The following is a 72,089-nucleotide window of genomic DNA, read 5'->3' on the forward strand; positions in this document are numbered from 1 at the left end:
CCACACTGGCCGGCCCTGTTCATATTCCCTACTGTGAAACACAGCTCTACTACAAACAAGTGCCCAAAGCTCTAAGGTATACCTTTCAGAGACCATACTACCATCTCTGAAAGTTGCCCACCCTACAGTCTTAGCAACAACAGTACGGGTACATGGATTCCAGATTTTCGCTTATAACATTCGACTCCATCGTTTCCCGACCTATGTCCCTTAACTCAAATTGATACTTGCACCCTTCTGAATTATCCCTGAAAGTTCGTAACACCAGCACAGTATCACCGTGTATATGGTTTTGCAGATATTCCAGACTTTGAAATTAAGGGGGGTTGTTGATGAAATTGACCAAAAATGTCAATTTTGGATTTATTTTTTATTTGTTAGTACACCTCATGGACAATAAGTTCTCAAAGTTTCAATGTTTAAATCGCATCCGAAGAGCCTGAAAATTAATTAAAAGTGTGACGCGGCCCCCCTGCCACGCCCACATTTTGAAGCAGCACTTCAATACCAGCTCAGTGAACAACGATTCTTTGCATAACTTTCAGCCAAACGTGTGCGGGATACATCTAGAAGGCCGTGATACATACTCTTTGATTTTATAGATTATCTTTGGCCGATCCTGCACTTCTCAGAAAGTGTGTTTATGGCAAAACTCAAAATCCAAATGAGTCTCTAAATTCACTCATATGGAAACGATGCCCTAATGACACATTTGCATCTGCTACAGTTGTCAGAATTGCAACTTATGATGCAGTTATTGTATATAATGATGGAAACGTCCGGAGGATGAAGGTATTAGAAAGAATGGGCTTCAAGAAAGGAAATTTTACTGAGAAAGAGAGATTAACAGCGCGTCTCTGCAGCTGAAAAGTCAGTTGAAGACCTAGTAAAGGAAAGAAGACAGACAACAAGAAACCAGAAGAGAAGCCTTGAAGGGAATGACGACCCAGAGTACAAATGTGGTGCCTTCTGAAGAAGTGACGTAAGGAAAAATGTTTGTTTTTTAAAGTTTATGTTTTTTTTCCTCAGATTCTATGAATGCTAGAATAATGAAATTTTGTACACATATTTCTGCAAACCTAATAAACATAGTCTCAAAAGCAAATTTTGAAATTCTGATTGAAAGCTGAGATATGCGGCAAAGTGCTTGGAATTTTGCATGAATTTAAACTTGTACCTGTGGAATTATAATTAAAAAATTATCAAAATTCTCCTATTTTGCCTATTCCAAAAACCTCATGAGAGAAGGCTACAAGATACAAAGAGATGAAAAAGAGAAATTTTTGTAGAAATCTCTTGAATACTTTCTGAGAAAAAGGAACATACATTATTTTTTGAAAATAAAACTGCAAATTTCATTTAAAATAGTTGAATGTATGTAATCAAAGTGGTTTATATGTAAATGTGTTACTTTCATGTAAAGTGTGGCACAAAATTTCATTGCCATATCTCCAAAACTGCGGATTTGGTGCAGTTTTGAAATAGTGTGTTTTTTTCATCAACGTTCCCCCTTAACTTCACTTTCGAACCTGCGAAAAAAAGTTTTGATAACTGTTTCCGTAATTTACAACGCTACGAGCAAATCGTGAGAAATTAATGAACTAAGGTTTTAATGTGACTTTAAGAAACACAGATAAAGTATTATATATGTATGAAACAACATATTACTATCAACTCTGTCAGTCTTATCAAAACCTCCAAGTAGAAACCCTAGTTAACTGCCCGAGTCTGCGGAATAAACTCTGAATGGACGACTCCTCTCACATAGAGAAACGTGTAGAACAACATATTACTATCAAATACCAGACTCAGTACAACTGATGCACGAACAAACAAAAACCGCTGTGGATATCGTATTATGCTTTGTTTGCCGCCTGTTATAGAACAGCGTGCAAGTGATCCTAAGCTGTGTCACTACCGAAAACTACACACATGTGTGCTAAGCAGCAGTGACGTGGCCGCCCGGGTTCGACCGTGTATGGCCCACATGATGGGCGTATCCGGCAAGGTGTTACGCAGAACGTTCGGCTGTTGGCAATGAGGCAGGTCCGTGGTGGGGCCGTCGGCAAGTATAAAATCCGGCGGGAGACTGGTCCCGGCACATTAGTCGCCAGCCGCTAACCGCTCCACACCTCACAACATGTACAAGCTGGTGAGTGCTACCAGAGATAGCTACTACGCACGTTTTTTCATCAGTCCTCTGACTGGATGACATGGCCAGCCACGAATTCCTCTCCTATGCAAGTCTCTTTGTCTAAGTGTAACACAACCCTCAAAGTCCCTGAACTCTTTGCTAGTTATATTCTAACTCTTTCCCTGCAACTTTTATCTTCTACAGTTTCTTTAAGCAACAGATATTACTCCTTGATGTCTTAACGCACAAAGGGGTACCCAAAAGAAACCGAACTTATTTTTTTAACTTACTTATTCACATTTTAAGCACAAACCATCAATCCCCTTAAACGTACTCTCTACTTGCACTTATACACATGTCTAATCTTTTAGTCCAATTTTCCAAACATTTTTTAAATCCATCTTTTCTGGTGCTTGACAGCGTCTCCATTGTTTTCTCTTCACCTCAGCAACATCATAGAAACACTTTCCTGTCTAAACTCTTTTCATCCTAGGAAACAAAAAACTTCTTACGGGGCACGGTCAGGTGAATATGGTTGGGGTGGGGGTAAGGAACAGGGAACATACAATTTTTGGTCAAGAACTGTCGTACAGAGGCGGCTGTGTGAGTAGGGGCATTGTCATGATGGAAAAGTCACCCACCTCAGTGCCAAAAATCAAACCGCTTCCGTTGCATATTGTTCCGCAATCTTTTCAAAACTTCCAAGTAGAGACCCTGGTTAAATCTCTGATCTTGAGGAATAGAATATGAATGGACAACTCCTCACACACTGAGAAAACAAATCAGCATTGTTTTAGTGTTGGATTTCACCCGACGAGCTTTCTTGTGGCGAGGCGAATTTGAAGTCTTCGAATGGCTTGATTGTTTCTTTGATTCAAGATCGTAAGCATAGGACCAAGTTCCGTCACCTCTTATAATTTTTGAAAAAAAGTTTGGCTCATTTCGGTACTCTTCTTTCAAAACTCAGCATGCTTCCACGCGACCTTGCTTTTATTCACCAGTCAGCAATCGTCGCGACGGAATTGGCGAACACCTTTTTCATTCCAAACTCTTCTGTCACAGTTTGCTCCACGGAATTCCCGGCAGCTCCACAATTTCTTCAATGGTCCATCGTCAATCTTCGTTGATTACTGCAAGAATGTTTTCAACATTTTCATGTGTTTGGGCACTGGAAGGACGACCAGAACGATTATTGTCATCAACTGACATTTCACAATTTTTGAAACGCAGGAACCACTTAAGCACCTAAGTTTTCCCACAGCATCGTCCTTGTACGGCGTTTCTAACATTTCAAGAGCTTCTGTTCCTCATTTCCCAAGCTAAAAGTAGAATATTTCTCAAAAAAAAGTTCAAATGGCTCTGAGCACTATGGGACTTAACATCTGAGGTCATCAGTCCCCTAGACCTTAGAACCACTTGAATCTAACTAACCTAACGACATCACACCCATCCATGTCCGACGGAGGATTCGAACCTGCGACCGTAGTGATCGCTCGGCTCCTGTCTGAAGCGCCTAGAATCGCTCGGCCACAGCGGCCCGCTAGAAGTTTGCTTCCGCACTGTTTTCACGAAAATAAGCTATTACAAAACCGACAATCATACAATACAGTTGTCACTACAAACTCTGCCGCAACTAGTCCTGATCTTCTTCAGCGGCGGCACTCGGCTTACCGACTCTGAAATCTTCGCTCTGTGTGCTCCTAGTGGCAAAACGCGGTATTATAAAAACTCTGCCCACCAAAAAATTTGTTCGGTTTCTCTTAGGTACTCCCTCGTACGTCCTCTCATCTTGCCTTTCTTCTTGTCAGTGTTTTCGACATCTTTCTCTCTTTCCTGATTCTCCACTGAACCGCCATCTATCTTATCAGTCCATATAATGTTCAACACCCTTCTATAACACCACATTTCAAAACCCCGGATTCTTTTTTTTCCAGTGTTTTTCACTTCATGATTCACATCTATGCACTGCTGAGCTACAAACGTACAGTCACAGAAATTTCTTCCTCAAATGAAAACCGATGTTTGATTCTAGAAGACTTCTTTTTGCCAGGAATGTTCTCTTTTTTGGTGCTAGTTATTTTGTTTCAATATTGAATTCTTTCACGTCGTCTACTTCGTGGTCACCAGTTTTTTTTACTTTAGTTTCATCGTTTAACTCATTTCTGCTACTCCTCATTATAGTCGTCTTTCTTTGGCTTACTGTCAAATGCTAATTAGTTTTCACATCTGCCTTGATATATTGGTGGTTGGGTGTATGTCATCTGTCTGAAAGTCTGATGGTACGTCTCAAGATTGCACAAACCAACTTGCATAGCCGTTTGGTTGCCACTTACCCTAGAATTTTTCGAAATTCTGATGGAATGTTACCTATATCTTCGCCTTTTTTATCGTAAATCTTCCAAAAACTCATGGTTTTAATACTGGACCGCACATGTCATCCGTTTCGACTTCTATTTCTTCTCCCGCCACGTACCAGACAGTTCTTTCCTCTCGTAGATGCCATCAATGTAGTATTTTCACCTATTAGCTCAGCCCTGAGCGTTTAATGTCGCATACCTTTAGCACTCTTTATCTTGACGTTTTTGCTTTAATTTCAGCTAAGTTTGCTGTGGCTTTTCTAAGCACTGAATCATACCACTGAAACTACGTTTCATGTACGATGAGACCACTTATCAGAATAATGACCTGAGAATACTGTTCACACTGAATAGCTAACATTTTGTCACATACCAATTTTTTCATTTATAACTACTTTATAAATAGGCTTCAAGTGTTTAAGAGCATAGAATGTCAAGAATATTTGGAATTGTAGGAATGTCAAAAATCATTTACGTCTTTAATACTGCTTTTCTCATCCGAATGTTTGATACTGTCTATGAGTGCATTAGGTGTTCCTTGTATATTGGCTTACCACACAATGAAGCGACTGGTCTATGGGTTTATGCACCGTAGCTCATCAACTGTAGCTTGCATCTCAGGATCATTCTGCTTACGCAAGTACTAAAATGCCGGATCCAGCCCTGATGTAAGTGGGTTTCTGCATCCACATTCACTTTCAGTGAAGTTAATGTGTTTACCTGACCGCGCCTTCTCGTTACATATCATATGATGACTGCAGCACTGGTCAAAAAATTTTAAATGTTTATACAATCAGTGACCACAAAGAATATTGTGGATACTATTGTCATGTAATTAATCTTTTATGATCACTTTCCATACTGAAAGTGGTTACATTAATAAGGGGCTGCTACTATCCGTGATTCTAATGTCATCCATGGAGCACCCACATAGCATACTTTGGACCACTTCAGCACATGACATCGACAACAGTGTTTCGACAGTGAAGGTCGCACTCAACGTTAAAGTGTTGTGTACTGTCAAGATGTTCAGACAAGTACAGGCAAGCCTTAATGTGACAAAAAAGGACGTAACATTTCCGTTGTGATAACTGGGTAAGAGGATCAAAACTAGTAGTATTATAAGCTTGGTTCTATTCCTTATAAAATTTTGGAAACGGTTAATTCGTCCCGACTTATCGCATTTAATCTATAGTAGATCACGCATTATGTAACTGTTGTAGCAACAGGCCAGTATCAGATGTAACACAGGAATACAGTTCTGCCGCTGACAACGACTTCATCTACTGTGCGCTGTTACAATTCCTGTGACACTAGCTGATACCGGTTCCAGCAACAGTATTGTATTCTAGCGTTAAATCTGAGGTATTAAATCTGAACTATTAAGTCTTAACTGGTCATATGACATTTTTCGTCCAGATGGTACTAGGTTAGCAGCAAATGGTTTTATTTGAGGCATGTTAGTTACATTAATTCACAACAAGCTCGTTTCTGAGGAATTACTATTTTCAACTGTTCCTGTTGTTGTGGACTGGCAAGACAGCCAATCCACTATGCGAGGAAGCCGAAAGGCACGCCTTTAAGCTCACGCAGGATGGCGTGAGGTCTGGAACAGGACAAGGTCTTTATAGTAGCAAAAATAGTACGTAGCTTCTGGAATACTTAACTTTAATCCATAATTGGTGAACGTCGGCCTGACGGTACAGGCATCACAAGATAAATAGCAATTGATAATGGCGCCTTGCTAGGTCGTAGCAAATGACGTAGCTGAAAGCTATGCTAACTATCGTCTCGGCAAATGAGAGCGTAATTTGTCAGTGAACCATCGCTAGCAAAGTCGGCTGTACAACTGGGGCGAGTGCTAGGAAGTCTCTCTAGACCTGCCGTTTGGCGGCGCTCGGTCTGCAATCACTGATAGTGGCGACACGCGGGTCCGACGTATACTAACGGACCGTGGCCGATTTAAAGGCTACCACATAGCAAGTCTGGTGTCTGGCGGTGACACCACACCTGTTGTGATATTATAATATAGTATACTTACATGTGTGTATTTTCTATGTAAGTACAATGTAATATTGAACATGAAATACATAAATGTAAGTATACAATAAGATAGCATCTTAATAGGAACACTTGAAAACGGCATTTCCGCTGAAACGAACTCGTTGTGGATCAATTTAATCAATAGAAATAAAAAAATTGCAATTAACCATCTACCTACTGACGGAAAATGTAAAATTTTGAGCTGATGCCTGCTGCAGACCCAATAGAGAAAAGTTGTTAAGTGGTTGTAAGAGTTATGTAAAGCATGAGCTACGCCCTAACACGAAATTTTTCTTTTCTCTGCTCTGGAGTGTGCCCTTACATGAATGGTCTAGCAGATGAAAATGGTGTGCCGCGGAGTGAAAAGTCATCCTGGAAACAATCCCCTGGCTGTAGCTAAGTCACCTTCTCTGCTACGTCCTTTCCTCTAAGAGGAAGTGCCCACAAAGCATGCTGGGGAACTTCTTAGTGTGGAAAGTGTGGAAAGTGGGAGAAGAGACAGTGGCACCAGTGAGACTGTAAGGGAGGATCGTCAGTCATGCTTGGAGGTAACTAACCTGTGAAAAGCAAAGGCCATGTTCTGGTCACAGTCTAATGCACAGTATTAATCAGGCACACAGTTTCAGGCAATAACCCGTTTGCTCATTGCATAATACAACAAGATCACTGGCTTCTCACGCGAACAATAGCGTTATTCTGTCGCACTTAATCGCTGATAAATGGCGACGAAGAGTTGCTCTTACACACATACTCTTTGACGCTGCAGATCGTCCTCGCCGCCGTGCTGGCCGTCGCCGCCGCCGCCCCCGGCTTCCTGGGCGCGCCTGCTGTCGCCTACACTGCCCCCGCGGTGGCCGCCGCCCCCGTGGCCTACGCCGCCCCTGCTGTCGTCAAGGCCGCCGTCGCCGCCCCCGCTGTGGCATACGCCGCCCCCGCTGTAGCCTACGCCGCCCCCGCCTACCACGCCCCAGTAGCCTACGCTGCTGCACCTGCTGTCGTCAAGACGCACTACTTCTAAGGAATGCATTTGCTGTCAAGATGCCTATTTATTTACCTGCCTACTTGCTGACGTGCGCGCAGCAGTGGCGTAAATAAAGTGACTTTTCTTGATAAATTATTGTGTTGTTTTTTTTATAGTCGTATCTAAAACCCACCTTAGTTTATAGACATTTATTTCACTAAGTACTGTACATCTTAAAGATACTTCCTCCTACAAAGTAAATGACACTACTCGTACTCATTATCTCTGTACAGAAAATGCACACAGAGGTTTTGTTTAATCTACAGAGACTCAGGTGATAATTTAATGAATCTTTTTTTAAAGTTTTGTAGCTATAAATAATTTAATAGGCAACACTTTGGTTTGAGTGAAGCTACTTTTAACCTCTAATGAGTTGCCGCCAAGGCAAAGTATGTCTGAGGATTCTTAAATCTGATGAGCGAAACAAGTAAATCGAATAACCGACCTACAGTGGCTTAACTGTAGATTAATGTAATATAAAATGTGCGTTGATCATTGTAAGTACTGATGTGATAGCAGTGCAAAGAAATCATGGGCATCACAAGGCAGATGAAGAGGAACTCGATCCACGTATTTTACAATAAGAAATTAGATAGCTGATACGTTCTCTCTATAATTGCGAACTGGCGAGAGACAACTGGCATAGAGAATCTCAAATATAAGCTTCCAGTTTCCTACTTTCTCTTCTTTCGTGTATGTATCACACTTATAGAGAAAATGGAACCATAACAATTACTTATTGGTGAAATTTTTGGCCCTGCATTACCATACAGTATACTAGTCTCTGCTGCTCCAGACAATTTTTTATCTACTGATGCATCTTGGTAGTGCATTCTTTCTGTAGCTGCAGGTTAATGTTTTTCTCACATTAGTGGCTCTTTTCCAAACTGCTGAAGAACACTTCTGGAAATGGATTTAAGTCATTAATCTTGCTTGTCAGCATCTTTGTTATTACATTTTCCTAGCCCAGTAATTTTGATTTCAAGCTTACTCTTATCCACAATTTGTCAGTCAAGTGTCTTTCACATAAACGTATGCAATGGACCATAAACAGTATCCTAGAGTTTCGAATGTCTGAAGTGAGTTTTGTTAGTATATATTTATCTCCTTTATTTGCTATTGTCCATTTCTTAGTATTGTCATAATTTGCCATAATTTGCATTTCTCAGAAGCAAAACGTCTCAAATGTAGCTAAACCTTGCACATAAAATTAATCTTATATGGCATTATCTGTAAAAAGTTTCAATGCCTCATATGCAGCTTTCACTTTAGCCCCAGTTTTGCTCCAAAGGTGCTCACGGACAGCAGAAGATTGTACCATCAGGTCCTTTTCAGTTTTGGCAGGGGTTTCTCAACCCCCTCTCCCTTCCCCACCCCCCCCCCCCACCCCCTAAAAAAATCACATCAAATCACATCAAGCGAACAATTATCTCGTATTCCTGTTAACTATTCTTATCAACCATTCTGAGACTATTGGAAACAAACATATTTGCTGAGTTTTTCTATACAACAGTATTAGTAACAATATACGTTATAATTTATTATATCACAAAAAATAATTCTTAGTCTCTTATTTTTCACAGAACAGTTATACCACAGCAAGCACTGTTTAGAATCTCCGACTCGGTACATACTGATAATAGCCTAAATTCGATGAGGGTGAGAGCCCAAAAGTTCTTTAAGATATTCTGTATCCAGCTTGTGAGGACCCTGTATCGTCACATGTCAAAATTTGGTCATTTTGTGTAATATTCGAGAGTAAATTCATCGATCGGTTTCATCGAAGTGTCTATGTTGCAACTACTTCTGGTTCTGCCTAGGTAGAATTCCCAAGTAATCGCTGCCCATTGATAATGTTTAGAATAATGTCCAATTGTTGTTGTTGGGCGCGAGCTCTTAGCGTAGTAGTCTAGCAGGGTACAGTCGGAGTTTGCCAGACTAGCGCTGGGATTGAGACGATGCGCGGGGCGGCATTGTTCGAATGAAATTGCTGATTCGCTTTGAGTATGATTATCCACGCCCTGTTTGTTCACGTTAAATTTGAGTGTGGAGAGAAAAATTTTGTATGGTGGTACACGGAATGTTGCTTCACTACGCGTGTTAAGCTGCTTGTTGTGAGCAGCTTTTTCAGTAATAAACTGTAAATTCGTGATCTGCTTACAATCACTGTTCTTAATCCAGCCAGTCACTATTCGCTTCAGTAAAGTATAAATCATCGGAAGACATGGAGTTGAGAGAGTCGGCAATATCGTCGTAAAGTGGGACGCAACCAGCGGTCGAGTTAAAAGGTGGAGCCGCTCAATGATGATTACATCCTCTACAGGCAGCAAATTTCGAGGTTTGACTGCTACTTTTCACCTGCTATTCCACATAGACCCAGAAACTTTGATGGGGTAGTGATTTAGTGATGTAGAAGGCTAGACAAGATGCAGTAAGATGCTTAAGTGTTCGACAGATGATGTTGACCATTATTTGTGCTATTGTAATCTCTATTTCTTGCTCTCGTATCACCGTTATTTAATTGCTATGTTGGCTACGACAATAGAAAACCAGCACCGTTTCGTTTACATTTGCTATCTACACAGTCCAGTTTCATTAACCTGACAATCCGTCAAAGGCCTGAATGACCACCTTTTTTTAGCATGGACCACTGCGATACGAGCTGGAAGAGACTCATTGAGGCCCTGGAAGGTACCGAATCAAGTGTCTTCGCCAGATGCGCCAGGTTTCTCGGTTGAGGACCCATGGCGCGAAGAGCCCGATAGAGGTGGTCCCACAGATTCTCAACTGGGGAGTTTGGTGACCAGGGAAGTAAGCTAAACTCATTCTGGTGCTCTTTGAACAATGCAAGTACTATGGGAGCCGTGTGACACGTTACCTTGTCTCCTTGGTAGATGCCATCGTCCCGAGGAAAAACACTTCATGTGGGCAAGGACGTGGTTCTCAAAGATATATGCATACTTCTGTTGATCCACAATGATGAGATCAACCAGAGGATGCCACAAGAACTTTCCCCATCCCCAACGCTTCCTTATCTGGCCAGTATCCTTCGAACGACTGTTGCTCTCTGTCCGATGGAGCATACGTAATTCAAGTGAACAGGCTACCTGTCACCGTTCAATGGACGTCGGGTTGAGATAATAGCGTGCACAAGTTCCCAATGAACAGCACTCGTTATCGCTGCATGAACCAGGGTCCATAGGCAGCAACATTCACCTAACGGTCGTTGTATATATACAGTTGGTAGTCCCTTGGTTCATCTGGTTGGTCAGCTGCTTAACAGTTGCATGTCTATTCACCCCTACACATCTCCGCAGGCGTTGTAAATCCCTATCTGTCATGTGTGACCTGTGGTACATCACAGTTGTCTCAGCGCTGGTTTTGGATACTGTCATTTTGCCATGCACGGTATACTTTAACCATGGCGGCACGCGAACAGATTACAAGGTATGTAAGAAACAAAGTTTTCTCATTCACCAGTAAAAAAAAAAAAAAATCCTGAAGAAGGTCACCTGCAACAGTTACCGAAACTTTGGAATTTTTACATATTGACGATGCGGTCACTAACCGAGAAAAATTTTATTCACTGTGACAACGGCAACGGAAGCCTACGTTTACTTGTGAGAAAATAAAACGCCTACAGTTGTCCTTACGATTTTATTTATTTTGTTGCAACCAGTTTCGGCGCTTCAAAGCGCCATCTTCAGGCTGTAGTTGATGCGGAAGGGTATGACACGATCCCTATACAGGGTGGTCCATCGATCGTGACCGAGCCAAATATCACACGAAATAAGCGTCAAACGAAAAAACTACAAAGACCGAAACTGTCTAGCTTGAAGGGGGAAACCAGTTGGTGCTATAATAAAATGTTCAAACGTACCTACGTTGTGTATTTTAATTTAAAAAACGTACCTGTTACCATTTGTTCGTCTAAAATTGTGAGCCATATGTTTGTGACTATTACCGCGCCATCTATCACAAAGCGAAAAGTGTGGTCCAACTAAAACATTCATATTTCTTTACGTACTACACGAATATGTAAAAAAAATAGGGGTTCCTATTTTAAAAAAACGCATTTAACATCCGTTTGACATATGGCAGCGCCATCTAGCGGACCAACCATAGCGCCATCTGGTTTCCCCCTTCAAGCTAGACGACTTTCGTTCTTTGTAGTTTTTTCGTTTGATGTTTATTTTGTGAGATATTTGGCCCAATCAGGATCGATGGACCACCCTTCCGCATCAACTACAGCGCTTTGAAGCGACGAAACTGGTTGCAAGAAAATAAATAAAATCGTAAGGACGGCTGTAGCCGTTTTATTTTCTCACAAGTAAACGTAGGCTTCCGTTGCCGTTGTCACAGTGAGTAAAATTTTTCTCGGTTTGTGACCGCATTGTCAATATGTAAAAATTCCGACGTATCAATGGACCACCCTGTATATATCGCATCAGTGGCCAGCATAACGATACGCAGATAATCTGAAAATTAATATGTCAACACTCTACCCATCAACAGCCAACTCAGCTGATGGTTAGAGCGCTGACACCGTCCGTTACCTTTAAAATAAAGTATAATAATTGTTCTTTTCAGATCGAACTGCACATGAAAATTTCACCCTTTAGCTGGTGGTTGTTCCAGGTAGCTGATCGAAAACAAGAAAGCTCCTGATGTGATTTAGAAAGCGGTTAAAGAAAATAGCACATCCCGACCCGATAGTCGTTCACTGCTGTCAGAATCGTGATACGTGTTCGAACTTCGTCACTAAAGACGCAGGTTCAGCTGTGTAATGAAAAGAGAATTTTAAACAATTTAACAAATCTCACCAGTGGCGGATCGAAAGCCACATCACTCGTTGGCGTATTCTCCACAGTTGACGTGGAAAATATTCTGAAACTGACAAGTTAATATATCAAAATTTAGGAGAGAATGACTGGATCTGTAACGTAACGAGGACAGTAAAAATTGTCTTCAAATATCATTATTAATTGCGAACTCACAAAAATACAAGGAAGAGATGCTTCCACGTGGCTGATCAGATACAGAAGAGGGAGAAGGACAGCAAGCATTTGTCTAGCTGCCTCCCAAAACATCATCAGAAGGAACATCATGAGAAGGCTGAGCCTTAGTTTGTTTTTTAAGATACGAGTTAAATTTTTGACATTCATTTCACAAACTTTTAACTAGCAGCTTCAACACGATACCACAGTTCATCAAGAGTAGTGACTGGCGTATTTTGATGAGTGAGTTGCTCGGCCACCATTGACCAGACGTTTTCAGTTGATGAGAGATCTGGAGAATGTGCTGGGCATGGCAGCAGTCGAACATATTCTGTATCCAGAAAGGCCCGTACAGGACCTGCAACATGCGGTCGTACATTATCCTGCAGAAATGTAGGGTTTCGCAGGGATAGAATGAAGGGTGGAACCACGGGTTGTAACATATCTGAAATGTAATGTCCACTGTTCATAGTGCCGTCAATGCGAACAAGAGGTCACCGAGACGTGTAACCAATGGCACCGCATACATCACGCCGGGTGATACGCCAGTATGGCGATGACGAATACACGCTTCCAACGTGCGTTCACAGCCATGTCGCCAAACACGGATGCGACCATCATGATGCTGTAAACAGAACCTGGATTCATCCGAAAAAATGACATTTTGCCATTCGTGCACCCAGGTTCGTCGTTGAGTAAACCATCGCAGGCGCTCATGTCTGTGATGCAGCGTCAAGGATAACCGCAGCGCCGGCCGCGGTGGCCGTGCGGTTCTAGGCGCTTCAGTCAGGAACCCCGCGACTGCTACGGTCGCAGGTTCGAATCCTGCCTCGGGCATGGATGTGTGTGATGTCCTTAGGTTAGTTAGGTTTGAGTAGTTCTAAGTTCTAGGGGACTGATGACCTCAGATGTTAAGTCCCATAGTGCTCAGAGCCATTTGAACCATTTGATAACCGCAGCCATGGTCTCCGAGATGATAGTCCATGCTGCTGCAAACGTCGTCAAACTGTTCGTGCAGATGTTTGTTGTCTTGCAAATATCCCCATCTGTTGACTCAGGGATCGATACGTGGCTGTACGATCCGTTACAGCCATGCGGATGACTGTCGTCTCGACTGCTAGTGATACGAGGTCGCTGGGATCCAACACGGCGTTCCGTATTACCCTCCTTAAACCACCGATTCCATATTCTGCTAACAGTCATTGGATCTCGATCACCGCGAGCAATACGATAAACCGCAATCGCGATAGGCTACAATCCGACCTTCATGAAAGTCGGAAACGTGATGGTAGGCATTTCTCCTCCTTACATGAGGCATCACAACAACGTTTCTCCAGGCAACGCCGCTCAGCTGCTGTTTGTGTATGAGAAATCGGTAGAAAACTTTCCTCATGTCAGCACGTTGTAGGTGTCGCCACCGGCGCCAACCTTGTGTGAATGCTGTGAAAAGCTAATCATTTGCATATCACAGCATCTTCTTCCTGTCGGTTAAATTTCGCATCTGTAGCCAGTCATCTGCGTGGTGAAGCAATTTTAATGGCCAGTAGTGCAGAAAAGGCTATACGACCTAAATGACACATACAGGCTAACAACACAATTCATCAAATCCAAACTGCTTTTAAAGTTATTTAAAGCGGCCACATTCGCATTTCCTGAGTCCTGAAGAATTGCTCTTGAGCATACAGAAAAATTTTAACAGAATTTCGATGAACGCCATCGTCCACACGAAGTTTCATGTAGACCTGTCACACATAATTCTCGTAGGAGGTTCCTTAGTACTGAGCTAAATGATACCTTGAAGGACTACTCTGCCTCAAAAAAGTCACCCAGAGGCCATACGTCGAGCTGGAAGATTTGGAGAACACTGAATCGCATCAGAACTGGGGTAGCGCTAGTCAAAAGAAATCAAATTATAAGAGGCCCTTAAGATGAAGGAGACAAGAAATGTGACAGTGGTGACACCCAGGACATGGAACGTATTCTAAAATATCCCAACTGCTAACGAGATGTAACCTTGACGACCTACAGCATGAGAAGAAAGAGGCATTGGACGTGGACCGATACTGGGCTGAAAAACTTTAGATGAAATATTCTGCACACGGAAAAGCACAGTAAAGGAAATAAAATATAATAATCATGAGGGGTTTGGAAGTTGTAGTTGAGGAAAGAATAGAAGAAATAGTTACGGGAGAATATGTATTTGGGAGAATTGGCTTCTGCAAAAAAAAATTTATCTAGTAAAAGGGAATACACAATTTTAAATCACAGGTTGAGGACACTTACTTAGAAAAGACTCGGCGGCACGGAGGATTCCAGCTGGATTACATAATGTTGAGAGAGAGAAACCGATATCTGATATTGCATTGCAAAGCATACCCAGGAACAGTTTTATACTCGGTTCACAAATTAGTCATGACGAAGTGGAGACTGAAGTTTAAGAAAATCGATTTGGAATGAAGTTTAATACTAAAGTAGTGTTGAATGATTAGATACGTTTGAAGTTTTCGAAAATGTGCTTACTACGATGATGACTGCCAGAGTAGGTGGTAGGGTTGAACAGGAATAGAGATCACTAAAATGTGCAATCACAGAAGCTGGAAAAACATTGGAACATTGGGTAACGGAAGAAATACTTCAATTGATCGAGGAAAGAAGTAATTATAAAAATTTCCAGAGAAATGCTGATGAGATGGAACATTATGACTACCGATCTACAATCGATGTAAGGTGACAGTAGCGTCGCCTGGCGAGGAGTGACTACTAGACACACGCACGGTGCATGTAGTATCATTGAGTATGCTGTCGAGTGTGTAGAATGAGGAAGGCGCGCTGTCTGTCTGCTCTTGACCGAGGGCAAGTTGTGATGGCCCTGAGGCTCGGCGCTAGCATTTCGGAAAAACGCATGACTTGTCGGATGTTCGAAGACTGCTGTGGTTAGTATCTTCAACACGTGGAGAAACCAAGGTGAAACCACGGCCAGGCGTCGTGGGATTCGGCGGCCACCCTTCATTACAAGTACCAGACGTCGTAAGCTCGTCAGACTGGTAAAATAGGACAGGTGTCGAACTGTGGCTCATCTAACATCAGACCTTAATGCTGAGCAGAATACAAGCATGTCTGTGAATCCTTCTAACGATGCACCTCCACAGCCGACGACCCATGCATACGTAAGTGCTATCGCCCGATATCGGCAACTACGGCTAAAATGGGCACATGACCATCGGCACTGGCCGTTGGCGCAGTGGCAGAGAGTTACATTGTCCTATGAATCCCGGTATCTTCTTCATCATGTCGAGAGGTAGCGAATCCGTCGTCTTCCGGGCGAACAGCTGCTTAACACCTGTACTGCGGGACGGAGACAAGATAGAGGTGGCTCCATTATACGCTGGGGAACATTCATGTGGGCATCGATGGGTCCAGTGGAGCTCCTGTAAGGCACCATGACGACCGACGAGTATCGTTTACAGGTTGCAGACCACGTACACCCTTTCATGAAAGTCACGTTTCTCGATGGAAGTGGCATTTTTCAACAAGATAATGCGCCATGTTACAAGACCAAGAGTGCGACTGAGTGGTTCGTGGAACACAGCGGCGAGTTCCGATTGTTGTGCCGTCCCCCAACTCACCATAACTGAATCTGTTAAAACTCATCTGGGATATGACTGAACGTGACGTCAGAGCTCATCTATCCCCCTCCCCCCTTTTCCCTGAATTTACGGCAATTAGGTGACATGTGTATGCCGATGTAGTGCCAACACCATCCAGCGAACTACCAAGGCGTCATTGCATAATGTTCTCGCTAATCAGTGTTCAGTGCATAGTATGTGGTAGAAATGTGCGGGAATAAAATAAATGGGTACTGCAGGAAAGTCAAGGCGAAATGACTGCTGGATAAAGGTGTAGAAATCAATAAAGAAATGGTCGTTGTGTATCATTACATGGTGTGGAGAAGGCTTTGAGTAAAATAAGTGCAGAATGACAGTTTGACCAAATTATTATTTAAAAACATCTATCAGATTGAATTCCACATATGCAATTTAACATTCCTGGAGAATAAGTTACACATTTTAAATAAAACCAGTGTTTTATGTTCTGTTCAACAAATAGCGGCTGACCTTTTATATTGTAGCACAATCTGTTCCACTTGGTCCCATGGTCAGTATACAATATTGTTCATGTTACGGTGTCGCCGCAGCCAGACAATGCATCAAAATTTAGTTGCTGACAATATGGTCATCTGCAAATAAAATAGTATCAATGTCTTGTTATACAATTAGTGACCACCAACACCCATTGACTACTGTGCTAGCATTGGCATAACATACACTTGTACCAAAATGGCCACAGTTTCAAAGCACTTTTATGACCAAAAAACGTACTACTGTCATCATAACCATGAGTCCCAACTCTGGCCACAGTGCCTCGTAAGCAAGTAAGTAGCACACACTCTTAATATTAAACTATTCTGAAACACTCTAAAAAGATCGTTTACAGATACACATTTTTCTTTAACAGTCAGCTGTGTAAATAACATTTATTCGACTGGTTTCGGTTGTTTCCATTATCATCAGCTGGAAGAACTGAACAAACATATGAAACCATATGTAATATACACAGATAAGAGCGTTCTCGTCTATGTATATAACACATGGTTTCTTCCGTTTTGTTAGTTTTTCCAGCTGACGATTGAAACTGTCGAAATCAGTCGAATAAATATGACTTGAACAGCATGTAACCTCCCCCTCACTTATCGACCTTAATCCGCGTGTACCTAAAGGGAAAAGCAATCGTCACCGAAGTTAATCTGTCGGTAAAGAGGGAGGAAAGGGTCACATCTAAATGAAAGGAAAAATGCAAATGAAACTGGTGGAAATTAATTTTGAAAAAGGGTAAAGTTAATAAAGAAAGTAAATGTGCGGTCTTTACGTTAACAATTAACTGGCGTTAATTAGATATTTGAGATTTGGGGAAAATTACGGTCGCCAGTCCTATGGACAATACTATAATAACTGAAAAAGAAAGGTTATTGCACATATAATTAGCACTAAAAGCGTGGTAACTGAAGGTTGACAAGTGTTGTGTGAAAACTGAATGTTTGTCAGAAGTAATAAATTTCGCTACACTCTGACTTAATTTAGCAAAAGAATTAATAAAACCGGAAAATCGAAAGTTAATTTAGTGACTGAAATTAATAGTGAACTTTGTTTCTGAAGCACTACGAAATTCAGTAAAGTAAGGTTAGTCTTGGGCTGCCTCAACAATCATTTCATAAGCTACTTGTGATCTACGCAATTTAGAAATAAGAGATTTAACTTTGAACTTGAATTAAATGATTCTGAACAATTAACAATAGTAAAATTTAGTACGTACCAAGCTGAGCTGCAGTCACAGGTAAGCTAAAATGTGGTAACAAAACTCGCACACTTAATTTGTGCTTGTGTAATCTAAATATTGTAGCCAGGTATGAGTACCTTAACTGAACTTTGAAATTAAAGTAGTGAAATCGAATGATATTACTTTAATGCTGGCGTTTGAAATTCAACGACACTCGAGTTCATTTCGGAAAAAGGAAGGGACCCTGCTTGGTAATGCAATTGGGACAATGAGCAACAAAGGTTCATGCTTAGTTGCTGTAGTTTAGTGATGTTAATGGAATAGTTTGAAAAGCTAAGGTCTGCCATTCAGTTCTAAGACTTTACGTGCTTTCAGTCTTCCTTGTTGGTTGATAGAAGGTTTGAAGTCGTCGATCGAGGAGGTGGCGACACTCACTCATTGTCGGCTGTAGCTGTTGCAGAAGCTGGATGTTGGCGCGCCTTCTTCTCGACACGGTTACCAGGCGAAATGGGCACTTGGTGTGCGCCAGCTAATGCTTCCCGTCCGCGACACCGTGTCAGAAACTATCACAGCAAGTCGAGCGCAATTACATGCTGCCAAACCCCGGAAGCGCGGCAACTCGCGGGAGCGTCACTCAACATGCCTGCTCCACCGCCCTACTCCAGCCAGACTCTGCTCTGCCCGCGCTACACGCGGTAGAGTTAACACTGCCAAAGATCCTAAACATTTTGGTTCTCCACACGACCTATCGATGTAATCGTTCGATAGCATAGTTTTCCCTAGGCAAGACCCAGCGTAAAAATACAAATAGTATTTACAAAACAAACCAATTATACATCGACATAAATGCATAAATGTATTTATAGAAATAGTAAAACAATTACAATACATAAAGACACAGAAATGTCATATCTTCAGTTAACAAAATAAGGAAAAAAATTATAGTACAGTAGATGGAAATAGGAGGATATGCATTTCCGGCGTTACAAGCTGATTGGCATTTAAAAATGCTTTTCTGTAAGTAACTCACGACTGTAGCCAGTTACCAACATAAATTCCTAACAAAGAGCTAGTAAGGGTGTTTCAAGATAGGTTGTGCTGAAATTGATTCTTAAGAAAAAGTTCGATTCGTTGTGCCACTTCCGAGCTAATCAACTTTGAATGTATCCAATAGGGCCTTTGTGCACGCTAATTTAACCAGATCACCAGAGAAAGTGCTGCCAAAAGTGCTGCCAAACGTGTTCTTCGTTTAGTTTCCAAAAATTGGACAGTAGTAAGGATCGAACTCGAGCCAAAAGCTGAACAGTCTCGTGCGCTATCATCCACGATATGAGAGCTGTTGACACTACTTGTATCTGGCAGGTCGCTTGAATCTGCTTGCGTAACACCTTATTGGCTAACTTCAATGATGATTAACTTGGAAAACGCACAACGTATCGAATTTTTTCCTTAAAAACTATTAAAGGACAAAATTTAAGGGGTTGTAGAGGGTACCATTAGAAAAAATTGAGGATAAGAACACGTACCTGGAAACGTCGCCTAAAGATGTGGGCGACCGCCACTCGGTCACAACTTTGGCAGTAAACGTGATATTTTACGAAGACGAACTGTGGTCAGAACGCCTCTCAATTTTGTTTGTTATTCAGTGAGTGCGACTGATTGCCACGATCTGCAGTGGAGAAGATTGAGGTAGCTGCTGCGTACGAAGGCCCTGACTCCAATGAATACAGTGGTCTTTTGTCTCCGTGGATGACGATTTCGGACACGGTTTTCCACCAATAGTTTATTTTTCTCCTAGAACCTTCTAAAATCTCCTGTGTGTTTAGGTATGCATGACGAAACTACTGCAGTTTTAAAATAGTGTCCCAAAGCAGCACCCACCAAGGCAACAGAACACTGCATTAATGGGAGACAAGGCCTGTCTATGCAGCAGCGAGCCCCGTCTCCACTGGCCATCGCGGCATCTAGTCTCGATCACCCATTAACAAAAGCAACATTGCGAGACATCCCATGGTCCGTCCCATCCGCGTACAAAGCTAAGTTATCTGCCGAATGAGTGGCCGAACGACTGGTAACACTATCGCAAAACCAAGCACAGCACATATTATTAATTCAAGCTACGTCAGTGAGTTAACCCTGCACATACCGTACGTGAACACAGGGTGGATTCTGCTCTGCATTATACAGAAACCAAATGGAAAGTATACTCTCCTGCCATAAACTCTATTTAACAGAGTTCATGTACTGTTTCCACAGAATGTCCGTGTGCATCATTCAGCTGAGCTGATTCAATCCTTCATGAAGTCCCAGAAGTATATGGCATTGGTAATGTTACCACTGAGCACAAGCTGGGTAGCTTCCCTTCTAAATCCCAGGAACCACTGTTACACAACAGAACACACGCCATTTCCACCCGGCTGGTATACCAAGGTCCGCCCGACAACCAGCTGACAACTTCTTTGCTAGAAGTCCCCTCTGTCCATCTCGCGCTGCTTGGAGATTCTGTGTGCCCCAGCCACAGCCGAGCATGCTTCTCCCACCGCCTCAAGGTGGCGTTAGTGTCCAGCACAGATTACTTCATGCCAAAGATGTGCCGACTCAAAAACTGAACACCCGGCACAGCAGACTGCCGTCAGCTCGCTACTGGAGGGAGACAACTGCCGCGCCACTTGCAGCACGCGACATGTGGCGGGGCAAGCTGTGCTCCAGGTCCGAGCGGCGTCCTTCAGCTGTTTTATGAGCTCCCATACAAGCCTATCCCAAATAAACAAGCCCGGGAGGACTGGAAACGAAATGCATGACTAACACACGTTCTTAGGTCGTAGCAAGAGTTTATGTGCGTGACGCTCGTAATCTTTTCTCTAGCTTCGGATCTTAACGTTGTTGTTGTGGTCTTCAGTCCTGAGACTGGTTTGATGCAGCTCTCCATGCTACTCTATCCTGTGCAACCTTCTTAATCTCCCAGTACGTACTGCAGCCTACATCCTTCTGAATCTGCTTAGTGTATTCATCTCTTGGTCTCCCTCTACGATTTTTACCCTCCACGCTGCCATCCAGTATTAAATTGGTGATCCCTTGATGCCTCAGAACATGTCCTACCAACCGATCCCTTCTTCTAGTCAAGTTGTGCCACAAACTCCTCTTCTCCCCAATCCTATTCAGTACCTCCTCATTAGTTATGTGATCTACCCATCTAATCTTCAGCATTCTTCTGTAGCACCACATTTCGAAAGCTTCTATTCTCTTCTTGTCCAAACTAGTTATCGTCCATGTTTCACTTCCATACATGGCTACACTCCATACATATACACTCCTGGAAATGGAAAAAAGAACACATTGACACCGGTGTGTCAGACCCACCATACTTGCTCCGGACACTGCGAGAGGGCTGTACAAGCAATGATCACACGCACGGCACAGCGGACACACCAGGAACCGCGGTGTTGGCCGTCGAATGGCGCTAGCTGCGCAGCATTTGTGCACCGCCGCCGTCAGTGTCAGCCAGTTTGCCGTGGCATACGGAGCTCCATCGCAGTCTTTAACACTGGTAGCATGCCGCGACAGCGTGGACGTGAACCGTATGTGCAGTTGACGGAGGGCGTATAGTGGGCATGCGGGAGGCCGGGTGGACGTACCGCCGAAATGCTCAACACGTGGGGCGTGAGGTCTCCACAGTACATCGATGTTGTCGCCAGTGGTCGGCGGAAGGTGCACGTGCCCGTCGACCTGGGACCGGACCGCAGCGACGCACGGATGCACGCCAAGACCGTAGGATCCTACGCAGTGCCGTAGGGGACCGCACCGCCACTTCCCAGCAAATTAGGGACACTGTTGCTCCTGGGGTATCGGCGAGGACCATTCGCAACCGTCTCCATGAAGCTGGGCTACGGTCCCGCACACCGTTAGGCCGTCTTCCGCTCACGCCCCAACATCGTGCAGCCCACCACCAGTGGTGTCGCGACAGGCGTGAATGGAGGGACGAATGGAGACGTGTCGTCTTCAGCGATGAGAGTCGCTTCTGCCTTGGTGCCAATGATGGTCGTATGCGTGTTTGGCGCCGTGCAGGTGAGCGCCACAATCAGGACTGCATACGACCGAGGCACACAGGGCCAACACCCGGCGTCATGGTGTGGGGAGCGATCTCCTACACTGGCCGTACACCACTGGTGATCGTCGAGGGGACACTGAATAGTGCACGGTACATCCAAACCGTCATCGAACCCATCGTTCTAGCATTCCTAGACCGGCAAGGGAACTTGCTGTTCCAACAGGACAATGCACGTCCGCATGTATCCCGTGCCACCCAACGTGCTCTAGAAGGTGTAAGTCAACTACCCTGGCCAGCAAGATCTCCGGATCTGTCCCCCATTGAGCATGTTTGGGACTGGATGAAGCGTCGTCTCACGCGGTCTGCACGTCCAGCACGAACGCTGGTCCAACTGAGGCGCCAGGTGGAAATGACATGGCAAGCCGTTCCACAGGACTGCATCCAGCATCTCTACGATCGTCTCCAAGGGAGAATAGCAGCCTGCATTGCTGCGAAAGGTGGATATACACTGTACTATTGCCGACATTGTGCATGCTCTGTTGCCTGTGTGTATGTGCCTGTGGTTCTGTCAGTGTGATCATGTGATGTATCTGACCCCAGGAAAGTGTCAATAAAGTTTCCCCTTCCTGGTACAATGAATTCACGGTGTTCTTATTTCAATTTCCAGGAGTGTACTTTCAGAAACGACTTCCTGACACTTAAATCTATACTCGATGTTAACAAATTTCTCTTCTTCAGAAACGCTTTCCTTGCCATTGCCAGTCTACATTTTATAACCTCTCTACTTCGACCATGATCAGTTATTTTGCTCCACAAAGAGCAAAACTCCTTTACAACTTTAAGTGTCTCATTTCCTAATCTAATTCCCTCAGCATCACCCGACTTAATTCGACTACATTCCATCATCCTCGTTTTGCTTTTGTGGATGTTCATCTTATATCCTCCTTTCAAGACACTGTCCATTCCGTTCAACTGATCTTCCAAGTCCTTTGCTGTCTCTGACAGAATTACAATGTCATCGGCAAGTTTTTATTTCTTACCCATGGATTTTAATACCTACTCCGAATACCTCTTTTGTTTCCTTCACTAGTTGCTCAATATGCAGATTGAACAACATCGGGGAGAGGCTACAACCCTGTCTCACTCCCTTCCCAACCACTGCTTCCCTTTGATGTCCCTCGACTCTTATAACTGCCATCTGGTTTCTGTAGAAATTGTAAATAGCCTCTCGCTCCCTGTATTTTACCCCTGCCACCTTCACAATTTGAAAGTATTCCAGTCAACACTATCAAACGCTTTCTCGAAGGCTACAAATGCTAGAAACGTAGGTTTGCCTTTTCTTAATCTAGCTTCTAAAATAAGTCGTAGGGTCAGTATTGCCTCACGTGTTCCCATTTTTCTACGGAATCCAAACTAATCTTCCCCAAGGTCGGCTTCTACCAGTTTTTCCATTCGTCTGTAAAGTATTCGCGTTAGTATTTTGCAGCTGTGACTTATTAAACTGATAGTTCGGTAATTTTCACATCTGTCAACGCCTGCTTTCTTTGGGATTGGAATTGGACTTCTTCTTGAAGTCTGATGGTATTTCGCCTGTCTCATACATATTGCTCACCAGATGGTAGAGTTTAGCCAGGACTGGCTCTCCCAAGGCCATCAGTAGCTCTAATGGAATGTTGTCTACACCCTGGGCCTTGTTTCGACTCAGGTCTTTCAGTGCTCTGTCAAACTCTTCACGCAGTATCATATCTCCTACTTCATATTCACCTACATCCTCTTCCATTTCTATAACATTGCCCTCAAGTACATCGCCCTAGTATAGACCCTCTATATACTCCTTCCACCTTTCATTAAAATTTCTAAATGTTTTCGAAATGAAACATACGGCATTGGCCGTAGTTAGCGTTCTGGTAGAAACATACATGGGAAATACCTTTTTCAGCATGTACAGAACTGATCTGGTAATAGATGGAGGACAGGGGCCACGTGAAATGTGAATATGGGTTCATGCAGATCATGATATAATAATTGCCATCATTAGATTTAGCTAAAGATCCATAAAATCTAATTAAAGCTTTTCAAAGACGGTTTCATCCGGTTTAGATGCTAGCACTCGTACTTTGCTGTTCTGTGCCAGCTTACTTTCTGCACATATCCTACACACTAAAATTCTTAAAGTCGGCGTTTGTATTGCGCCATATTTTCTCCCAGATTTTATTTCTAGTGTTATTTATTCCTAAGTGCCGTCTTACTGAAGACTCATGATAATACAAAATTGTTAACGGTACCGTGGCCACTTGTTAACAGACTTCCTGTTGGCTTCTGTCTTTGCTTCTTTGGCCGATATTTGCTTCATGATTTTTCTGACTTTTTACCAGCACGAATGTTTGACAGTTTCAAAGCTTCACCTTCCAAGACCAGTAATGCAGGGTGATGGTTTCAAAATGTCAGACACTCGTGCTAGAGAAACGTCAGAAAAATAATCAAACATACAGTTTGTCATTCATGATAATATTCGAATATGTTTGGTACTAACTTCTGTAGGACAACTATTTTCGGCTTCTTGTCATACTGTGCAGTGTACCTGTTTCAATGAATATAGCTTTGTAATTTCTCCCTTTTGTAGCCTTGCTATGATATCACAGATCAAAATTATCTTGATGACCTAATAATTTACACTAAGAATATGGACCAACATTGTTGCCACCTACTCAACGCGTTCAGATAGTTTGTAAAGGTAGAATTAAATGTTAATCCAGATTAAATGGGCATGACCTGTAGTACAATACAGTTTCTAGGACATATGGCAGCACCGGAAGGGGTGACCATTGATCTGGGAAGGCTGCAAACAATTGTTGAACTTCCTCCTCCAATGAATTGAGAGAAAAGAACAAAAAGTTTGGGCGGCGGGAGTGCAACAAGAAGCCTTTGAGGCACGTTAAAACATGCGCCAATCATGGCTTTCACGTTAGCACTGCCTGATTTCACCGAACAACTTTTGGTGGAGACACGTGATTTTTGGGGGTGAGGCCAGCGCTGTTAAATGAAGGAAAGGAATGAAGGCAACCTATAGCTCATTTGTCGAGAACACCCAATGAGTTGGAAAAGAAATAGTGTATTAAGTCGAAGCGTTAGCAGTTCTTTTTAGCTCAGCAAAGATCAGAATATATTTTGAGCACACTCATTTCCGTTTAGAGACTGACAAGTATTGAACTAGTACTGGGCTTATTGTCACATGGGCTGTGAGGATGTTAGCGTTTAATTTCGAGGCAGCTAACACCACGGGAGATGATAATACAATTTTCAGTACTTTGAGATATCGGTATTCTGATCGGTTTGACGCGGCCCGCCACGAATTCCTCTCCTGTGCCAACCTCTTCACATCAGAGTAGCACTTGTAACCTTTCAGTTATTTGCTGGATATATTCCGATCTCTGTCTTCCTCTACAGTTTTTGCCCACTACAGCTCCCTCTAGTACCATGGAAGTCATTCCCTGATGTCTTAACGGATGTCCTATCATTTTGTCCCTTCCCCTTGTCAGTGTTTTTCACATATTTCTTTCCTCTCAGATTCTGCGGAAGACCTCCTCATTCCTTACCTTATTAGTCCACCTAATTCTGAACATTCTCTGTAGCACCAAATCTCAAATGCCTCGATTTTCTCATTTTACAGTCCACGTTCTCTATCTGTGCTCCAAACGTACATTCTCAGAAATTTTTTCCTCAAATTGCGGTCCATGATTGATACTAGTAGACTTCTCTTGGCCAGGAATGCCCTTTTTGCTAAAGATAATCTGCTATTGATGTCCTTCTTGCTCCGTCCGACACTGGTTGTTTTGCTGCCGAGGTAGTAGAATTCCATTCCTTCATATACTTCGCGACCATCATGGTTCTCATTTCTGCTACCGCTCATTACTTTCGTCTTTCTTCGATTTACCTTCAGTCCATATTCTGTACTCGTTACACTGTTCATTCCATTCAGCAGATCGTGTAATTCTTCCTCACTTTCACTCAGGCTGGCAGTGTCATCAGCGAATCTTATCATTGATCCTTTCACCTTGAATCTTAATTCCACTCTTGTACTTATTTTCCATAACTGCTTCTTCGATGTATATAGATTGAACAGTAGGGGCGAAAAACTACATCCTTGCCACACTCCCTTTTTAATCCGAGCACTTCGTTTTTGGTTTTCCTCCCTCATTGTTCCCTCTTGGCTCTCGTACACATTGTCTATTACTCGTCTTTCCCTATAGCTTACCCCAAATTTTCTCAGAGTTAAGAACAGCTTGTATCATTTGCCAGTGTCGAACGCTTTTTCTGGGTCGGCAGATCCTAAGAGGTGTTTTAATTTTTCTTTAGTTTGATCCCATTATCAATTGCAACGTCAGTATTGCCTCTCTGGTGCATTTACCTTTCCTAATTCAAACAGATTGTCACGAAACTCAACCGCATTTTTCCATTCCATTCTGCTGTGCTTTGTTCTTGTCAGCAACTTGGATGTATGAGATGATGAGCTCATTCTAAGATGATTCTCGCGTTTGTCGGCTCTTCCATCCCACGGAATGATGTTACCTCGAAAGTCAAATGGTATATCACCATCCTCATAGATTCTACAAACCAAGATGAATAGTTTTGTTGCCACTTCCCCCAATGATTTTAGAAATTATGATGGAATGTTAACAATCCCTCGTGCTTTATTTGATTTTAAGTCCTCCAAAGCTCTCTCAAGTTCTGATTCAAATGCTGGATCCCCTGTATCTTCTAAATCGACTCCTGTTTTTTCTTCTATCACATAAGGCTATTCTTTTCCCTCAGAAAGGCCTTTAATGTTCTCTTTCCACCTAACTACCCCCTCCTCTGCATTTAACAATGGAGTTATCTTTGAGTTCTTAATGTTAGCGCCCTTGGTTTTCATTTCACCGAAGGTTGTTTTGACTTTCCTGTAGTCCTCCCGGCTGTCTTTTTCGACTTCTTCACATTTTTTCATGTAGACATTTCGTCTTGTATTCGCAGCATTTCTTATTTATTTCATTCCTCAGCGACTTGTATTTCCGTATCCTGAATTTCCCGGAACATTTTTGACTTCGTTCTTTCATAGATCACATGAAGTACTTCTTCTGCTACCCTTAGTTTCTTCGCAGTTACGTTCTTTGTACGTATGTTTTTCTTTCCAAGTTGCGTGATTGCTCTTTGTAGAGACATCAATTCCTCTTCAACTGTACTGACTACTAAGCGATTTCTTATTGCTGTATCTAAAGTTCCTGAGTGCTCCCACATCCCACTTTTTTACATATTGATTCTTCCCGGATAATCTCTTAAACTTCAGCCTACTATTCATCACTACACATTGTGATCTGAGTTTATATCTTCTCCTGGGTACGCATTACAATCCAATATCTGATTTAGGAATCTCTGTCTGACCATGATGTAACCTGACTGAAATCTTTTCATATCTCCCGGCCTTTTGCAAGTATACCTCCTCCTCTTGTGATCCTTGAATAGAGTATTCGCTATTACTATCTGAAATTCATTACAACTAGTCTTTCCCTTCTCTCATTCCCAGTTCCAATCCCATATTGTTCTGTAACCTTTCCTTCTTCTCCTTCCCCTACAATTGGATTCCAATCCCCCATGACTATTAGATTTTCTGCTGTATTACCCTTTGAATATCCTCGTATACTTTATCTATGTCTCCATCTTCTACCTTGAGCAATGAGGTTCGAAACCATGATGGGGGCACCAGAATACAGCTACACACGGTTAATCTAATTTGTTTCTTTATGTCAGGGGAATTAGTTCAATTGGCCTATTTGTTTACTTCAGAAGACCAATCCCCACCCTCACCCCCAAAAAAGAGATCATACTGGCATAGCGTCACTACTAGTACATTTTAACAAGCCAACTAACATATGACTGAATTTTTTAATTGTGGGAAATCTCCGACAGAACCACGTCTCAAAGTCACCTAGCAGCCTCAGTGATCTCTATAGTATAATAACGGAGCTGGTGACCCGCTTCAGCCAGGTTTATTTACGCCTGAGCAATATGCAGTGGAGACTGTAAAGCATCTCAAGGACGCTGCCCCAACCAGCTGGCAGCATACATGTTTGTCACCTTCCACGTTGCTGCCTGTTCTGTATTCCACGTGCACAGCAGGTGCCTTCAGTACCGTTGTCTCAACAGTGTGCTCTGGCAGGTGTTCAACGATTTCAACCCAGCTGACTCCTAGTTATTGGCGTAAGTGTATTTTCAGGGACGTATGTTACGTGGTAACTATAAAAAATATACATAAATATTTTACATAGATACAATTATGATTATAAAACAGAACTGATTACATAAAAGTGTGTTAGCATGTATCTCTATTCAGAGTTTGCCAATGAAACCTTGTAGTTTCGAATGAATTGACCGTATTGTCTTTGACTAAGAACGTAAACTGTGAAGTTATTAAGAATTTTGTAAGTGAAAAATACCATTCAGATTGACAATACAGAAGTGAGTCTATGAATGTATGTTGGTAACAGCAAAACCAATAGATCTATGATTCAACACTTACAGAATTCGGAATTTCCAAAATAACTAAGGGAAACGGCAATCAAACAATTCTCAAATTACCTATAGAATCTGTTAGACTGGAAGCATACCGTCTGACTTTTGTAAGAATACCATCCATGTAAACTTGAAGATAGAAAGCCAGATAAATGCGAAAACTACCGCACAATCAGCTTATCATCTCAAGAAAGCAAGGTGCTGACAACAATAATGTACAGAAGAATGGAAAAGAAAAGTGAGGATATGTTAGATGAGGATCATTTCTGTTTTACAAAAGGTAAAAGTACCAGATATGCAGTTTTAACGGTGTATTTGATAATGAAGGTACGGCTTCAGTGCTTCATAGAGCTACTTGACTTAGAAAAAGCTCTGGACATTCTAAAATGGTGCAAACCGTTTGAAATTTTAGTGAAATAGGAGGCTGTAGGGAGAGACGGGACATATGCAGTATATACAACAAGCATGGATGACGAAGAACGAAGTGCTCGGATTAGGGTGTAAGAAAGGGATGCTCTCTTTTACCCCCATTATTCACTATACAGATCGAAGAAGCAATGATGGAAATAAAAGCAAGGGTCACGAGTGGGATTAAAATTCAAGGTGACAGTGTATCTATGATCAGATTCACTGACAACATTGCTACATTGCTGTCCTCAGTGAAAGTGTAGAAGAATTACAGGCTTTGTTGGACTGACTGAACAATCTAATGCTTACAGAATGTAGACTGAGAGTAAAGTAAAGTAAAAAGAAAGACGCAAGTAATGAGAAGTAGCAGAAATGAGATTATCGACGGACATAACATCAGAAGTGGTGAACACGAAGTAGACGAAATTAAGGAATTCATTTATTTTTGAAGCAAAATAACATACGTTGGACGTAGCATGGGGGACGTAAAAAGAGGACTAGCAAAGCCAGAGTCGGCTTTCCTGGCGGACAGGAATCTACTTGTATCAAACGGAGGCATTAATCTGAGGAAGAAATTTCGGAGAGTGAACTTTAGGAACAAAGCCATGTGTGAAAGGAAACATGGACTGTGGAAAACCGGCAGAGAAGGAAAGTGATGCGTTTGAGATGCAGTTCTATAGTAGGCTGTTGTAATGTAGGTGGCCTTTTACGACAAGGAATGAGGAGGCTCTCCGCAGAGTTGGCAAGGAAAGAAGTATGTGGGGATATCTGATTACGGGAAGGGAGAAGATGTTAGAACATGGATTAAGACATCGGGCAATAGGTACCTTGGAACTGGAGGTAACCACAGAAAGTAAAATTTGAGAGAGAAGACAGAGTTGGGAATTTATCCAACAAATATTGGAGAACATTATTTATAAATGCTGGAAAGAAGACGTTGGATCTGGAGAGGAAACCGCATCAAACCAGACAGAAGATATAAATCAGTTACCCCTTTCTACCCAACCCCCTTATTCCACTTCGCTCTTTATGACCTTAACGTTAATGTACGTTCCTACTTTTTGCATCAAGTTTACACTGTTACACTGTTACGCTGTAGAAATAGGTACTCGGGCATCTTCATTTCTTCATGCAATTTTTCCGTGAGTGATGGAGTGTAGTCGAAAACAAGGACAATGTGGTGCAGGCTTTTGTCAGCAGTCGCCCAAAATTTCGGCGATGTTCTATGTCCACATTCGGTTATATACGACGTTATTTCGGTTGACGACCATACAGTGTTTTTATTACATACTCGGTCACCATCTACGGGTCAGGTGGCCCTGACAGCGAAAGTGGAGCTCGGCACAGTCCGTGCGAAGACAGATGGGCAGCTAGCTTTTAATCTGCAACCGATGCTCAGCTTTCGTCTGTAGCGGGTGGCGTAACTGACCCACAGCTGCAGTGGTAAATTGGGCCTAAGGAAAGAACCAAAGACGAAAGTTAGATATCCTTGTTAGAGTATTTGGCTGTTCAAGAAGCATTTCACTGCAAAAACCATCGCGACGTCATTCTGGAAACGCTTGCCATCCAGTTGTTTCATTACCCGGCGAAAGAGGAAGTATTCACTTTGGGCACTTCTGGACAATACGGCTGGAGGCTTGGAGAGGAGGGGAATTTCACAGCACAAAGGAGCAGAAGGTGGAAAATGGTACGGGCCGTTGACGTGAAGTGAAAGCTTCCCCTTTGAGAACGCCTGCGACGCTTCGTCTTGACAGTCTCCTGAAACTTCACCGTGAGATTTCGGTGACAATTTGCACATTATGAGCGTAATCTATAAGCACTACACAAAGGCAATCCCACAAAGCATCAGCACCATCTTGCCTGATGGTTGGATTTTCGCCGTGTTCCACAGATTGCTTTGCTCCTTTCTTTCGCGATCGTGGTGATAGATCTGTCACTTGTCCATAACGATTAGGCGGATAAAGCAGTCATCTGCATTGTCCTTACACAGCTGCAACACTTTCCCCTGTTACGTCGATTCGGTGGTCTCTTTGGCTGGGTGTCAACAGCTGGTGTCACACCTGGTGACCACAGTCGTCATATAGAACACAAAATAGTCATTGTTGCTAAGTTATTTGATTTGGCCATGTTAAGTCATCATCAGATTACCTAAAAGGGAAAACGAGGTTAATTAAATATCATATAAACAGTATGAGAAATGGTTCTTAGCTGCGGCAGTAATTTAATAAAATCGTAACAGTACTCACGTAAAACTGTCAAATGTAATTCACTGCGCCGGCTACCAAAGCTCTATGCCAGCCACATACGTATAAAACCGTCTGGATGAAAATACGGTCGTCTATGGGAACGTACACGGAAAATCTCGGGAATCAAACCACAGCCACGTCAGAAACGAGGTCTGACAAACTGATAAAGGAAACCAACCAAGAATTACAATTACCTTTGAACTGTTATAGCAACAGCTAGAGCGCAGCGTAGAGCCATGCGTACGTCGTATTGGCCTGATGCCAAACAGCCTGGCGGTCTAACCGGTAGCGGCACCAGAATTACTAAATGGCGGATGGCCGCTTATAGCTGCGGTAATGAAACGAAAGCACAATAGATGGCGCTAAAATCTTAAGTTACACAAAAAACTAATATGGAACGTATTAACGCATACTTGATAAGAAGGGTTAAATTGGATTAAATATAAAATTAAAATGGACTAAAAATTAAAATTATTGGACAGGTAATATGGACTATCCAAACCATGTGCACCACTATGATGGTTATTATATAGACTAGGTAAACAGTATTGTGGTGAACATCGGTAGTATTAAAGTTAGCCAGCAAGTAAGACAGGGATAAAGCATGCAAAAGCAGTAAACCACAAGAAAGCAAATTGCAATAAAACTTTTACAAATCTTAAACCCTTAAAAATTACATATGTGGGTGTGAAGGGCACAATTCTATGACACTGCACTACTAAATGCATGCTCAAAAATTACACATCTATGATGAATATTCATACAGGGCAATAAAAAGCGTAGTATTTGAGTGTCTACACTGTTTTCATGAGATTAAGCCACAATGTACGTCATATATAAAAAAAACAATAAATAGAAGGTCCAGAAGCAATTGTTACACTCTGAATAGGTCTTAGGTTAGAATACCAGAGTACAACGATAAATCATATTACTGGAATAACATTGCTAAGTCAGTGGAGGGACCTTATGACAGGTATCATTAATTCACAAAATATCCAGTTCCTGCTAATCAACTAATCATTAAGATGAGTATCATTATGTTCATATATGTACATAGTAATTTCCACTACATCTTACTAGTTCTGCTTTTTTCCCTTTTTGGTCGATTGGAGTACTTCTAAATTGCTTAGCGCCGGCGACTGATAGTCACTAAATTTTAGTTGCTCTACAAAATGGTGAGTGGTGTTTAACTTGTCGTTTTATATTCGGTAAAAGCTAACGAGATCTAGTCTTTAGCATCCTACGCCTTTGTTCTACACACATCAATAAAAGTTTTGCATCACCTCTTCTCCGAGAGTACAGAAAATTGGAATAGAGATCAACATAAACATCAACTCCGCGCTTTTTATTGCTCATGAAAACCACACATTGCATGTTGTATCACCATACAGCGAGACCTACAGAGGTGGTGGTCCAGATTGCTTTACACACCGGTACCTCTAACACCCAGTAGCACACGCTCTTGCATTGATGCATGCCTGTATTAATCGTGGCATACTATCCACAAGTTCATCAAGGCATTGTTGGTCCAGATTGTTCCACTCCTCAACGGCGATTCGACGTAGATCCCTCAGAGAGGTTGGTGGGTCACGTCATCCATAGACAGCCCTTTTAAATCTATCCCAGGCATGTTCGATAGGGTTCATGTCTGGAGAATATGCTGGCCACTCCAGTCAAGCGATGTCGTTTTCCTGTAGAAGGTCATTCACAAGATGTGCACGGTGGCGGCGCGGATTGTCGTCCATCAAGACGAATGCCTCGCCAATATGCTGCCGGTATGATTGCACTATCGGTCGGAGCATGGTATTCACGTATCGTACAGCCGTTACGGTGCCTTCCATGACCACCAGCGGCGTACGTCGGCCCCACATAACGCCACCCCAAAACAGCAGGGAACCTCCACCTTGCTGCAGACGTTGGACAGAGTCTATAAGGCGTTCAGCCTGACTGGGTTGCCGCCAAACACGTCTCCGTCGATGGTCTAGTTGAAGGCATATACGACACTCATCGGTGAAGAGAACGTGATGCCTGAGCGGTCCATTCGGCATGTTGTTGGGCCCATCTGTACCATGCTGCATGGTGTTGTGGCTGCAAATATGGACCTCGCCATGAGCGTCGGAATTGAAGTTGCCCATTATTTATCCTGTAGCGCACAGTTTGAGTCGTAACACGACGTCCTGTGGCTGCACGAATAGCGTTATTCAGCATGGTGGTGCTGCTGTCAGCGTTCCTCCGAGCCATAATCAGTAGGCAGCGGTCATCCACTGCAGTAGTAGCCCTGGGGCGACCTGAACGAGGCATGTCATCGACAGTTCCTGTTTCTCTGTATCTCCTCCATGTCCGAACAACATCGCTTTGGTTCAGTCCGAGATACTTCCCTTGTTGGGAGCCCTTCTTGGCACAAAGTAACAATGCGGACGCGATATACCGTCTAAGGCATGGCTGAACTACAGACAACACGAGCCGTGTACCTCCTTCCTGTTGGAATGACTGGAACTGATCGGCTGTCGGACCCCCTTCGTCTAATAGGCGCTGCTCATGCATGGTTGATTACACCTTTGGGCGGGTTCAGTGACATTTCTGAAGAATCAAAGGGACTGTGTCTGTGATACAATATCCACAGTCAAAGTCTATCTTCAGGAGTTCTGGGAACCGGTGTGATGCAAAACTTTTTTTGATGTGTTATATATGATGCATCACATTTCTGTAATTGATCTTATACAAGCGTGAGCCAGCAAGTTTGTCTCTATACGGCTGTTGATTGTGGATATGACGGTGCTGTAGGCTGTTGACCTTAGCAAAATTAACATCTTTACGTTGTTTTTTAAAAAATTGGCTAACTCGTACCAAAGATTCAATATGAAGCGGGTTCTCATGAAATTGGAATGAATAGGCGTTGAAGCGAATGAGATATTGTACTCATTCTGCGAAGTCTTTTCTCCTGTGTAGATTGTAAACTATCGCTAGTTTGTAACAGTTCAGAACGCAACGTACTTCCGATTAGACTCTTTTTCTATGGATGCTGGATTTAACGCGAACTTCATGTCCACCATAATAACGCAGCACAACCACGGTTTTCGTTCTGCGCATAGACCTCCACGTGAGCATCTACATCTACATCATACTCTGCACGCCATATAACGGTGTGTGGTGGAGGGCACTTTTGGTGCCACTAACTGTTTCCCCCTTCCCTGTTCCACTTGCGAATGGCGCGTGGGAAGAATGACTGTCGGTAAGCCCCTGTATTAGCTCTAATATCTCGAATTTTCTCTACTTCAGACGTGTGTATGGGGAAGTAATATATTGTCAGACTATTTTCCATAAGCGCTTTCTCTAAATTAAAGTAGGAATCTTCTCCGTGATGGCAGGCAGGAGTGGCCGAGCGGTTCTAGGCGCTACAGTGTGGAACCACGCGACCGCTACGGTCGCACGTTCGAATCCTGCCTCGGGCATGGATGTGTGTGATATCCTTAGGTTAGTTAGGTTTAAGTAGTTCTAAGTTGTAGAGGACAGATGGCCTCAGATGTTATGTCCCATAGTGCTCAGAGCCCCCTTCTCCGTGGTGCACAACTCTTCTCTTGTAAGGTCTGCCACTGGGCTTTTTTAAACATTTCCGCAACGTTTTCGTGCAGGCTAAACGAACTCCGGACTAACCACATTATCATTCCTACCTTGTAAATATCCCAGATTGATGAACAAGACTCAACAATCTGCCGAACAAATACCTTATAAGCCACGTCTTTTGTGAATACGCTACATTTCCACGAAACTCTTCCTACGAATCTTAGTCTGGCATCTGCTTTCCCTACTACTCGCTTCATGTGGTCATTTCAAATAAGCTCACTGTAGATAGTTATTAGGAGATATTTTATGGTTGATCATCAGTAGTGTAGTTACACAGCAGTGGATTTCATTTCCTATGTATGCACCATACGTCAGTTTTACAGTATTTACGTTCTGGGTCTGCAGGTCATTGTGCAAATCGATACTGTCTTTTGGCATTGATACTTTCATGTCGGCAACCGTTTCATCTGCGAACAGCCCTTAGGGAGATACCGACGCTTTCTACTTGATGATTTATATAAATTGTAATCAGTAACGATCCTATTACACTTCCTAGGGGCACTTCGGAAATCTGTGGCAAGTGTGTCCGCCCGTACCACAGTTAGCTGCATTCTAACTAGAGGTGCCGTGACATGCTGATGATCTTTGGCAATGCTCAAGAAACAAGATCAGGTAATCACGTGTGCAGCGTGCACTCCACACAAAATGTTGGAACCTGACTGTGACGGTGCTCGAAGGGTAATAGTGTAATGCATTGGTCAGCGATCCGCCTTCTCTCAACAGCCATCGGGGACCGGTGCCGGCAACACACCTTGGAGATGCCCTTGGCCCTTCTCTCAGCCGCAGTTGTATGACCACAGAGGTATTACAGCGATCGCGAACTCAAATACAAGTTATCGAGGTGAGCAGAAGCCGGCGTTTGGAAATATAAAGGCAGAGAAGACAAAAGGACACTGATATCACAGGATGTAGTACTCAACGGACAACATGCTGTTTGCCGAAAGAGGGAATGACTTCTAGGAGTAGCTTTTTTGGCACTTTTCCGTTTTTCTTCTGTCTTGAGAATTGCAGGCAGTACGAAACAGTTTCTGAGGATGATTAGAAACTGATTCTCGACACGAAACTAGTCGTCAAGTAAATAAAAGTGAAATTTGCAGCTTTGGCTGTTTTTCGTTCTATTGGTTAATTAGGACCGTGAAAAATAATTTCGCTGAAGAGAAGAAGAAAATGAGATGACCACTTCTGGTGGGCTGTCACATTCAGGGAGAGACCTCTGCAGAACATCTGGAAATCGTCTTCGAGAGACAGGCTTCGAGAGTGGAAAAAAGTCACTTTTGGGGGCCAGACTCCCTAGTAGGGCATGCCGACTATACATACCAGAGTAGGGACGTTGATGACGTTCTGGATGGGACCTGGCTTCTGAGGGTCACCGCGGCCGATGCCGAACATCCAACTCCGGCCGCTGACCGAAGGACACGCACCGGCAGCCGAATCACGCCTTCAGCAGAAGACGTGGCTAACCGAATCCAGCGCACATTCCAGCCGCGCCGCAAGCAAAAAGAAAAAAAAATGTTCAAATGTGTGTGAAATCTTATGGGACTTAACTGCTAAGGTCATCAGTCCCTAAGCTTACACACTACTTAACCTAAATTATCCTAAGAACAAACACACACACCCATGCCCGAGGGAGGACTCGAACCTCCGCCGGGACCAGCCGCACAGTCCATGACTGCAGCGCCCAAGACCGCTCGGCTAATCTCGCGCGGCATAACTGCACCATTAAGTGGATTACGTCTGTCAGTAGGGATTCTCCGTTTTGCGTATACGCGTCCACACTTCACTATCTGACCTGCTGCACAGACGGAAATGAGCATTATCGGCTTGCTCTTGCCACCAGTACTTGAAAGTACTAACCAACCTAAAAACATCTATAATTATTAGTCTGCAACTGAACTAAGTACTGACGTAAAGTTGTTAAGTTCAGTGTTCTCAGCAACCAATAAAAATATCTTCACTTACACCCCTCACACACCGTATCTGTACAGCCGTGATGAAAAACGCTTTTGTTTGTAAGAATAAATGTTTGTAACAAATCTAATTAATTTTTTATGGCTCGTGCTACCAACCCGTTTATTTAGTATGCAAATGTCTCTCTCAATACCAGTTGAAATACTGTTGTTGTCCTCAGTCCAAAGACTGGTTTGCTGCAGTTCTTCATGCTACTCTATCCTGTGCAGCCCTCTTTATCTCCGAGTAACTACTGAAATCTACATCCTTCTGAATCTGTTTGGTGTATTCGTTTTTACCCTCCACTCTTCCGTCAACTACTAAACTGGCGATCTCTTGATGCCTCAGAACGTATCCTACCAACCGATCCCTTCTTCTAGTCAAGTTGTGCCACAATTCCTTTTCTCTCCCATTCAGTACCTCCTCATTAGTTAAATGATCTTCCTATCAAATCTTCAGCATTCTTCTGTAGCACTACTTTTCGAAAGCTTCTATTATTTCTTGTCTCAACCATTTATCGTCCATGTTTCACTTTCACACGTGACTACACACCATACAAACACATTCAGAAAAAACTTCTTGACGTTTAAATCTAAACTCGATGCTAACTAATTTCTCTTCTTTAGAAACGCTTTCCTTCCATAGCCACTCTACATTTTCAATCCTCTCTATTTCTACCACCATCAGTTAAAACTCACCACTTAAAGTGCCTCATTTTCTAATCTAATTTCCTCAGCATCACCTGATAAGTTTTCAGATAGATTATATAATGGTAAGACAGAGAAGAAAGGTTTTAAATTGTAACACATTTCCAGGGGCAGATGTGGACTCTGACCACAGTTAATTAGTTATGAACTGTAGACTAAAACTGAAGAAACTGCCAAAAGGTAGCAATTCAAGGAGATGGGGCCTGGATGAACTGAAAGGCTGTATAGAGATTCAGAGAGAGCATTAGGGAACGATTGAGAAGAACAGGGAAAAGAGATTCAGTAGAAGAAGAATGGGTAACTTCGAGAGATGAAATAGTGAAGGCATCAGAATATCAAGTAGGTAAAAAGACGAGGGCTGGTAGAAATCCACGGGCAACAGAAGAGATATTGAATTTAGCTAACGAAAGAAAAAATATAAATATGCAGTAAAAGAAGCAGGCGGAAAGGAATACAAACGTCTCAAAGAAGAGATCAACGGGAAGTGCAAAATGGGTAACACAGGACAAATGCAAGGATGTAGAGGCATGTATCACTAGAGGTAAGACAGATACTGCCTACAGGAAAATTAAAGAGACATTTGGAGGAAAGAGAACCACTTGTATGAATATCAAGAGCTCAGATGGAAAACCAATCCAAAGCAAAGAAGGAAAAGCAGAAAGGTGGATGGAATATGTAGAGGGTCTATACAAGGGCGATGTACTTGAAGGCAATATTATGGAAATTGAAGAGAACGTAGGTGAAGATGAGATGGGACATATGATACAGCGTGAATAATTTGATAGACCACTGAAAGACCTAACTCGAGCCGGCCGCGGTGGCCGAGCGTTTCTAGGCGCTTCAGTCCGGAACCGCGTGACTGCAACGGTCGCAGGTTCGAATCCTGCCTCGGGCATGGGTGTGTGTGATGTCCTTAGGTTTGTTAGGTTTAAGTAGTTCTAAGTTCTAGGCGACTGATGACCTCAGATGTTAAGTCCCATAGTGCTCAGAGCCATTTGAACCATTTTTGAACCTAACTCGAAACAAGATCCCGAGAGTAAACAACATTCCATTAGAATTGGTGATAGCCTTGGGAGAGCCAGCCATGACAAAACTCTACCATCAGGTGAGCAAGATGTATGAGCCAGGTGAAATACTCTCAGACTTCAAGAAGAAGATAATAATTCTAAACTCAAAGAAAGCAGGTGTTGACAGGTGTGAAAATTACCGAACTATCAGTAATAAGCTGCGGCTGCATAATACTAATACCAATTCCTTACAGACGAATGGAAAAACTGGTAGAAGCCGACCTCGGCGAAGATCAGTTTGTATTCCGTAGAAATGTTGGAACACGCGAGGCAATTCTGACCAACGACTTAGGGAAAGCTTTTCACAACGTTGACTCGAATACTCTCTTTCAAATTCTGAAGGTGGCAGAGATAAAATACATGGAGCGAAAGGCTATTTACAATTTGTACAGAAACCAGATGGTAGTTATAAGAGTCGAGGAGCATGAAAGGGAAGCACTGGTTGAGAAGAGAGTGAGACAGGGTTGTAGCCCAACCCCTATGTTATTCAATCTGTGTATTGACCAAGCAGTAAAGAAAACAAAAGAAAAATTTGGATTATAAATTAAAATCCGTGGAGAATAAATAAAAACTTTGAGGTTAACAGATGACATTGTAATTCTGTCAGAGACAGCAAAGGACATGGAAGAGCAGTTGAACGGAATGGACAGTGTCTTGAAAGGAGGATATAATATGAACATGAACAAAAGTAAAACGAGGATAATGGAATCTTGTCGAATTAAATCAGGTGATGCTGAGGGAATTAGATTAGAAAATGACGCACTTTAAGTGGTAGATGAGTTTTAACTGATGGTGGTAGTAATAGAGAGTATTGAAAATGTAGAGTGACTATGGAAGGAAAGCGTGTATTTCATTGATGACCGCACAAGATATTTTACTATTAACGGCATGACGCAGGATGGTTTTTAACGGTTGTGACAGTGCAGTAAGAACATAGCTATACCGGTCGTTGTAAATAATTTTATGATGGGTTAAGACAATCACATGATCGAAACCGGGAATTAATAAGGATTTGTTTATCAGCAGCTCTTAATAGTGCTGAAGTATGGTTTTCATTGTGATCGTTGCTTATAAAGCTAATGTGTTGCTAATTTCTCTGTAGAATGAAAGGAATGCCATTGGCACACATGCGGCTTTTCGCGGATGATGCTGTAGTATACATAGAAGTTGCAGCATTAGAAAATTGTAGCGAAATGCAGGAAGATCTGCAGCGGATAGGCACTTGGTGCAGGGAGTGGCAACTGACCCTTAACATAGACAAGTGTAATGTATTGCGAATACATAGAATCAAGGATCCTTTATTGTATGATTATATGATAGCGGAACAAACACTGGTAGCAGTTACTTCTGTAAAATATCTGGGAGTATGCGTGTGGAGCGATTTGAAGTGGAATGATCATATAAAATTAATTGTTGGTAAGGCGGGTACCAGGTTGAGATTCATTGGGAGAGTCCTTAGAAAATGTAGTCCATCAACAAAGGAGGTGGCTTACAAAACACTCGTTCGACCTATACTTGAGTATTGCTCATCAGTGTGGGATCCGTACCAGATCGGGTTGACGGAGGAGATAGAGAAGATCCAAAGAAGAGCGGCGCGTTTCGTCACAGGTTTTTTGGTAACCGTGACAGCGTTACGGAGATGTTTAACAAACTCAAGTGGCAGACTCTGCAAGAGAGGCGCTCTGCATCGCGGTGTAGCTTGCTCGCCAGGTTTCGAGAGGGTGCGTTTCTGGATGAGGTATCGAATATATTGCTTCCCCCTACTTATACCTCCCGAGCAGATCACGAATGTAAAATTAGAGAGATTAGAGCGCGCACGGAGGCTTACAGACAGTCGTTCTTCCCGCGAACCATACGCGACTGGAACAGGAAAGGGAGGTAATGACAGTGGCACGTAAAGTGCCCTCCGCCACACACCGTTGGGTGACTTGCGGAGAATAAATGTAGATGTAGATGTAGAAGTAGAACAGCAATATGAGCAATTGAATACAAAGTTCTTGATTTTCCACCCGCGTTAAGCGATTAAAATTACGCGACCTTTCCCCCAAGCGCTCCTTGGCCATTGTCTAGTGATATGACTGCTGATGAGCTGCTGGTACGACCCCTTAATGCAACTAGCTGCCGGCTTTGATGTGCTCGCAACGTCGCCATACACGGGCACCCGCGCGATCGCTGCATCCCACGCTGCGGTGAGCTGCTTTCCACCGTCTCTATGATAAGTATTATTGGTGGTTTATATTTCTATCGGTTCTTTAAATCACAGTCGCAGAAGCCGTTCGTCAGATTTGATCCGGTGATAATTTTTAACGCATACTCAGCTAGAGAGGATTTCTCGGGATGACATAGGCGACAAAACCAGTCACGCTCCTTCCTTATACAAAACATGCCGCTTGTCGAACGTAAGATTTGCCATACTCACAAGGTATCTTGAAGGCCCTAGGTGTTATGAGGCCTACTGCATCTTCAACTGGTCTCAGGGATTGCCAGATTTTTGTCGACGGCCTGAAGATCGACTTGATCTTGTTTCTCTCCAGTAGCCTGCTCATCTTTACCGACACAGGGCCGCGGAAAGGTGAGAAAGCGAGTTTGTTTTCCCGCTCCTCGCTGGTGGTCTTATTTTGATTCTTGTTTGAAATCATTTATTTAATGAATGTTGCAGCCTTTGTTGTTGAAATCTTGCGTAGGTAGCTCAGCTCATGGGGCACCAATGTTTGTAATATAGAGGCTTCTGTGATGAGGGTTGATGGTGTACAAGTGCATATTTGTGAGCGAAGGTTTCCCATAGGCACTGTGGTCATTAGCATATGTTAACCTCGAGAGACATTTTATCTAAAAGAAATTGCAAATGTTCTCGTTAGTGACTTGAAAGGCCAAAAGTTTGACGTATTTCGACTCAATGGTACGATTTGATATTTGTTTTCTTAGTGCAGTGTGGTCAGGCTCTGGATGAAGTTCACAACCTCTGCAGTCATTGCAGTACTCGTACAGTTCCTATTCTACTAAAATTACGTGGAACAACAAACTTACATAAGCGCAATTTGTCGGTAGTAGTAGTAGTAGTAGTACTAGTAATAACAGAAGTCGTCACAGCAGGACAGAGTTGCGTAACTAGTGCTACTGGCTATGAGAACGTAGCAACGACGATACTACTTCTAGCACCTGACTCCTGACAATCAGTGTGTTGCTATTGTTTACTCGAGTTCACATCTGCATTGTCTCGTCGTTGACTGCACACGTGTGCATTCTCATATACATAAAAACACACACACACACAAATTTACAGGGTGATTCAGTTGTCGTTTCGTGCAACCTGCACTGTTATGTCTGGCCTTCAGAAACCACGCACGCCGTTTCCATATTCGCTCTCTCGCTACGCTCTATTATTCCTACAGAAAAAATGAACAGGAGCTTTTTGTACAAAACTAAGCTAGATTAAATTTTGTTGTGGGTTAAAAGTTTAACTGGGGGCTACGTTTTTTGAGTTACTCAAGAAAAACGTACAAAACTTGTGGTGTCACCGCCAGACACCACACTTGCTAGGTGGTAGCTTAAATCGGCCGCGGTCCATTTAGTACATGTCGGACCCGCGTGTCGCCACTGCGTAATCGCAGACCTAGCGCCACCACAAGGCAGGTCTAGTGATAGGAACAAGCACTCGTCCCAGTTGTACGAGGAGATTGCTAGCGACCATACGGACGAATCCTTCCTCTCATTTGCCGAGAGCCAGTTAGAATAGCCTTCTGCTAAGTCCATGGCTACGACCTAGCAAGGCGCCATTAGCCTTACCTACTTTGAGAGTTATAGTATAGATGTCTCAAGAAGAATGCTGTAGTCATCAAATAATAAAGTTAAGTATAAAGCAGCTACGTACTTTTCTTGCTACCATTCAATAGTTATCCTGTTCCAGAATTGACGCCCGTCGGCGTGAGTGTGTACACGTGCCTTTCTATCGGCTACCCGTCACTGTGGACTGGCTGCCTTGTCAGTCCACTTCAAAACTGACCTTCAAACGCACCGCCATCAATGCCTCACGAGCCATGATTTCTGTGTTGTGCGTAACACTCTCCCCCTACCACCGTCAAAAACTTGCGACTGGATGAATTATTTCCCACGTTCTACCTTTTATGGTCTTCATTGACTGGTTTTATTACGTCACCGGCTTACTCGAGCACTTACAAATTGTAAAATTATGTAAATTTTACGTAACAGCTTTGTGGATTTTAAGACTATAAAATAAACAATGTAATTGTTGTATTCGTCAGGCCTTCCGACTACGGAACAACAGTTCTTGGAAGGGCTAAGTTTGGATCGAATTGTCAGAGTAATTAGTTATAGCGGAACGTAAGTCCTTTTTCTTTCATTACTCTTACGGGCCGACTATAATTGTTGTGTATAATTAATGCAAACGAAAAAAGGTCGCATACTAGGAACAGTTCGTGTACTTGGTAAAGTTTGTATGGTGATAGGATGGAGTGTCACAAGAAACATACCAGAAGTCCTAGCTGGTGAGAAATGAATGAGGGGGAGGAGGTGTGCTTGAAGGTCACTTTTGTACGTTTTTCTGCAATAAATCGAAAACCGTGGCCTCCAGCTAAAACATAGCCCAGTAAAAAATTTAACCACGTTAAATTTCATACAAAATATTCCTTTCATTTTTTCTGTAGGATTAATAGTTTGGCGTAGCGAACGAGAGAATATGAATATCACGGAGTGGTTTTTCAAGGACAGACATAAGATTGCGGTTTGCATAAAATAACATCGGTAGGGGCTGCTGAGTCACCATGCATATTGATTCCTGGCACACAGAAACGAAAACCCTGTGGTGTCACCGCCAGACACCACACTTGCTAGGTGGTAGCCTTGAAATCGGCCGCGGTCCGTTAGTATACGTCGGACCCGCGTGTCGCCACTATCAGTGATTGCAGACCGAGCGCCGCCACACGGCAGGTCTAGACCGACTTCCTAGCACTCGCCCCAGTTGTACAGCCGACTTTGCTAGCGATGGTTCACTTACAAAATACGCTCTCATTTACCGAGACGATAGTTAGCATAGCCTTCAGCTACGTCATTTGCTACGACCTAGCAAGGCGCCATTACCAGTTACTATTGATGCTGTAAAACATGTACCGTCAAGAGCGATGTTCACCATTTATGGATTAAAGTTAAGTATTCCACAGCTACGTCATTTTTTGCTAGTCTAATTTCCTTGTCCTGTTCCAGACCTCACGCCAGCCTGCGTGAGCTAAAACGCGTGCCTTTCGGCTTCCTCTCAAAACCGGGTTGGCTCTCTTGCCAATCCACAACAAACCCCTTTGGCGCTAAATGAATATACTGTTTCTTACGTTAGATTTCGCTCATTCGTGAGCGTACAGGAGCGCATCAGTACCAACTCCCAAAATTGAAAAATTACTTTTACGTTTCTGATATTGATATACAAATATATACGAAAAGGGGGGAATGGCAGACAAGCTTGAACCTATTTCCTGCGTGATCAGGGGCATTTGAATACTCTTCTTGCGCTCCATACGCAGATGGAACTGGAAGAAACCTTGTCCCTAGATTAACAAAACCTCATAAAATTCACGGTAACAGTTGGTAACAATTCACTGTTATCCCCACTCTAGTATTTTCAGCATAGGGTGTAAAACAGAACATTTTGTATTGCTTTATATGTGACATACCGTTGGAGACTGAATAATTAACAAGTGCATAAACTGTAAATTGTAACTCAGTTTGAATAGAATATGGATTAGTAAACTTTACGATGGTTTGGTAACAATGTAAAATTTACCCCACTTTAGTGTTCTACGGTTAATAGTGATATAATGTGACGTGCCCTCTGCCGTCCATTTCACAGTGACTGCTGGTATTGTTTCCTTGAATATTAAATGCTTGCTATCGTCACCACTTAAGAAATGTCGTCTACTAAATGATTGAGCGTTGGGTTCAAAGGTGATATTATCACGATCCACATCTAAGAAGGTCATTAAAGTTAAAGTAAAAAAGAGGTAAATTAATGCCACATGAATGAATACAACTGAATTATAAGTAATCAGAGGAAATGAATTTCCCCAATTCGTACCAGAAAATTATATCCCAAATTTATCTACTCACATAATGTGCTAGTAACCTTTTATTCGACTGTAGGCTACACCGATGGAGATGATGGGTACGTAAATATGTTTAATAAAGAGAGATCAGTTCTGGGGTGTCTAATAAATGCTACTAGTGGTAGCTGAAGAGGCCAAGTTACAGGGGGACAGTCTCGAAGGAGCGAACTGCCGAAACCGTACGCCTGTACGCAACAGCGAGATGGCAGAGCTGTCCGAATTCGGCCGTGCTGGGTCACCTCCCTTCCTCCCTCCCCTGATGGGTGTAACAGGTAATGCATCACGCGCTGCGGTCAGCTGTTGGCAATGAGGCGGGGCCGCTGTGGGAGGCGCTGGCAAGTATAAAAGGCGCTCGCAGGCTGGTCAGAGCACAGTAGCCAGCAGCCGCCGACCACTCCACACCCCAAACATGTACAAGCTGGTGAGTGAACACCTATCTCATTCCTATGCGATTAACAAATGCAGGTACACAAAAATGTTAAGGGGACCTTACCATATTTTCGACTCTGACTGTAGAGCTGATGAAGAACTATTTCCACAGTCAGATTTTCACTCTGCAGCGGAGTGTGCGCTGATATGAAACTTCCTGGCAGCTTAAAACTGTGTGCGGGACCAACACTCGAACTCGGGTTCGCAGGAGAGCTTCTGTAAAGTTTGGAAGGTAGGAGACGAGATACTGGCAGAAGTAAAGCTGTGAGGACGGGACGCGAGTCGTGCTTGGGTAGCTCAGTTGGTAGAGCATTTGCCCGCGAAAGGCAAAGGTCCCGAGTTCGAGTCTCGGTCCGGCACACAGTTTTAATCTGCCTGGAAGTTTCAACTATTTTCATGTTGATGAAAGTACCTTACCGTTCTCAGTGAACAGCAGTTCGCCTTTGGTTTTGCTGCCAGAGATAATTTGTTACATTAAAGGATAGCAGTATATTTTTCCGTCAGTAAATGGTCGAGATATTTTCATTTTTTTTAAACTAAACAAGGATAGTATGTTAGTATGTTTGAGGTGATGAAAGAAGTCCAATGTCTCATTTTTGAATCCTCGAAAAAGTGCAATTTATTCACGTGTTCAGTAGAACTAACTATCTGAGGTAAAAGTTTTCTCCTAAATTTACGCCGAGCTTTCATCTTGTCAGACTGCAAAGTGGAGCTAAACGGTTCGACTTCACGTACTTGCAAGAGTTATTCCTCGATGTAACGGCTGAAATTGCATATACTCACAACATTGAAGGATTACTGAAGGCTACTTAAACAAGAAGTGTTGTCCCCTCTTTGTAAAATTTCATTTAAACGGCAGAGGAAGCGCTGTACTAACCATATGCGACTCTATTACGTCACTGTCAGCTCAAAAAACCTTGGGCTACTCATTGAAGTCATTAAACGCTTTTATTTCACTTTATAGCCAAACAATACTTCATTTTTTACAATTGCTATTTCGAATGAATGCTCTTCACCTACAGATAAGAGTGTCAGATATAAATGAGCACACATACCTTAGTAAAGACTCTGATCCATACATCATGTCAGTAAGGTTACATTAAAGTTGATTCCATAATGGATATTTCGCTGGTCAGCTCAAGTGTTTCCTGTTTTGAATCCTCCTGACAGATTAAAATCAAACTTTTTCCTGTTAAGAGCCACATTCATACCGACTAAGCTAATCAGGTACGAGACAGGAAAAACCTATATTGATTCAGTTCTGCCAGTACCTGCCTGTTCCTTTACTAATTCTCTAGCATAACTTCGGGAATTAGAACTTTCGAATGAAAGGATATCCTAAGAACTTGGTCACATTTGTGTACTGTGAAGAGGAGAGCAGATTGTTTAAGCTTGCGTTTCGCTGAATGAGCTTTTACGAATCAGGCTGCCAGACGCCTGTAAGGATTCCTTGACACCTTCAATATAAATTCTGAGTGCACATCTTCTTTGGGCGAGAAAACCAGTGTTGAGAATGTTTCCTTAGTTTTCATAGAACATTCTGTTGAAACTTGGGAACATTCGACATTCAACAAGCATCGACACCATCTCGACAACAGCGTCTGTCTCTTACAAGGCTAAACAGAACTCAACATTTGTGTTAGTAGATACGTGTACTTCTAAGGAAGAAAACTTTGCCGGATAAAATACTTTTATTTCAAGGAACGGATGGGGGAATAATTTGGATCTGAAACCCGAAGAATTCGACTGAAATCTTCATGGTCGTCCAGCCTGATACTAGTGTCAGATTGGCGCAATATTAAGGTGACGACGTGGTGGTTGGCCAAACAATTTTTCCAATGAGACACCAGCATCCAGCTCTACGCCGCAAGGACTTCAGTCGATAGCAGTTGGAAAAAAAAATAGCGAGAGAGAAAGAAAGAGAGAGATGCTACACAATAATTTTAACTACAGATTGCCCTGCAGTAATATTTACATGAAACATGCTACAAGCGCTAATTACACAGAGTGAAACTGGTACTGTTATCGCTGTTATTGACAGTGGTATGATGTAGTGGAGCATACCCCTCACACACTACTGACTCTCTGAAAAATTCAGAGATAGAACGACGCTATTTATGCGCCTTAATGTGAGGCGAGGGCAACAGTACAGGTTCACATGGAGCAGTTGTATTGTCTTTAGTCGTCCTAAAGATATGTGAACACTTTACAGGTGTTGACCAAAAATGGATGTGGAAGTATGGCGTCGAATGGTAGCGCAACGGTGATTGACTAATCGATTCATCCGCGGAGGGTACGCGTAATTACACACAATTAATAGCTGGATTAGTATCGTCACTCTCAGTCAGCAGCATACGTTGATGGGTCGTATAATTATTTGAACAATTATTGAGGTTACTGTGTATTGTTATGGTGCGACAGTTTCATTTGGAAACCAAAATAGTAATGACGCACTCAGCGTGGGAGTGGAACTAAATTTAACTGATTGACACTAGCGATTTATAGGATGTCAGTTAATTAAAGACCCAATAAGCGAAATAAAGGGTATGAATTATTATGTTTTCAAAGCAACATTTTAACTTAAATTTGAAGAACATTAATATTCGTAAAGAAAAGGCTTGTTTTCGTTCTAGACAAAATGGTTAGGTGTCATAGGAAGAGTATTCTCTTCATTAACCATGATTTCTCCTTATGCAGTAGTAACAAATAAAATGTATCAGCAAAATACAGTGGGAGGCCTTCAGATTTCGCATAGTACTGAGCAAGTGAGAGGACGTTTGCCAAGAAGAAGGCAAGAAGTACTTTGTTTCTTACTTTGTGCGCTCTTTCTTTGCACTTCGGATCCAGATAGGTAGAAATCAGAAGACTATAAGCAAACATTGTGTTCACACAGCCCGTCACCGCTTTTACTTTCAAAAAACAGCTTTTATTTTGCAGTAAGCGCTGTTCCTTCTATATTACTATAAGAACCAATAGCCGACTGGAAGTGAAGACCTTCTTCTGTAAACACGTCCTCTTCGACACTGCAGATCGTCCTCGCCGCCGTGCTGGCCGTCGCCGCCGCCGCCCCCGGATTCCTGGGCGCGCCTGCTGTCGCCTACACCGCCCCCGCGGTGGCCGCCGCCCCCGTGGCCTACGCCGCCCCCGCTGTCGTCAAGGCCGCCGTCGCCGCCCCCGCTGTGGCCTACGCCGCCCCCGCTGTAGCCTACGCCGCCCCCGCCTACCACGCCCCCGTAGCCTACGCTGCAGCTCCCGCTGTCGTCAAGACGCACTACTTCTAGAAGACGCACTTCATAAAAAGCCAAATATTTATTTAAGCGGCATCTCGGTGCTATATGCACAAAAATGAGAAAAATAAAATGATATATCATGAGAAACTACTGTCTTCTTTATTTACCCTCCCCTATAAAATGTTCCCATTATTCCAGTATTATGTTACTCTAAACTAGACTCACCTCCAGAACGAGGTAAGGTATTCATAACCTCTCAGCAATTTCTCAATAAACAAAATCAGTGTACCATTCCGACCATAGCTTTATTAATCTCAGTTTCAAGGCCACATGTTATGTAGTGCAATGTAAGATTTAATGATTGGAATATGTTTAGTTCGTTTAGCACATCATTCTGAGAATAAAAAAATCGGAAAGAAGTTTTGTATGTTTCAGATAAATAATAAATAATAACAATAATTTGTAAAAAGTTAGTTGTTTTAAGGGTAGATGAAAATGAAGTTTTTGCCAGTTCCAAGGACAGGTAAGTGATTTCAGAATTCCGTAATGTGTAAACTACTGCATTTACTTTGGTAAACAGAAAAGCAAGTTTTAACTATACAATGCGAGGGTTGCCCAGAAAGTGATGCACCGTATTTTTTTCCTTCAAGAATTCCTTATTGAACATAGTGAGAATTACACACACGAAAGAATGGTGTTTTATCTACACACCCTACTTTCCCACGTAATCTCCGTCCCGTTCTATGGTCTTCCTCCAGCACGAAACAAGGTCGTGTATGCCCTGTCGGTATCAATCCTTGTCCTGATGGTGGAGCATGTGCGTCACTGTGTGAATCACCTCCTCATCGTCCTCAAAATGTCTTCCACGAATGGCGTCCTTTAATGGCGTATAACAACATCAGCTGCAAATCGTGGAACTCCGCTGAACCGCCTTCTGATGAACCCACCGACGATGTCTGGCGACTAACTGTGTGTACTTCTGTCGTCAGCAGATGCCGCAAAGACTTTTCACAAGCGTTTGTGAATATTCCCCACAGTTTCTTTCTCTGCAGTGAAAAATTCAATTACGTCACGTTGCTTGTAACGTACATCACCTACAGAATCCAATTGGAAACTGTCCTGCATCTACGCTTCCTGTCGAAAGTGACGGAAACTTGACGCGCTCACTCAGGAGACTTCAAATAATACATATGTAACCTTTTGCATTCGTAGCATTGTTTTCGGCTGAGAAAAAAATGCGGTCATTATTTTCTGGGCAACTCTCGTATTAACAGAGCTTGTTTTGTTCCTTCAGGGTGAAATAAACGTATATAATACGATAATCAACCAAGCCACCGCTGGACCTAAGATGCACCTAACGTTGTTTACAAAATTTGACAAATATGTGCGATTACAGACGCATTTAGTGCGCCCAGAGCTCTTCCATACTAGCTAACGTACCAAAGCGATGTTTTACCTCAGTGCTTCCAAAAGCTTCAAACTCGGCAATAACGTTACTAATTCAATGTTCTTCGGTTTGACCCTTCGTTAACCCTAGGATTTTTAAGTGTTGGTTATTACTTCTTTCGCTTTTGACAATTTCCTTACTGTAAGAAAATGCCGAGTACACCGTCGTTTGGAGTCCACCTTAAACTGCAGTTAGCCCTATAACTGGCTGCGTGAGTCAGTTCAAAAGTTAGAGAAAGGAACTGGCATATAATCTCCAGTAGAATCATCCCTAGTGAAGCTTATAGTCTTGAAAGAAACTTTCCGGTTATTGGTAGTTTTAAATTTAATAACACTGCTGTCACTCAAGCCGCCGAAAGCAATTCTTGTGAATTTTCTGACAGATGCCAAATTTACCTATAAATATTAAAATGACTTATACATAGCCATTTGACTCCCTCCGAGAACCACCATGAAGAGACACATCAAAAAAGCACATCAAAAATAGTTTTGCATCACCCCGATTCCCAGAACTCCTCAACATAGACGTTGACTGTGGGTATTGGATCACAGACACAGTCCCTTTTAATGCTCAGAGATGTCACTAACCCCCCCCCCCCCCCAACCAAAGATGTAAGCAACCATGCACGAGTAGCGCCTATGAGACGGAGGTGGTCCAACAGCCGATCAGTTCCACTTATTCCACCAGGAAGCAGGTACACGGCTCTTCTTGTCTGTAGTTCAACCATGTCTACACGGTCAATACTGCGGTTCGACCGCGTCCGCATTGTTACTTTGTGCCAGGAAGGGCTTTCAGCAAGAGAAGTGTCCAGCCGTCTCGGAGTGAAGCAAAGCGAAGTTGTTCTGACATGGAGGAGATACAGAGAGACAGGAACTGGCGATGACATGCCTCGCTCAGGCCGCCCAACGGCTACTGCTGCTGTGGATGACCGCTGCCTATGGATTATCGCTCTGAGGAACCTTGACAGCAGAACCACCATGTTGAATAACGCTTCTCGTGTAGCCACAGGACGTCGTCTTACGACTCAAACCGTGCGTAATGGGCTGCATGATGCGCAACTTTATTCCCGACGTCCACGACGAGGTCCATTTTTGCAACCACAACACCATGCAGTGCGGTGCAGATTGGCCCAAGAACATGCCGAATGGACCGCTCAGGATTCTCATCACGTTCTCTTCAGTTATGAGTGTCGCATATGCCTTCAACCAAACAATCGTCTAAGACGTGTTTGGAGTCAACCCAGTCAGACGGAACGCGTTAGACACACTGTCCAGTGAGTGCAGCAAGGTGGAAGTTCCCTGATGTTTTGGGATGGCATTATGTGGAGCCGACGTACGCCGCTGGGGTCATGGAAGGCGCCGTAATGGCTGTACGATACGTGAATGCCATCCTCCGACCGATAGTGTAGCCATATCGGATGCATATTGGCGAGGCATTCCTATTCATGGACGACAATTCGCGACCTCATCGTGCACAACTTGTGAATGACTTCCTTCAGGATAACGACATCGCTCGACTGCAGTGGCCAGCATGTTCTCCAGACATGAACCGTATCGAACATGCCTCGGATAGAACGGAAAGAGCTATTTATAGACGGCGTGACCCACCAATCATTCTGGGCGATCTACGCCGAATTGCCGTTGGAGTGGGACAATGTGGACCAATAGGGCCTTGCTGACCTTGTGCATAGTATGCCACGACGAATTCAGACATGCATCAATACAAGAGATTGTGATAGTGTGTATTAGAGGTACAGGTGCCTGCAGCAATCTGGACCACCACCTCTGACGGTCTCGTTGTATGGTGGTACAACATACAGTGTGTGGCTCCCATGAGCAACAGAAAGGGCGGAAGTAATGTTTATATTGATATCTATTCCAATTTTCTGTATAGGATCCGGAACTCTCGGAACCGTAGCGATGTAAAACTTTTTTTGATGTGTGTATTTTTATAATGTTCAATCATTGTGCATGACCATATAGAGAATGTTGTAACGAATGGGATTATAAAGGAGAATGAAAAAAACTAATAATTCCAATAAAAATACATCCACAAATCAGTGGTTTTGACGGTGCGACGTATTGTAAATGAGTGCATGAACGCATTACAACAGATTAAATCTGCAGGTATTCAGTTCAGGACAAAAACTTTACATGTACATGGCCACCGTTCAAAATAGTCAGGCATTTTTCAAATTTATTCCCAGCCATCCAAAAGGGTTCCCGGAGTCCATTGTCACTATCGACATCGCTAAAATACACCAAAGCCTTTAATTCCCCCCTCTCCGCCCCCTCCCCGACACACACACTCACTCACTCACACACACACACACACACACACAATCAAACGCAAATAAAAAGTCCGACAGGTTCAAGCTGAAGCTGGGGAGGCCGCGTTATAGGTGAGACGTGACCGATCCACTTGTTGTCGAAAGTCAAGAACTAAAGAAGAGCAGCGCGTTTCGTTACACGCTCGTTTAGCAAGCACGACAGAGTCACAGAGATGTTCAACGAACTCCAGTGACTGCCACTGCAAGAGAAGTGTTTGGTGCGGTTTACAATTAAAGTTACGAGTGCGTGGCTTCCGAAGAGTCAACAAATACATTACTTTCTCCGACGTACATCTAGAGAAAAGACCATGAAGATAAAAGTAGACAGATTCCAGCAATCACTTTTCGTGCGAACTATACGCTACTGGAGCAGCTAGGGGAAGTGACAATGGTACACAAAGTACTTTCCACCAAACACCGCAAGGTGGCTTGTGGGGTATACATGTACATGCAAATGTGGTTTCACCGATACTTGGGTTTCCTGAATGATGATACAACCAATCGAGGATAGTTATGACATCGGAATTTGTTTGTCACTTGCTGTTTTTCTAAATAAGTGTAGTCTTAGCCGTAGACTCACATACCTCCGGGAATAGCTCTGACAGTCCTGGTTTTTTAATGCTGTCCGGGTAATATCCGGGACTCTAAAAATGTCCGGGGTTTGAGAATTTTATGACTGCGAGGATCCTTTTTAATATTCTCTTACAGCTGTGCCTCCAGCATTCGACCGTGAAGCAAGTACAAACGTTCGTGGGAATGGCTACCAGTTCGGCCTCAACATTTTCCTTATTTATTTGACAACACAGCAAAGACAATATGTTTACGTTGTTTTCGTGTGTAAAGTAACTTATATACACGTTTTTCATCATTTTATCTCTATGAGCTTTATGTCTCAACTACTAGCACTGGGCAAAAGGTGGTGCGTGTTTAATGTTAACGGGCAAGAGGAAACTTTTTTTTAAATTGTGTAATAGAAAGAATAATAAAGGTGTGTATTGCATATTGGATACCGGAGAATTTTCTGTTGCACATAATGGAAAAGGTAATACTAGAGACCACGAGAAAAATGCTAAACACTGAAGAAATATTAATGCAACTGCTTCACCAAACATAAGAGAAGTCCTTAATCTGAAATTTGGAGCAACATTGAAATGAAGTGTGCTGCCAAAGAGACAGCTTTTAAGATGGCAAAAGACTGATATTTCATGCTGCAACATTTCGGAAATGGTTGACTTTACAGAGTCTTTGTTGGGTATCTGCATCAGATGGGAAAGTTTTTACAACTATTATGAACGCCTGGTTTGTTTAACAGCTATTAAATTTTAAAATTAGTTCAGAACTTAGTTAATGTAAGTAAAAAAATAAACCATTTCTTGATCAAAATCATGCCTTCCGAAAAATGCAACTGAATAAAGAAAGTTTAATATTTCAATATACTGTTAAGAGCTTTAAGTAATTTTAGAAATACACCATGGGTTGGACACTAAAAGTATAGTCATATGTCTTGGGTTGGATGCAAGAAAAATACTCTAATAATCATTGTAAATGAAATATCGCGAATTCATTTGTCTAGGTAAAAAATTAGCACTGAAAAATGACAGGTTAATGAAACCACGAGATAGACCATCCCAAATGTGAAATGCTGGTACATTAATAACATGTGTAACCGCCAGAATGTTGAATGCAAGCACCAAACGTGCATGCATTGTGCTGTACAAGTGCCGAATATCAATTTTTGGATAGAGTTACAAGCCTTCTGCACTTTGTCAGTCAATACAAGGACAGTTAGTATTGTTTTTCGGATGATGTACTCGATTGGAGACAAGAAATGGTTATGGAGCGGGTCAAGGCAGCATGTCGACAGTGTTAGATTACTACAGCGGTATGTGACGAGCGTTATTCTAATGAAAAACACTGCTGGAATGCTGTTCATCAATGGCACCACAACAGGTCGAATCACCAGATTGGCGTGCGATAACCACGAGAGTGGTTCAGCTATCGTATGCAATAGCTCTCCAGACCATAACCCTAGGTGTAGGTCCAGTGTGTCTCGCATGCAGACAGTTTGGTTGTAGACTCTAAACTGGCCTCCTTCTAACCAAACCACAGCACCGAGGCTGAACCGGCTTTCGATAGGAAACGCAACAATGAGCTCTCGCTTGTTACCACTGAAGTTGGTGCTTTGGGATCAATGGACTGCACTCTACAGGGCGTCTGACTCGCAGCTGTCACTGAAGTAACCCATTTGTATCAGTTCGTTGTGGCAGTGGGTGCCAACCTCTGCCCAGATTGCTGCTGCAGACGTAGTACGATGTGGCACAGACATACACAGCACACGATGGTCTTCCTCTCGGTAACGCCACGCGGTCGTCCGGAGACCGCGCATTCCTGTGACCACGGCTGCTAGTAATCACCTAAAGTGGCTACATTCCTTTCATGTCCATATGCAATATCGCAGAAGGAATATCCAGCTTCTCGTAGCCCTATTACACAACCTCATTCAAACTCAGTGAAGTGTAGGTAATGGTGCTTTTATCACCTAAGGAGAATTCTTAACTCTCACCACGTCCAATCTCATAGGTAACTAACCCTCACAACCTAATTTGGATCCTCATAGTGGCGCTACTAGCGCCACTCGCATGCGACTGGCACACAGTTTGAATAGACATAATCTTTCAGACATAGAACCACATCCACCAACCTTCGTTTGTGTCGCACAATTCCTTCTTGCTGTTGTGAATTTTTCCGCCTGTACATGTTAAGTCTACTTAGACGGTAACCGCATCGCAATTGAATTTGCCTGCGACAGCGTCGAGTGACACCGGCAAGCGATAGGGAGGCCTCAGTTGTTCAGTTGTGTCTGCTAGAGCGAAGGGAGCAGTGCACACGCGGTGGCGAGTCTCTTTGGGCCGGGGCGAGGCGAGACGACATGGAATAGGTGGCCTGGCCCCTGACTACCGTCAACGAATTGTCACTGAATGTGGTGAGCCCCAATGCCACAGCCACATCACGAATCGTTTTGAAATGCAGTGAAGAGCCAAAGAAATTGGTACATCTGCCCAATATCGTGTAGGGCTCCCGAGAGCACGCAGAAGTGCCTCAGTACGACGTGGCATGGACTCAATTAATGTCTTAAGTAGTGCTGGAGGGAACTGACACCATGAATCCATGAATCCTGCAGGGCTGTCCATAAATCCTTAAGAGTACGATGGGTAGGCATCTCTTCCGAAGAGTAGGCTGCAAGGCATCCCCGATATGCTCAATAATGTTCATATCTGGGGAGTTTGGTGGCCAGCGGAAGGGTGTTCGTGGAGCCACTCTGTAGCAGTTTTGGACGTGTCCCATTGCTCTGCTGGAATTGTCGAAGTCTGTCGGAGTGTACAATGGTCATGAATGGAGGCACGTGATCAGACGGGATGCTTACGTACGTCTCACCTGCCAAAGCTGTATCTAGACCTATCAGGAGTCCCATATCACTCCAACTGCACACGCCCTACACCATTACAGAGCTCCACCAGTTTGAACAATCCCCTGCTGACATGCAGGGTCCATGGATTCATGATTTTGTCTCGATACCCGTAGACGTCCATCCGCTCGATACAATTTGAAACGAGACTCGTCCGACCTGGCAACATGTTTCCCGTCATCAACAGTCCAATGTCGGTGTTGACGGGCCCAGACGAGTCGTAAAGCTTTGTGTCGTGCAGTCATCAAGCAAGGGCTCCGAAAACCAATATCGATGATGTTTCGTTGAATGGTTCGCACGCTGACACTTGCTGTTGACCCAGTATTGAAATCAGCAGCAATTTGTGGAAGAGTTGCATTTCCGTCACGTTTAACGATTCTCTACAGTCGTCGCCGGTCTCGTTCTTGCAGGATCTTTTCCCGTCGTCGATTTCGTTTGCTGCAATAAAGGGAATTAGAGAGCAGTTTGGTTGTATTATATGTTTCTAAAGTATCATATCATTAATGCTTTCTCGAAAACTGTTACCGACGGGCAGCTGTTTAACAAGTGCTTATGAACCTTTGTATGCGCTGTAATTAATATGATGGTGATGCGAACAGTACGCAAAATAATTCCTGTAATTCTATCAGCGAGTACCTCTCTGTTATCCGACACTGACAATCTTTATTGGTGTGTACATTTGACGACTTAATTAGCTGTATAATATATTACCACGTATTTTACGTGTATACTGTGAGTAATTAGCTTTGTGTCGATCGCTTGCCCCTATAAATGCTCTAGGCATATTAACATCGCTTAATTCTCGATTAACAAGTGCCCGCCAATTGACTGTGTTAAATTTCAGGTCCTCCTGCAATGACCTCAGTCACTTATTGAGTGAGAGTACAGACCACTACAGCTGTAGAGTATCTTTCGGATAGGTTCTTTATCTCTGCGTCATATATCCGATGGTTTTAGAACACTGGACTATTCACCGTGTAGCGATTTTTGCCTGTTGTGGACAATGGCATAAGTACTACTAAAGGTTAAATTGAACAGAAGTGGCAAAATAGTAACTTATGCAGGCGATTTCTCTGTTTTCCTGTAAGCGGTGAGGTATGTCCTTCACCTAGCTGTCGGCTGCTGTACCAACCGTGGCTGGCACCGAACTAATTAACTTCTAGCACAGGTTCAGTTGCCGGCAGGAGTGACCGAGCGGTTCTAGGCGCTACAGTCTGGAACAGCGCAACCGCTACGGTCGCAGGTTCGAATCCTGCCTCGGGCATGGATGTGTGTGATGTCCTTAGGTTAGTTAGGTTTAAGTAGTTCTAACTTCTAGGGGACTGATGACCTCAGAAGTTAAGTCCCATAGTGCTCAGAGCCATTTGAACCATTTTGAACAGGTTCAGTTGATGATTAATTAGCGTAATAGACTGGAGGACAGGGGGAAGTTACCGACAAGAGAAAATGCGCCTGTACCGGTGTAATCTACTATATTGTCCGTCAAATAATACGTAATGAATTGGCGAGATAGCCTGATACACGAGTATAACAGTAAAATTTGAAGGCCACGCCCTATTGCTTCTTGCTGGAGGACAAGAACATAAATTATAAACCGTTCAGTCGTATGAAAGGCACAGAATTAAAACAGTCTAGCCCTAGAACTACGGAAGAGTGCGATGAGAGAAACCACGGAGAACTTTGTTCATTAACATAAAAGGTAACGGAAGCCCGGTAAGGGCACTTCAAACAACTATTCCCGTGTCTTATTAAATAGCGCCCAGTCTACTGCGTACTGAACAGTTAGCAACATAACTACGGCCGCTACTAAATGTGAATTCGGGGATGAATCCATAGTCGCAAAAGGCGCAGAAAGTGTGCTCACCGACGCTAATATGGCGGCTGGTCCCGAATTCGTAACCGTAGTTGCTGCTCACCTCCGTTCAACTCCGTCAGTTCATCACAACTGCGCGATCACGTCGCTTCTCCCCACTTTTGTGGCCGAAGAGCCGACGATACAGCAAGTTTCCGCCGACAAGAAGAGAGCCGTGTAGCAGACCTAACTTGCGCTGCGGTTACCGTTAGCTCCCTTGTGCAGCGGCCAGAAGCCATGGCCCAGGGGCTGGCAACTTCTGTGGAAACGGCGGGCATTCTCGTGTTGTCCTTCTGCGGCAAGTAGCCGTCGCCTGGATTTGAAACTAACAGCTAGCTAGCCTGGATGAGCATTCACCATCTTGCGATATTATAGAGTTAATCAAACTAGGACCCAGAAAATTCGCGTGACCGCACGATTAATTATAATGACTTCAGAAATAACAACTTGATCAACTAGAAATGCATATCAGACGATAGATAATTTTCTGAATAATCAGATTATGACGTTAAAATTATTGATTTAATTTACGTATTCCACCTTGTGGCCAGTCAACGAAAAGTCTATAGTCTACAACAGGCATCTGTTTTCAGCTTTTCTTTCCTTCAATTCTGGTACTTTCCACTGCACGAAAAGAAAAATAAATAATGCTGAACAGAGGCAGATATTACAGTCATAAAATGGTTCAAATGGCTCTGAGCACTATGCGACTGAACTTCTGAGGTCATCAGTCGCCTAGAACTTAGAACTAATTAAACCTAACTAACCTAAGGACATCACACACATCCATGCCCGAGGCAGGATTCCAACCTGCAACCGAAGCGGTCGCTCGGCTCCAGACTGTAGCGCCTAGAACCGCACGGCCACTCCGGCCGGCTTACAGTCATACTAAGGTATTGTTGTTAGGGCAGACGGCTGCAACGGCAAACTATCTAGGAGGGCCTTCATAAGGAACGGAACACTTTTACTGCATACGGAAATGACATTCTGAATAAGATTATCTTCATTACACTATAATGAAATCGAGTAACTTCCCTCATTACCATTAAATACTGTTTTCTTATTGAGAAAGCTATATGAGAAATCACCGTTTACATGTATTTGTTTACGACCCGTCTATGTCCCTTTCTAGAATATTTCGTCGCTCTACAAGTCGTTATCTTTGTTTTTAATTGTGTTTCTTTTTAATAATACTACTGGCCATTAAAATTGCTACACCAAGAAGAAACGCAGATGATAAACGGGTATTCATTGGACAAATATATTATACTAGAACTGACATGTGATTACATTTTCACGCAATTTGGGTGCGTAGATCCTGAGAAATCAGCACCCAGAACAACCACCTCTGGCCATAATAACGGCCTTGATACTCCTGGGCATTGAGTCAAACAGAGCTTGGATGGCGTGTACAGGTACAGCTGACCATGCAGCTTCAACATGATACCACAGTTCATCAAGAGTAGTGACTGGCGTATTGTGACGAGCCAGTTGCCCGGCCACCATTGACCACACGTTTTCAATTGGTCAGAGATCTGGAGAATGTGCTGGCGAGGGTAGCAGTAGAACATTTTGGACCTGCAACATGCGGTCGTGCATTATCCTGCTGAAATGTAGAGTTTCTCAGGGATCGAATGAAGGGTAGAGCCACGGGTCGTAACACACCTGAAATGTAACGTCCACTGTTCAGAGTACCGTCAATGCGAACGAGAGGTGACCGACACGTGTCCAGTATGGCGAGACGAATACACGCTACCAATGTGCGTTCACCGCGATGTCGCCAAACACGGATGTGACCATCATGATGCTGTAAACAGAACCTAGATTCATTCGAAAAAATGACGTTTTATCATTCGTGCACCCAGGTTCGTCCTTGAGTGCACCATCACAGGCGCTCCTGTCTGTGATGCAGCGTCAAGGGTAACCTCAGCCATGGCCTCCGAGTTGATAGTCCATGCTGCTGCAAACGTCGTCGAACTGTTAGTGTAGATGGTTGTTGTCTTCCAAACGTTCCCATCTGTTGACTCAGGGATCGAGACGTGGCTGCACGATCTGTTACAGCCATGCGGATAAGATGCCTGTCATCTCGACTGCTAGTGATACGAGGCCATTGGGATCCAGCAAGGCGTTCCGTATTACTCTCCTGAACCCACCGATTCCATATTCTGCTAACAGTCACTGGATCTCGACCAACGCGAGCAGCAAAGCCGCGATACGATAAACTGCAATCGTGATAGGCTACAATCCGACCTTTATCAAAGTAGGAAACGTGATGGTACGCATTTCTCCTCCTTACACGAGGCATCACAACAACGTTTCACCAGGCAACGTCGGTCAACTGCTGTTTGTGTATGAGAAATTGGTTGGAAACTTACCTCATGTCAGCACGTTGTAGGTGTCGCCACCGGCGCCACCCTTGTGTGAATGCTCTGAAAAGCTAATCATTTGCATATCACAGCATCTTTTTGCTGTCGGTTAAATTTCGCATATGTAGCACGTTATCTTCGTTGTGTAGCAATTTTAATGGCCAGTAGTGTATTATGTTTTTGTACACACCGGAAAACACGCCAACACATATGTGTTCAATGGTTATTAAATTGTTGTTTCAAACACAACTGGTAAGATGGAGTAGTTAATATACGAACATATGTTAAGATCCGAAGCTAGAGAAAAGATTACGAGCGTCACGCACATAAACTCTTGCTACGACCTAAGAACGAGTGCTAGTCATGCATTTCGTTTCCAGTCCTTGCGGTCTTGTTTATTTGGGACAGGCTTGTATGGGAGCTCATAAAACAGCTGAAGGACGCCGCTCGGACCTGGAGCACAGCTTGCCCCGCCACATGTCGTGTGCTGCAAGTGGCGCGGCAGTTGTCTCCCTCCAGTAGCGAGCTGACGGCAGTCTGCTGTGCCGGGTGTTCCGTTTTTCGACATAACAGACGCTCTGGTAGCGCCATTACTGGAGACTGAAAACTACTTCACAGCAAGCTGCTTCCAGAATTAACAACTATTAGTTCTACATCTACTTCTAAGTCTATACTTTGAAAACCACTCTGATGGGCATGGCAGGGGTACTTCTCATCATGGCACGAATTAGTGTTTCTTTCATTCCTTTCGAATATGGAGCATCGGAACAATTAAATGCCCCATTGCGTGCTGTAATTAGTGTACGCTCAGCTTCTCAGTCCCTACGCGAATGATATTCTCAGATACCTCACTTCATATTGGTTCTCGAAAATTCTTCTTCAAGCATCTGTCTACTCAAGTTTTTCAGTATCGCTGTGACGTTCTCCAACGGATGAAACATGCAGGTTTTTTCGCAGTCTCTTAACGATTTCAAATTTGAATATCACACAAACTAATCGCAAAATGCAGTTAAACATTTTACGCAAGGTAAAACATTTATTGAAGCGTACTTATGAAATATTAATACTAAACTAAACTCCGCCCGAACAGGCCATGAACGCCCAACGGTACCGACCGAACGCCGTGTCATCACTAGCCCACAGGCATCACTGGATGCGGATAATGTCAGCACACCGCTCTCCCGGCCGTATTTCAGTTTACGAGGCCGGAGCCGCTACTTCTCAACATAGTAGCTCCTCAGTTTCCCTCACTAGGGCTGAGTACACCCGCTGCCAAGAGCGCTCTGCAGTCCGGACCTACGAAATACTGTATCGCATAAATAACGACCATTCGCGGCTACTAATCCCTCAGTTTTGAAGATACAGGGTGTTTCAAAAATGACCGGTATATTTGAAACGGTAATAAAAACTAAACGAGCAGCGATAGAAATACACCGTTTGTTGCAATATGCTTGAGACAACTGTACATTTTCAGGCGGACAAACTTTCGAAATTACAGTAGTTACAATTTTCAACAACAGATGGCGCTGCAAGTGATGTGAAAGATATAGAAGACAACGCAGTCTGCGGGTGCGCCATTCTGTACGTCGTCTTTCTGCTGTAGCGTGTGCTGTTCACAACGTGCAAGTGTGCTGTAGACAACATGGTTTATTCCTTAGAGCAGAGGATTTTTCTGGTGTTGGAATTCCACCGCCTAGAACACAGTGTTGTTGCAACAAGACGAAGATTTCAACGGAGGTTTAATGTAACCAAAGGACCGAAAAGCGATACAATAAAGGATCTGTTTGAAAAATTTCAACGGACTGGGAACGTGACGGATGAACGTGCTGGAAAGGTAGGGCGACCGCGTATGGCAACCACAGAGGGCAACGCGCAGCTAGTGCAGCAGTTGATCCTACAGTGGCCTCGGGTTTCCGTTCGCCGTGTTGCAGCTGCGGTCCAAATGACGCCAACGTCCACGTATCGTCTCATGCGCCAGAGTTTACACCTCTATCCATACAAAATTGAAACGCGGCAACCCCTCAGCGCCGCTACCATTGCTGCACGAGAGACATTCGCTAACGATATAGTGCACAGGATTGATGATGGCGATATGCATGTGGGCAGCATTTGGTTTACTGACGAAGCTTATTTTTACCTGGACGGCTTCGTCAATAAACAGAACTGGCGCATATGGGGAACCGAAAAGCCCCATGTTGCAGTCCCATCGTCCCTGCATCCTCAAAAGTACTGGTCTGGGCCGCCATTTCTTCCAAAGGAATCATTGGTCCATTTTTCAGATCCGAAACGATTACTGCATCACGCTATCTGGACATTCTTCGTGAATTTGTGGCGGTACAAACTGCCTTAGACGACACTGCGAACACCTCGTGGTTTATGCAAGATGGTGCCCGGCCACATCGCACGGCCGACGTCTTTAATTTCCTGAATGAATATTTCGATGATCGTGTGACTGCTTTGGGCTATCCGAAACATACAGGAGGCGGCGTGGATTGGCCTCCCTATTCGCCAGACATGAACCCCTGTGACTTCTTTCTGTGGGGACACTCGAAAGACCAGGTGTACCGCCAGAATCCAGAAACAATTGAACAGCTGAAGCAGTACATCTCATCTGCATGTGAAGCCATTCCGCCAAACACGTTGTCAAAGGTTTCGGGTAATTTCATTCAGAGACTACGCCATATTATTGCTACGCATGGTGGATACGTGGAAAATATCGTACTATAGAGTTTCCCAAACCGCAGCGCCATCTGTTGTTGAAAATTGTAACTACTGTAATTTCGAAAGTTTGTCTGCCTGAAAATGTACTGTTGTCCCAAGCATATTGCAACAATCGGTGTATTTCTATCGCTGCTCGTTTAGTTTTTATTGCCGTTTCAAATATACCGGTCATTTTTGAAACACCCTGTATCTTTAGTAACTAAGAACGGTGTCTTGCCTGCAAACTGCTACGGACACGTTCATTGTTCTCGGGAGTCCGGTTTTCTGAGGGCCGGTTAGCTTACGATTCGATGCAGTGGCAGTTGCACAGAAGTTTCTTACCGAATTTAGTACTGTTGCAGGAACAGCATCCGGCCATTCTGATTTAGGTTTTCCATGGTTTCCCTAAATCGCTTCAGGCAAATTCGGGGATGATTCCTATAAATAGGGCACGGCCGACTACCTTCCTCATCCTACCCTAATCCGATGAGAACTTGCTGTTCGGTCCCATTCCCCAAATCAACGAACCATCCAACCACTACGACATGATTACTGACCTGTATACGGGATGAAACTTGACGCTAGGCACTGCTAACACAGTCGCTGTATCTTCTTTTTAGCGCGTCATTCAAATTTGAAACCATTAAACATTGTGAAACACCCTGTACAATGTTATTACAAATGACTGAATCGATTTTACAGACTTACTGCAGCTACGTTTTTGACATATTATCAAAGGACTTTTAGAAAAACTCGTAAAGTTTCTTTCTGACGTATTCCAAGGGCTCCACATGTGCTCCCTGCTGCTGCTGCAGATACCAAGTCGATCATCAAGTTCTTCACATGTTCGGTGTAGCGTGTCCCTTTGAGTTTGTTCAAAAGCATTGTTGATGTGAGTTCGCAGTTCTGGTAGGTTTGCTGGTAGACGGGCCAAAAACAACGACTGCTGCATATAACCCTACATAAAAGAATCGTATCGATTTAAGACTACACAAAAAAATCTTATCGATCTAGGTCGAGAGAGCGTGGAGGCGATTGCACGAACTGCTGACCGTCATCCCCATCACGATCGATCGATCGTCTCAATTTCACATGTAAGGATACATTATCATCTTCGTGAAAGTGGTGCGGAGCACCATCCTATTGATAGATGAACACTGTCGGTCTCCAGTTGTGGCATGTTGAGATACACGTGTCATGTAACAGTCTTTTCACATAAGAAAGATGGACCATAAATTTGAAACCTTTTAGTGAATCTCGAATGTGCTGCACGTTAACGTGAGGATCCTTTGTGCCTATGGTTCGAATATTGTGCGCGTTCACTGTGCCATTAACTAAAAAACGTTGCTTCGTCACTGAAGGTGAGTTTCTCATAAAATTAATCCTTTTCCATAAGCTGTTGCAACTGTCAAAAATTGAAAGTGTCTGGCTTTGTCATTGCAGACCTAGCAGCAATAGGAAGCAGTACGGCTTCAGCTTCAGTCGTTTCCTTACGTTTTTCCAAAAGATACGTTGTGCTAAGTTCAGCTCTCTGCTTGCTCTGTTCGACTTCTGTGGCTTACGTGCAAAACTCGCCTGCTCGCGGTCAACCGTTTCTTCATTCACTGCAGGCCGATCCATCGATTTCCCCTTCCAGAGTCATCGAGATGCTTGAAACTGCGCATACCACTGTCGAATAGAGTTGGCGGTTAGTGGATCTTTGTTGAACTTCGTTACGAAGTGTTACACTGCTAGAGCAGACTGCTGTAATGCATTTCAAGCACAACATGCGCTTTCTCGGCGCCCCTCATTATCTTGCCTAACTGCTCACTGCTGCCCTCTTGTGGCGGAAAACTGAGGTGCAGCTGCAGCAATACAAAACTGTTCGAGTTCTTCTATGTGAGTGTTGAGTTTTGTGACAATATTAACGTTGCTACAGCGAATTTATGAAAGCTCTTTAATCATTTATAATGACCTTGTACCTTTGACCACTAGAGCTGCCATTTTTTGTGTTCGTTTAACATCGCCTGTTAGTTGTGTGTGGTAGGCGTTCACACATTCAGCAATGTTGTAGAACAGGTAGCACAAGGTGTTTTAACAGTCTTCTTTCTAAACTGGTTGCATTTTCCCAGTACGCTAACAACGAACGTAAGTCTGCTACATGTTTTACTTTCGGCTGAGACTACAGGTTATTTCCACTTCGTACTTATACAAATCATTGCACCCAGGTATGTGAGTGAGCTGACTGATTACAGCTGTGTCTTTTGATACTGTAATGAAAAATCAACAAAAATCTGTTCACACAAACGCTACAGTGACCATTGGAAGTAAAGGGTAGAGTCTATTTCTGATGTTGTGACAGGATGACTGGAAAAAAATTCTTGGTAAGCTGCGCATGAACGTGGACATGTCTGAACAGGGTCCACCCAATGCACACAAAAAGATGAAACTTCGCTTCCACAGCTTCTTCCTTAAGAATTCTGATTTGGATATCATGATCCCTACTGGCTGCAAGCGGTTGTAGAAACTCTCATCCCTTATGTTCATCTGATGTTACACAGAGCCGGTCGGAATGGCCGTGTGGTTCTAGGCGCTGCAGTCTGGAACCGAGCGACCGCTACGGTCGCAGGTTCGAATCCTGCCTCGGGCATGGATGTGTGTGATGTACTTAGGTTAGTTAGGTTTAAGTAGTTCTAAGTTCTAGGCGACTGATGACCTCAGAAGTTAAGTCGCATAGAGCTCAGAGCCATTTGAACCATTTTTTTGTTACACCGAAAACTGCTATATAGAAATATCATCCAATCTAGTGAGCGTCGCAAACCATTGGGAGAATAGTATGGCCAATTTATCGTTACTGAGGACTATTAGACGCCTCACGTGGAAATTCATTTGCTCAAATAGGAGTGTGCTGCAGCGTTCTCACATTACAGACATACAATGAGGTGACAAAGTCATGGGATAGCGACATGCACGTATACAGATGGCGTTAGTATCTCGTAGACAAGGTATAAAAGGGCGGTACATTGACAGAGTTGTCATCTGTAATCGGGTGATTAACGTGGAAATGCTTCCGGCGTCATTATGCCCGCACGACAGGAATTAACAGACTTTGAACGAGCAATGGTAGTTGTAGCTAGAAGCATGGGACATTCCATTTCGGACATCATTAGGGAATTCAGTATTCCGAGATCCAAGTGTCAAGAGTGTGCCGACAATAGCAAATCACAGGGATTACCTCCCGCCACGGCCAGTGGTGTGTCCGACTGCCTTCACTTAACAACTGAGAGCCGCAGCATTTGCGCAGAGTAGCCATTGCTAATAGACAAGCAACACTGCCTGAAATAACTGCAGAAATCAATGTGGGATGTACGATGAACGTATCCCTTAGAACAGCGAGGCGAAATTTGGCGTTAATGGACTATAGCAGCAGATGGAAACGCAACTGCTTTTGCTAACAGCACGACATCGCCTGCAGCGCAGCCACGGGGCTCGTGACCATATCGGCTGGACCCTAGACGACTGGAAAACCGTGGCCTGGATAAATGAGCCTCGATTCCAAACGATAAGAGCTGAAGGTAGTGTTCGAGCGTGACGCTCACTTCACGAAGCCATGGACCCCAGTTGTCAACAAGGCACTGTGCAGGCTGGTGTTGTCTCTATAATGGCGTGGGTTGTGTTTACATGGAATTGACTGGGTCCTTTCGTCCAACTGAGCTGATCATTGACTGGAAATATGTTCGGCTACTTGGAGACCCTTCTCAGCCACTGATGGACTTCATGTTCCCAAGCATGTCACTGGGCCACAACTGTTCAGGACTGGTCTGTAGAACATTCTGGATGTTTCAAGCAAATGATTTGGCCACACAGATCGTCCGACATGAATCCCATTGAATATTTGTGTGACATATTCGCACAAAATCCTGGATAGGCAATGCTTTCGTATTATGGACAACTATAGAGGCAGCATGGCTCAATATTTCTACGGGGGACTTTAAACGATTTATTGAGTGCTTGTCACGTCGAATTGTTGCACTAAGCGGGCTAAGTGGAGGTCCCACACGGTGTTAGAAGGTATCCCAAAACCATTGTCACCTCAGTGTGTATCTAACTCCGTGCAACCTTTGCCCAATGACACAGAAAATTTACCCCTACAAGATAGTGCGCAGAGACATTGACTATTGTAAATGGTACGTTATAGGATAGTTGAAATGAGGCACTGATGGGAAAGGTCCATGTTACACGTTTGGTCGTCTTTCACTGGCAAACGACTGAAGTATCTAAAAAGAAACTACCAGCTGGTGATACGTACGAATTTGTTTTCTCGGAGTAGTCCTCTGAAGACCTATACTGTTATCAAGACAAAACAATTGCGCAAGACTACAAAATCGTGTCAGAATGATTTGAGGACCAAATAGGGGTATTATGCCCCACTATCACAACTTATTTGCCGGCCGGTGGGACCGAGCTGTTCTAGGCGCTTCAGTTTGGAAACGCGCTGCCGCTATGGTCGCAGGTTCGAATCCTGCCTCGGGAATGAATGTATATGATATCCTTAGGTTAGTTAGGTTTAATTAGTTCTAAGTTCTAGAGGACTGATGACCTCAGATGTCAAATCCCATAGTGCTCAGAGCCATTTGGACCACAAGTTATTTGATCTCAAACCCTTCAGACACCAACAAGGAGGATATGCACTCCCTGGGCACATATCCGATCAAACACTGAGTTGTGGATGTAGTGAAACTTGGTACTGAACGAGATGGCGCAGTATTAAGAAACTGGACGCATATCTGGGAGAACGCTAGTTCGAACGCCCATCTAGCCACCCAGATTTAGGTTCTCCGTGATTTTTCTAAATTGCTTAACGTAAGTGATGAGGTGGTTCCTTTAAAATGAATGTGGCCGATTTCTTTCCCCAATCCTACCCTACACGATCAAGGGCTCCGCTTATTGTGACCTCGTCGGCAAAGGGATATTAAACTGTATGGGTCTTACTCTCTACTGAAGGTAAGCGAATGTAATCAATAATCATCCCTTATTCAGCCACAAACGGCGAAAATCATTTCCAATGACAGAGCGATATAATGTATCGATTCGAGCTGATTTATAAACTACAGTCACAGGTTGCAGCTAGCTGTCAGGTGCTGTCAAGCAGGATAATGTGATAACAGCGCAAAGCCGCCTACACACGTGCGCGTTTTACCATGTGCTAATTTGCACAAAGCACTTAACATCGAAAGACCTGGGTGCGTGACCGGGAAGACCGGTTACAGACGTGGCTTGGACAAACGTTGCACCAGTGGACGTTTCAGTGAAGTTCGTGTTTGTTTGGCTACGTTTTGATATTTCGGACCCTTGACATCGGACTAACGGTTAGCAGCGTTTCATGAGAGCTAGCGCTGGCCGAAGTGGCCGTGCGGTTAAAGGTGCTGCAGTCTGGAAAGGCAGGACCGCTACGGTCGCAGGTTCGAATCCTGCCTCGGGCATGGATGTTTGTGATGTCCTTAGGTTAGTTAGGTTTAACTAGTTCTAAGTTCTAGGGGACTAATGACCTCAGCAGTTGAGTCCCATAGTGCTCAGAGCCATTTGAACCATTTTGAGAGCTAGCAGAAGGCCGTATGGAGCTTGTCTTACGTGTGATTAAAAGGATATTTTCTTGATTTTATCCAATGGTGTCACTGTTACTTCAGTGAACGCACCGTTTTCGTAAAATAAGGAAAGACGCTTTTTCTAATAGATCTTCATTTCAGTTTCAATAAACGGTGTTTATTTCGAGCCCTAGAGGCTCAACCTACAGGTGCTTGATCAGACTATAATGTTTTCTGATTTGAGGTTACTACTGGCTCTCTAAGCACATACCATGGAATATACACTGATGAGCCTGCTCAATAGCTTGTTTTTCCGTCTTTGGAATGAAATACATCACAGATTCCATATATCACGGATCTGACAGTTGGTTGGTAGATTTGTGAAGTTATGTGGCTTTAGATGTCTACGCACCAAGCTTTACATCAGCCGAATTTGGACGCCGAGACATCAACGTGAGTTCGTTATAATGCTCCTCATACAACTACAGCACGATTCTGGCTCCGAAACACGGACAATTGGAAGGGATGCAGGTGGTTCGCAGCTGTCAGTGTGTTTGCTATTGCTACCACGGGTCCCATGCAAGGATAGGAGAATGTCTTCCATACCGTAGTAATGCTCCCACCAGCCTGCGTCCATGGCGCGTCGCACGTTTCGAGCCGTCGTTCACCTCGCTGACGGCGTTTGTGGAGACCACTATCTGCCTAGCGTAGCAAAAATGTGATTCACGAGCCGATATGTTTCCATTGATCGACGGTCGAATCTCAGTGGTCACGTAGCCACTGCAATCGTAATGGACAATGTCGCTGGGTCGACATGTGAACACGAAGCCGTGGTCTGCTGCGATGCTCCATGTTCAACAGTGTACTGCGAACGGTGTGCTGCGAGACACACATGTGCGTGCACTAGCATTGTGCTCTTTCGGCAGAGATGGCACACATCACAATCTATCCAAATTTACAGAGCAGACAAGCCTCCGAAACTCACGTTCTTGAAGAGTCGTGGAGGCCCAACCATTTAGCGCCTTGTTGTAATTCCACTCACTGTCCTCCTACCTCTTTCCGTAGACGCTCACGACAGTAGCACGTGAACATTCGACTAGCTTCGCCGTTTCCGAGATACTCGTTCACAGGCTCTACGTAATAACAATCTTCCTTTTGTCAAAGTCGCTTATCTCCATGAAATTCCCCATTTACACGCCATTCCTCCCTAGGATGGTATCCAGCGTCATGGTGGGCAGTGGTCATAATGTTTAGGCTTATCAGTGTACTCTTTAACAGGGTCAGTAGCAGCCTAAAATCAGAAAGTAGTGTGGAATGATCAAGCGCCTGAATACGAACACCCATGGCTTGAAATCCATCGTGAATTGATATAAAAATAACTATTTATGATCGAACGTGGTTTTATTTTACGATATCATTTTCTGCGGGGTTATGGCAACGTCACATCATTACCGTTGCTACAAAGTGATGACAACGACACCTAATTAATGCAAGAGTTTGTAACGTAATTTTGGTTCAGTTGCCACAAACAGATCACATCCAGCGATACAAAAACCTTATGGGATGCAGTATCAATTTAAAATGATAGCCAGTTAAAAGAAAAAGTTGGGAATATATGAGGTGGACACGTCGGTGGGCGTGTGAATGATAGTCATATTCGATTTCCCTGCTTCATAAATTAAAAAAGATTGTCTCTTCAGATAAGCTGATTACACACTATGTGCCACTGGTGTTTCATACAATTTCTGGTAAATAGCCACAGATTCTCATACCCACAGAACGGAAAACTGTCCCATACATTTTACCACACGTACAAGTATCGACACACCTGAGGGTTGTGAAAATTGTCAGTACTTCGGCAAATGTTCAGTTCATTGAATGAAATAACGATATTTTTTACACTGTCACACAGAACATTCAACAATATGTTCACTTTTGACACAAATAAAATTACCCTAATCTCAAGGATGACATGATATGTACACTTAAATACGAGCAAAATAACACGTAACAAACGAACGCAAATTGATGTTAGTTTAATTTATGGGACATCTGGATAAAGTTCTAAAGCACCCGTTTAGTCTGAGCTGTCTATTGAAATATTACTATTGTACTGTTCTTCTTTCCTTTTTTTTTACCAATAAATTTGCGATTCGGTAAAATGCTTTCATAAAAGTAGGTAATGACTTAGCTGTAACAGTTCTTTCTATTTTTGCGCTACATATGGTGGCAGGGATGGCTCCAGTAAAGCTTCGCTTTTGCAGGAAAATCCCCACCACAAGCTGATGGCGAGGCAAAAGGGATATCCAATTGGGAATATTAGGAAAAACATTTTCTCTTGTAGCTGACAGCCAGTGCAAACCTTTCTCTTAATAAAGAGCTTGGAGCTGTTTTTAGCTCCCGACGCATACAGACTGGTGTAACAAGTTTGCCGTTTATATCAGTGTATCTGTCTGTGGCATCACAGCTCTCAAACGAAATATTTGTCTGAGGCATCGTAGCTCCCAAACGAAAGGTCACATTTTAATGCACTAATATTTTTTTTATAATTGGTTTAATCTCGATGGTTCTCAGTTGTTTGCCAGGAATGTCAGTTCAGCCGTTCAAATGTCATCGGCTAAATTCAGTAAAAATGTTTTCCGCCATTGCTCTGTCTCGATGTCCGCTACATACTACATAAGAGCTACCTCAATTTACGCAGTACTAGATTGTAGAACTTAAAAAAAATCTAAGTATAAACTCAGGTGAACATATGATCATCTTTTACGGTAGACCAACAATGGTGATGTTTGTCTCTTGAAGTCATCAGTTTCAGCACCGAGCAGAAAAATGGCGATTGTGACTCAACTGTAAAAGAAAAACATTTCCTCTCTCAGAATTTTTGTAGTCTGTAGTTATTTTTGAGGCGCATAATTCCGTACTAAATCGAATGATTTTGTCCTAATAGTTAAGGCAGCTTACTGTAAGAGAGCACAATAGCAGTGCACTTTCTTCCGACTTGGCTCAGAATTATCGCCACTGCTAGTTGCTTATGTTTGCTAAACTAGCTACATTTGTACTAAGACGTAATGAAACGATATATATGTGTGAAATAAAAAAAGAACAACGTAAATCCCATAAGTGAAAATGATTTCAAGTTGCAGTTTCACCTGGAAAGTATTTATTTGAATGTGGTCACAATATGTCGATCATAGCGCGTTTACTAGTAAAGTGTTGTTGTCGTTGTTGTGGCCTTCAGGCCGAAGCCTCGTTTAATGCAGCTCTCCATTTTATTCTGTCTTGTACAACCCTCTTCATCTCCGAATAACTTGTGCAACCTACATCCTTCCGAATCTGCTTACTGTGTTCATCTTTTATTCTCTTTCCTGGATTATTTACCCCCACACTTCCCTTCAGGTCTAAATTCGGGTCCCTTGATGTCTCGGAATGTGTCCTATCAATCTATCCCTTCTTCTAGTCAGGTTGTGCCACAAGTTTCTTTTCTCTGCAGTTCAGATCAGTACCTCCTGATCAGTTACGTGATCCACTCATTTGATCTTCAGCAATCTTCTGTAGCACAATATTTCAGAAGCTTATATTTTCTTCTTGTCAAAACTGTTTATTGTCCATGTTTCACTTCCACACATTTCTACACTCCATATAAATGCTTTCAAAAAGGACTTCCTGACACTTCACTCTCTCTTCGGTGTTAACAAATTTTCCTTCTTTAGAAACACATTTCCTGTCATTGCCTGTCTACATTTTATATCCTCTCTACTTCGGCCATCATTCCATATTTTGCTGCGCAAACAACAACACTAATCAACTTTTAGTGTCTCGTTCCTTAATCTAATTCCTTCGGCAGCACCTGATTTAACTAAACTACATTCCTTTATCCTTGTTTTGCTTTCGTTGATGTTCATCTTACATCCTCCTTTCAAGACACTGTCCATTCTGTTCAACTGCCCTTCGAAGTCCTTTGCTGTCTCTGACAGAATTATAGTGTTTGTCAGTATCAATAAAATTCTCCAACAGCCGTGTAATTAAGGTGTTATCTCATTTTGACGACAACCAGTTTCGACATTCCACTAAGCTATCTTCAGGCCTCATATGCATCTCTCAAAATAAACGATAATTC

At 43.3% G+C, this 72,089-nt stretch overlaps 1 protein-coding gene and 1 non-coding gene across 3 annotated transcripts; both read left to right on the forward strand.

The window, feature by feature from the left end:
• The first annotated feature begins 2,116 nt into the window (after window positions 1–2,116).
• Window positions 2,117–48,395, forward strand: LOC126475162 (cuticle protein 16.5-like). 2 transcript variants are annotated; one of them, XM_050102786.1, is made up of 2 exons: window positions 2,117–2,152; window positions 48,048–48,395. In XM_050102786.1, the coding sequence occupies exons 1-2, from the start codon at window positions 2,141–2,143 to the stop codon at window positions 48,297–48,299; spliced, it is 264 nt and encodes an 87-aa protein (XP_049958743.1). In that variant the 5' UTR covers window positions 2,117–2,140; the 3' UTR covers window positions 48,300–48,395. The 2 variants fall into 2 exon arrangements, with proteins under 2 accessions (XP_049958743.1, XP_049958744.1); XM_050102787.1 differs by lacking the exon at window positions 2,117–2,152 and adding an exon at window positions 44,973–45,010.
• On the forward strand, window positions 45,304–45,378 carry Trnas-cga (transfer RNA serine (anticodon CGA)). Its single transcript has one exon. It is a non-coding gene; the product is annotated as a tRNA-Ser (tRNA).
• Window positions 48,396–72,089: the final 23,694 nt, after the last annotated feature.

Source organism: Schistocerca serialis, chromosome 4 (genome assembly GCF_023864345.2).
Source record: "Schistocerca serialis cubense isolate TAMUIC-IGC-003099 chromosome 4, iqSchSeri2.2, whole genome shotgun sequence".
Classification (NCBI taxonomy): Eukaryota; Metazoa; Arthropoda; class Insecta; order Orthoptera; family Acrididae; genus Schistocerca; species Schistocerca serialis.